This window comes from Brachyhypopomus gauderio, unplaced genomic scaffold, assembly GCF_052324685.1.
Source record: "Brachyhypopomus gauderio isolate BG-103 unplaced genomic scaffold, BGAUD_0.2 sc34, whole genome shotgun sequence".
Taxonomy (NCBI): domain Eukaryota; kingdom Metazoa; phylum Chordata; class Actinopteri; order Gymnotiformes; family Hypopomidae; genus Brachyhypopomus; species Brachyhypopomus gauderio.
The window spans coordinates 822,385-884,854 of record NW_027506866.1 but is presented as its reverse complement, the minus strand read 5'-3'; the positions used below and the strand labels follow the sequence as shown (position 1 = coordinate 884,854).

The 62,470-nt window shown below is 43.9% G+C and overlaps 4 protein-coding genes and 2 long non-coding RNA genes across 11 annotated transcripts; 3 read left to right on the top strand and 3 right to left on the bottom strand.

Moving 5' to 3' along the window:
• Positions 1–3,423: 3,423 nt before the first annotated feature.
• On the bottom strand, positions 3,424–10,101 carry garem (GRB2 associated, regulator of MAPK1). 2 transcript variants are annotated; one of them, XM_076984742.1, is made up of 6 exons: positions 9,685–10,101; positions 8,412–8,552; positions 7,634–7,764; positions 5,997–7,157; positions 4,695–4,867; positions 3,424–4,619 (listed from the first exon to the last, which is right to left on the bottom strand). In XM_076984742.1, the coding sequence occupies exons 1-6, from the start codon at positions 9,833–9,835 to the stop codon at positions 3,815–3,817; spliced, it is 2,562 nt and encodes an 853-aa protein (XP_076840857.1). In that variant the 5' UTR covers positions 9,836–10,101; the 3' UTR covers positions 3,424–3,814. The 2 variants fall into 2 exon arrangements, with proteins under 2 accessions (XP_076840857.1, XP_076840858.1); XM_076984743.1 differs by having other exon boundaries at positions 4,175–4,642.
• Positions 10,102–10,760: 659 nt separating this feature from the next.
• ncf2 (neutrophil cytosolic factor 2) lies at positions 10,761–18,138 on the top strand. 2 transcript variants are annotated; one of them, XM_076984746.1, is made up of 14 exons: positions 10,761–11,003; positions 11,219–11,301; positions 11,539–11,647; positions 11,971–12,105; positions 14,465–14,572; positions 14,675–14,734; positions 15,332–15,375; positions 15,477–15,618; positions 16,121–16,174; positions 16,755–16,823; positions 17,012–17,163; positions 17,284–17,395; positions 17,688–17,796; positions 17,891–18,138. In XM_076984746.1, the coding sequence occupies exons 1-14, from the start codon at positions 10,830–10,832 to the stop codon at positions 17,977–17,979; spliced, it is 1,440 nt and encodes a 479-aa protein (XP_076840861.1). In that variant the 5' UTR covers positions 10,761–10,829; the 3' UTR covers positions 17,980–18,138. The 2 variants fall into 2 exon arrangements, with proteins under 2 accessions (XP_076840861.1, XP_076840862.1); XM_076984747.1 differs by having other exon boundaries at positions 10,764–11,003; positions 16,758–16,823.
• Positions 17,855–24,914, bottom strand: dph2 (diphthamide biosynthesis 2). 2 transcript variants are annotated; one of them, XM_076984744.1, is made up of 7 exons: positions 24,635–24,914; positions 24,077–24,253; positions 21,659–21,771; positions 21,344–21,564; positions 20,236–20,919; positions 19,199–19,390; positions 17,855–18,766 (listed from the first exon to the last, which is right to left on the bottom strand). In XM_076984744.1, exons 2-7 carry the CDS (start codon positions 24,221–24,223, stop codon positions 18,642–18,644), a joined length of 1,482 nt encoding a protein of 493 aa, XP_076840859.1. In that variant the 5' UTR covers positions 24,224–24,253; positions 24,635–24,914; the 3' UTR covers positions 17,855–18,641. The 2 variants fall into 2 exon arrangements, with proteins under 2 accessions (XP_076840859.1, XP_076840860.1); XM_076984745.1 differs by lacking the exon at positions 24,635–24,914 and adding an exon at positions 24,355–24,619.
• Positions 24,915–31,421: 6,507 nt separating this feature from the next.
• mcur1 (mitochondrial calcium uniporter regulator 1) lies at positions 31,422–38,236 on the bottom strand. 2 transcript variants are annotated; one of them, XM_076984811.1, is made up of 10 exons: positions 38,118–38,236; positions 37,744–37,849; positions 37,087–37,206; positions 36,866–36,969; positions 36,472–36,573; positions 35,740–35,781; positions 35,276–35,347; positions 34,176–34,229; positions 33,558–33,672; positions 31,422–33,187 (listed from the first exon to the last, which is right to left on the bottom strand). In XM_076984811.1, exons 2-10 carry the CDS (start codon positions 37,787–37,789, stop codon positions 33,132–33,134), a joined length of 711 nt encoding a protein of 236 aa, XP_076840926.1. In that variant the 5' UTR covers positions 37,790–37,849; positions 38,118–38,236; the 3' UTR covers positions 31,422–33,131. The 2 variants fall into 2 exon arrangements, with proteins under 2 accessions (XP_076840926.1, XP_076840925.1); XM_076984810.1 differs by having other exon boundaries at positions 37,744–38,197.
• An 8,154-nt stretch (positions 38,237–46,390) lies between these two features.
• Positions 46,391–46,988, top strand: LOC143485407 (uncharacterized). 2 transcript variants are annotated; one of them, XR_013122871.1, is made up of 3 exons: positions 46,391–46,423; positions 46,679–46,724; positions 46,856–46,988. It is a non-coding gene; the product is annotated as an uncharacterized LOC143485407 (long non-coding RNA). The 2 variants fall into 2 exon arrangements; XR_013122872.1 differs by lacking the exon at positions 46,391–46,423 and adding an exon at positions 46,436–46,512.
• Positions 46,989–52,195: 5,207 nt separating this feature from the next.
• Positions 52,196–62,322, top strand: LOC143485408 (uncharacterized). The gene is made up of 5 exons (XR_013122873.1): positions 52,196–52,382; positions 52,517–52,638; positions 56,043–57,229; positions 61,692–61,851; positions 62,193–62,322. It is a non-coding gene; the product is annotated as an uncharacterized LOC143485408 (long non-coding RNA).
• The last annotated feature ends 148 nt before the right edge of the window (positions 62,323–62,470 follow it).

Genomic DNA, 62,470 nt, shown 5'->3' with positions numbered 1-62,470 from the left:
CCTCACCTCCCAGTGTCCTGACGCACACACACACCCTCACCTCCCAGTGTCCTGACGCACGCACACCCTCACCTCCCAGTGTCCTGACGCACACACACACCCTCACCTCCCAGTGTCCTGACGCACGCACCCCCTCACCTCCCAGTGTCCTGACACACACACACACACCCTCACCTCCCAGTGTCCTGACACACACACACCCTCACCTCCCAGTGTCCTGACACACACACACACACCCTCACCTCCCAGTGTCCTGACGCACACGCACACCCTCACCTCCCAGTGTCCTGACGCACACCCTCACCTCCCAGTATCCTGACGCACACACACACCCTCACCTCCCAGTGTCCTGACGCGCACACACCCTCACCTCCCAGTGTCCTGACGCACACACACACCCTCACCTCCCAGTGTCCTGACGCACACGCACACCCTCACCTCCCAGTGTCCTGACACACACCCTCACCTCCCAGTGTCCTGACGCACACACCCTCACCTCCCAGTGTCCTGACACACACCCTCACCTCCCAGTGTCCTGACACACACCCTCACCTCCCAGTGTCCTGACACACACACACACCCTCACCTCCCAGTGTCCTGACGCACGCACCCCCTCACCTCAGTGTCCTGACGCGCACGCACACCCTCACCTCCCAGTGTCCTGACGCGCACGCACACCCTCACCTCCCAGTGTCCTGACGCGCACACACCCTCACCTCCCAGTGTCCTGACGCGCACACACCCTCACCTCCCAGTGTCCTGACGCACACACACCCTCACCTCCCAGTGTCCTGACGCGCACACACCCTCACCTCCCAGTGTCCTGACACACACACACCCTCACCTCCCAGTGTCCTGACACACACGCACACCCTCACCTCCCAGTGTCCTGACGCACACACCCTCACCTCCCAGTGTCCTGACGCACGCACCCCCTCACCTCCCAGTGTCCTGACGCACACACCCTCACCTCCCTCCCAGTGTCCTGACGCACGCACACCCTCACCTCCCTCCCAGTGTCCTGACGCACACACACCCTCACCTCCCAGTGTCCTGACGCACGCACCCCCTCACCTCCCAGTGTCCTGACGCACACCCTCACCTCCCTCCCAGTGTCCTGACGCACACACACCCTCACCTCCCAGTGTCCTGACACACACCCTCACCTCCCAGTGTCCTGACACGCACCCTCACCTCCCAGTGTCCTGACGCACACACACCTTCACCTCCCAGTGTCCTGACGCACACGCACACCCTCACCTCCCTCCCAGTGTCCTGACGCACACACACACACCCCCTCACCTCCCAGTGTCCTGACGCACACACACACCCTCACCTCCCAGTGTCCTGACACACACGCACCCCCTCACCTCCCAGTGTCCTGACGCACACACACACCCTCACCTCCCAGTGTCCTGACGCGCACACACACCCTCACCTCCCAGTGTCCTGACGCACACACACACCCTCACCTCCCAGTGTCCTGACGCACACACACCTTCACCTCCCAGTGTCCTGACGCACACGCACACCCTCACCTCCCTCCCAGTGTCCTGACGCACACGCACCCCCTCACCTCCCAGTGTCCTGACGCACACACCCTCACCTCCCAGTGTCCTGACGCACACACACACCCTCACCTCCCAGTGTCCTGACACACACACACCCTCACCTCCCAGTGTCCTGACGCACGCACACCCTCACCTCCCAGTGTCCTGACGCACACACCCTCACCTCCCAGTGTCCTGACACACACACACACACCCTCACCTCCCAGTGTCCTGACACACACCCTCACCTCCCAGTGTCCTGACACACACACACACCCTCACCTCCCAGTGTCCTGACACACACGCACACCCTCACCTCCCAGTGTCCTGACACACACACACACCCTCACCTCCCAGTGTCCTGACACACACACACACCCTCACCTCCCAGTGTCCTGACGCACGCACCCCCTCACCTCAGTGTCCTGACGCGCACGCACACCCTCACCTCCCAGTGTCCTGACGCGCACGCACACCCTCACCTCCCAGTGTCCTGACGCGCACACACCCTCACCTCCCAGTGTCCTGACGCGCACACACCCTCACCTCCCAGTGTCCTGACGCGCACACACCCTCACCTCCCAGTGTCCTGACGCACACACACCCTCACCTCCCAGTGTCCTGACGCGCACACACCCTCACCTCCCAGTGTCCTGACACACACACACCCTCACCTCCCAGTGTCCTGACGCACACACCCTCACCTCCCAGTGTCCTGACGCACGCACCCCCTCACCTCCCAGTGTCCTGACGCACACCCTCACCTCCCAGTGTCCTGACACGCACCCTCACCTCCCAGTGTCCTGACGCACACCCTCACCTCCCTCCCAGTGTCCTGACGCACACACACCCTCACCTCCCAGTGTCCTGACACACACCCTCACCTCCCAGTGTCCTGACACGCACCCTCACCTCCCAGTGTCCTGACGCACACACACCTTCACCTCCCAGTGTCCTGACGCACACGCACACCCTCACCTCCCTCCCAGTGTCCTGACGCACACACACACACCCCCTCACCTCCCAGTGTCCTGACGCACCCCCTCACCTCCCAGTGTCCTGACGCACGCACACCCTCACCTCCCAGTGTCCTGACGCGCACACACACCCTCACCTCCCAGTGTCCTGACACACACGCACCCCCTCACCTCCCAGTGTCCTGACGCACACACACACCCTCACCTCCCAGTGTCCTGACGCGCACACACACCCTCACCTCCCAGTGTCCTGACGCACACACACACCCTCACCTCCCAGTGTCCTGACGCACACACACCTTCACCTCCCAGTGTCCTGACGCACACGCACACCCTCACCTCCCAGTGTCCTGACGCACACGCACACCCTCACCTCCCTCCCAGTGTCCTGACGCACACGCACCCCCTCACCTCCCAGTGTCCTGACGCACACACCCTCACCTCCCAGTGTCCTGACGCACACACACACCCTCACCTCCCAGTGTCCTGACACACACACACCCTCACCTCCCAGTGTCCTGACGCACACACACACCCTCACCTCCCAGTGTCCTGACGCACGCACACCCTCACCTCCCAGTGTCCTGACGCACGCACACCCTCACCTCCCAGTGTCCTGACGCACACCCTCACCTCCCAGTGTCCTGACGCACACGCACACCCTCACCTCCCAGTGTCCTGACGCACACCCTCACCTCCCAGTGTCCTGACGCATGAAGACTCTCAAGGTTATTTGCCTAATGTCTAAAGCACGCGAGTCCAGATGCAAAATGACCAAATTTATCACCGTCAACTTAAAGACTGCAGTGTATTTGATGTAGGGAAGTATGGGCAGGATGTATTAGGTGAATCGTAATTGTGTGTATATGAAATGTAGCTTAAAACACCAAGACTGGTGAAGGAGGCACACTGTTTATTGATCACCAACCGAGGAAACTGAAGCCATGATTGGGTCAAAAAGATCATATTTCTCAAAGGCTTTGGGCTTGAACAAAGTGTTAAGTTTGTTGTGCAAGTACCGTAAGGTTACAGAGAGATTACACAGAGACAAGAGTATACATCAAGACAAAGTTAATACACAAAGCACCCATATATAATATATAATATATACATACACACACACACACTCGCGCGCGCACACACACCAGTAAAATGCATTACAAGGATTCTCACTGTGCATAGCATATAGATACAAAAGTCTAATGCAATACTGAAGGCCAAAGGTGTGTCGGGCGTCTGTGGCAGCACAGTGCACGTTTTGCTATAGACATTTGGGTTTGTTCAAGTTTACATTTTGGGCCTCCAGCCACTGATGAACTGCATGAGTTTCTTCACCTGTAGTTTGCTTAGCTTAAAGTCCTCAGACAGAATCTCCTCCGTTAGCTGCAGGAGCAAATTACCGTCGATTTTCTCTCTGGCGAACAACGCGACCACGTCCTCCGACATGCCTATGAACCGCAGACACTTCCACACCTCCTCGATGGAAAGACCCGCCAGGTCGCCGGGCGGTTGCCACGGCAGCCCTGCCACAACCGGTCCGGAGGGAGCGGTGCCGCCGTGCGACGTCTCGGGCGAGCAGCTTGGTGGGCGGAGCTCCGTGGCCGCGCACGTCCCGTCTTTCTTACAGTCGTTGGATTTCGGGGTTCTTGGTGGCAATATGGGGCAGGACCGGCTTTGCTTAGTGTTACATTCCTTGGTGGGCGTGTCTCTGTACATTTCCAGGCTGTAACTTGTAGATTTAGTACAAACCTGGGCAGGCGGCTCTGCCGTTTTGGAGGCGGAGCCGCTCTCTAGTCCCTCCCCCTTGTCGAAGAGTTCTGAGGCACACGCCTTCGGGGTGGCGGGGGTCCTTTTCCTCGGGTAGCTGGAGTAACTGCGGCACTGAGCGGAAGGGAACTCCTCCCCCTTGTGGGAGTCGCCCCCGCAGAAGTCGTTGGGCCAGGACAGGCGCGTGAGGGCGGCGTCCCTGGGCGGGCCGAGGCAGGGGTGCGGCCCGGTGCCGCCCTCGCCCGGGTCCGCTCGGCTCCAGCCACACGGGTAGCAGGTGTGGTTCGGCTCATCTGCGTCTCGCGGAGACTCGCCCTCTCCTCCTCTGCGGAAACACGAGGGGCGGGGCTAAATCACAACCAGGCGCTCAGGGAGCTGGTGCGGGCGGCGGGGTACTCACATGTTGTGCAGGCCTGAGGAGTAGTACGACAGGGAGGGGCTGGGGGAGCGCGTGTCTGTCTGCCGGGGTTTGGTGGGGGGGTACGGCCCCCCACCACCACAGCTGGGAGCCGACTGCTTGGAGCTCCTCGGAGGAATGGGAGGAGCGTTCAATAACCGACACTCCTCCCGCACCTGCACACAGCAGGAAGACGCATGAAAAACCTTCATATTGTTGATCGTTTTTCTACTCCCACCTCTGAAATGTTTCTATAAAAGGAAATTCATTCTTTCACACAAACAGCTGACAGAGACATCTGAATATGAAATGAATTCTCTTTCTGTTGGGTTTTGTTCTCTCTCCCTCTCTCAATATAATGCTACCTTTATATGAGAATGTCAATGATTCCTGACCACAGTGACCACATTCAGCTTATGGTAAGGCATGGTTACAAGATCCTTAATGACTGGTCTTGAAACATTTCTACAAATGATATGAAATACAGAGATGCTCAGATAAACAAATAATAAATGTCTGGATCTGGGTGTAACTACCTGGGAACACAGAATCTGACAAGATGACACAGGTTAGATGATTCTTTTTTCCTCAATATCCTTCCTTCCGCTAACGTATGTTGGGTGGCATTAAAAGGAGATTTGCTGCAGTTCCCCACAGCGAGGAGTCGACGTCTGGAGTGAGACTCGCTCTACCAGATGACAATGACGGTTTTGCTCCACTATTATTTGGTAAACAAAATCCTGCCCTCGTGTTGCTACACGCTTCTCTCCAGTAATTACCACAAGTTCCTTTGGTTTGTTTGGGTTATTCTTCCCCTCCCTAAACGGTGAACAACAGCGAGATTTATGAATGCTCGTCGTCAGGACCTCACATCTTTACGGTCTGATTTCAGTCTGATACTCAGAATGACTGAAAGATTTACTAAGTCAGATATTTAAGAGATACGTAGACACCACAAATTCAGGTGTAGTGTATATTTCAAGCAATACATAAGCAATAACAAATATTTGCAATTATACTTTACAGTAATCATAATGGCTCTCTTTCTGGAGAAACAGCTCTAACCAGTACAAGTGGACAACTTAATAGATTGGAGCAAATCACGTTTAAACACCCCAGAGAGAAATGGGTCATTGATGGGCATGCACTGAAATATTATACTATTTCTACAAGCTGTGTTTCAGCTGAGTCTCTGATCAAACTCTGACCACCAACCATTTAAACTCCTTTGAAAGGTTCAACCGTCTGGTCAATGTACGAGGTAAAGTGAACAAAATGGAATCTGTTCACAGCCAGCGTACTCACAGCTTCGGACTTTGGAGGCACGGGGGGTGGAGGTAGACTGACATCTGCGCTGAGCAGGACGCTAGCGGGTGCCGTGCCGGGGTACAGCGGGGCGGTGGGGCAGCCGGCCGTGCCGGGCTCGGACGGCTCGCACGCGGGCCCGCGTCTCTTCCCGTGGTCGAGCCACAGCTCCTCGTAAGGCAGGTCCGATTTGCACAGGCCTCCCGGGCTGGACGAGCCGTCCAAAAGCTCCGAAAACAGATAATCGGCGTCTGGCGGTTCGGTGGGCACGTACTCCCCGTACAGGCTCACGCAGCCTTGCAAGTTCACCTCGCTGTTGCCGTGCAGGTTGCTGCCGTAGACGCAGACGGAGAGACGGTGAAACGACTGCGTGAGCTCGTCCCGGGCGGAGCTTAGCGAGCTGGGCAGGTGTGCGTGGGCGGGGCAGCCGTTAGTCCCGCCTCCGCCCCCCTTCTTGGGGCTCTTGCCGTCCTCCGGCCAGTCGGCGCGAACGTCGCGCACGGCCCGCGAGTAGTCGTCGATGTTGAACTGCTCCTGGCAGTAGGTGAACCAGCGGTGGACCACCGTCTCCAGCCAGGCCTCGCCGTGCAGCAGCCCCTCGGGCACCAGCAGCCGGGGCAGGGCGCCCACCCCGGTCCCGCCGGTCCCGCCGGCCTGCAGGGTGAAGTGCACGGGGAGCACCTTGTTGGAGCGCAGCCCGCAGCACACCACCACCGTCTTGGTCTGCACGTTGACCAGCTTGTAGCGGTGGCCCTCGCGGATCACGTGCAGGTCGTGCGGGTTGCGCGGAGGCGTGGCCGGCACCACCACGTTGACGGGCAGCCGCGTCTTCTCCACGATGGCGCGGATGACGTGCTCGCCCTCCTGCATCTGCAGCTCCAGCGGCGAGCACGTGCTGAAGCGGCCGCGGCACTGGAAGGGCAGGCTGACGCTCTCGTTGGTGCGGTGGTTCATGCAAATGAGACACGGCATCTTGCCCCGCCCCAGCCTGCCCATGGAGTTGAGCTTGCCGATGCGCTTGAAGATGGTGTTGAAGCGAGACCTCTCGCGTGACGTCTTGGCGTACAGGATCTCGGCCTGGCCCATGAGGGTCAGCTCGTCCCCCGTGTTCAGCGTGATGTTGTACACCTCCGTGTCCTCGTTGCACTCCCCCGAGGCCATCTGCAGTGGACACGTCAGCACGATCAGCTCATTAAAGGAACTACAAGCTCTACTTCCTCTCCAACGTACCTAAACTTTGTCAATTATTAGCAGTAGCCTTTTCCCCCCTGAGCCAGCTAATAGGATAATGCAGAAATAACCTTTCACTCTAAGACAATGGGACTTTGCATTTTGAAGCAAGCGAAGTCATTGTGAATTCAGCTCGAAGGACAATGGATGCACTGTTTCTGATACTTGGGCCGATCGGCTACGTTATAAGTGAGGGCAGACACTGCAAGTCAAGTCATGGCAGTAACAGAGTACATATAATGAGATTACATATAATACACTTAAAATACAAAACAGCGAACCACAATACATGGTCATTGGAAGACAAAGTACACATACTTCCAAAAGTTAGAACAATTACTTCAAAGATTACATTTAAACACTTAAGGGGGGAGCGTTGCTTAGTGGACGCAGAGAGAATGCCACACCTTTACATTGAAGGTGATTTCCTCCATGACATAGACTCGCTCTGGAAATGCTTTGGCCACCTCCTCCACACTGTTGAAGTACTGCACAGGTTCCCTAATGTCCCTGTCCTGCTCCAGAAGTTTGAACTGGCCTGGTCACAAGGAGAAAGAGCACCACTGGAATTCACATTTCACTACATTATTCACTTGGGTGGGGAAAAAAATCTATTTGGACAAACACACAGATTCACAATGACTTCTGCTCCGATATTTTAGAGAAGAGTAAACAACCTTTTCTTTAGGCTCCTCCCACTTTTCGAGTACTGCTTTAGAGAGTGAAGGAGGAGGAGCTACCCATCACCAGTGTTCTGGTGCATCATTCTGAGCATTATAGTCATATATTTAACATGATAAATGTGAATACGGACGTATGAAACATGAATGTATTTCAGATATGTATTTGTTATATGTAACTGGAGAACAAGAGACAGCCACAATCTGGTTGCGAAGGCAATGCCCACGTTTTTTTCTTTTTTTTGTGTACATATATGCTGTTAACAAATATTAACTTCAAGAACAAGTATATACAAACATTAAGAAGAAATACAGTACGGGGAGTCCTATTGTATTGACCAGCTTCTCATTTTGCCTAATTCGTTCTGTTTTATTTAGCCCTTGCGAATATTATCACATCTCCATATTTCTTTACACCATAAAAGAGTTTATGTATTTGAAGGCCACAGAGAGAAAAAGCGGTAGTGCTACACAATGCAGACCACAACAGAGTGACTGGCCTCACCCTCATAATGAACGGGGATCTCGATTTTCGGTCCGATGACATAATGGCCCTCCTCCAGGCTGTGTGCGGTGATGGTGGTCCACTGCCGGCATGAATGAATCAAGAGGTAGTCATTTTCTCTTAGCCCTTCCACAGACTCCCCTGGAGAGAAAGACAAGCCTGTCACTTATCTACATCAATATGGAAATACGATCGTATCCGCATGGTAGGTTAGCCAGGTAGTAAAGACACACAACATGCAGTGTCTTCATAGACCTCATAATATAGGTGCAAAAAGGTGTAGAATCACTGATCTGCAGCAGAGGAAGATACAGACCTTTCATGTTATTACATTACCAAGGTATTAATTTGCCAGTTGTCCCTTCTCAAATAAATGCTCTGAGAAGTCATTTAAAATGTAACAGTATTTACAGTCATCTACAGGAATCTGGAATCTACAGTCATTCATACAGTGAACTTTTCTTAAACATATCCTATTCTCCTTAGTTGAGTAGTTACAACCAGACTGAATTATTGTCTCCAGGACAGTGGGGTGTCATTGGGCAGGTTGCTGAGAGTCCTTATTAATGCACATTAGCAACTATTAATCAGACTTTATATGTATGCCATCAGGAGACAATAAATCAGTGTTTATTAAGTTTTGTCAGATTTTAAAGAGACGTGCGTTTAAAGCCACCAGAAGAAACGACAGGTGAGGAGTCACAGTGTCCATCTAACACTCGTGTTGTGGGTTTGATGGTTCAACACTGTTGAGATGTTGCTGTACCGGACACAGCTAGTTAGCTCGGGTGGGTTTTACAAATACAGGTCGGCAGCAGCTCGCAGCAGGTCGGAGGGTCGCGGCTGGTCTGGCGTTCACTCACAGTACAACTAACCTGGCGGGTTTGTTCATAACTCATAACAGTTATGTGGTGGTGGCACGTTTTATCTCTTACTAGAAACGAAAAGTTCAAATTTAAGGCTAAATTGACAACGCAACTACCTGATGTCAAACTGCTGCCGTGTCAATGCCAAGCTAGCTGGCTATCTAGTTAACATCGGCTAACCAGCTAGCTCGCGCGCTAATGCTCTCGCGCTAACGCTCGCGCGCTAACGCTAGCTGGCTGGCTAGCCGTGCGGGTTCCCAGTACCGCCGCCGCTCCACATTACTGAAGAGTTGTGAGCAAGTTTTCGCCAGCAGGTTCCAGACCACCCGAACACCCAAGAGCGCCGAAAAGACCGAACCGGACAGACGACTGCAGTTAAACTGGCGTGAACTCGCAGTAAATCTCACCGTTGTCCAACTTCACGATTTGCGGGAGTCTGTAGGCGCTGACCAGGCGCTCCAGGGGCAGAGTAGTGGAGCTCCAGGTTACGTCCTTTAAACTGTTGTACAGCAGAGAGCCCAGGTCCATGTTAGCGCCCCCGCCCGCCGCCGCGTTCATCCGCGGTGAGCAGTGGCTGGTTCATGGAGGAAGCTTCTTCGGAGGCTGTTTTGTTTATTTAAAGGCAGTCGTGGTCTGCAGCGGAGCCATGTCAGCCTCACTGTCTATTTACACTGACAGGAAATGCCATGAATCTCCAACCATAGAGATCTGAGCTGGAAACGTAATGAATCTCCAACCATAGAGATCTGAGCTGGAAACGGTGTGAATCTCCAACCATAGAGATCTGAGCTGGAAACGTAATGAATCTCCAACCATAGAGATCTGAGCTGGAAACGCTGTGAATCTCCAACCATAGAGATCTGAGCTGGAAACGTAATGAATCTACAACCATAGAGATCTGAGCTGGAAACGTAATGAATCTCCAACCATAGAGATCTGAGCTGGAAACGCTGTGAATCTCCAACCATAGAGATCTGAGCTGGAAACGTAATGAATCTACAACCATAGAGATCTGAGCTGGAAACGTAATGAATCTACAACCATAGAGATCTGAGCTGGAAACGCTGTAAATCTCTAACCACAGAGATCTCAGCTGGAAACGCCGTGAATCTCCAACCATAGAGATCTGAGCTGGGAACGCCGTTTCCTCCTCCACGGTTGCTCAGGCAACCATCACCATGTTGACTGATAGAGCCCAGCAAAGTAAACCCAAAGTCTTTAGCCTACAGCCCTGAACATTGCTCAGTAGATATCACCTTATTTTAATTAAAGTAATTAGGTTGGTAGCCGGGATTTACACATAAAAAATTGGTGTGTGGTGTTTGTAAAGAAAAAAACCCCAAACAAACAAACAAACAAAAAAACTGTAGACCCTTGAAAGGTCAAATAAAATTGAATGGAGAAAAGTACTGTATCCAAATGCATAGCTGGCACTGGTTACACCACTTCCACTCATACCACTTCCTCAGAGCAGGGCTAGTCTTGAGTTCAGTTTCAGGTTGTCATCAGCTAGAAGGGAAGCTGTCAGTAAGGCACCAGCAGCTGAGCAAACATGTCCTTTGTGAATTCTTTACGCCAGTGGGCAGAGGCGGTGCAGCTCTCGGAGAAGGGTGACACGGCCTCTGCTCTGCAAACATTCCTGAAGATAGAGGACAAGACATCTAAAATTGCCTTCAACATTGGATGTCTCCTTCTGAGCAATGACGACCTCGATGCTGCTGAAAAGGTGGACATTTCAAATGTTTTCATTTTGACACTAGCTGCCCCTGTAAGTTATTGGGTGATTACTGAACCACTATGATTAGTGAATGAAGTGAATCATTGTATAGTTTAATGTATACCTCAAAACCTTAGTGCAGCTTAAAATGATGTATGTTTAAAAGAAAAAAGGAAGTAAAAGTTTTCAGTTTAAAAAGAGGAAACTGATTTTCTCTTTCAAAGGCGTTTGACAGCAGCATCGGCAAGGATGAACATTTGGCTGTTGCATTTTTTCAAAGGGGAATTACATTCTACAAAAAAGAAAAGTAAGACATCAGATCTTATTGAATAATATACCATGTTGAGCTTCAACAAATGAAAAAGAATAAATACATTATGGCTTTATGGGGAATGTTGTAATGTCCAGGAAATGGATCAGCTACACTGTTGTAAAGCACATTTCCCTTTTATTGGGCTTATATGAAACAAGTATCTTATTTATTATTCATTAATGAGTATCTTATTTACAAGTATCTTATTTACATGTACAAATATGACTGAAGGTTTGAGGAATCCCTAATGGATTTCCAGCAAGCTCTTAAGGAGCTTAGAGGGAACCAGTTGATAGACTACAAACCTCTTGGACTGAGGTATAAACTTTATGCTTGCGAGGTAAGAATTTGGAAAATAATGCTGTTGCTTAATTAATCAACCATATGCCTTGTGTTGTGTCTACGCCTAATAAGATGTTTGCTGAATGTTTTACTGAAAATGAGATACTAACAAAGTCTTAGCATTTAATGAATCTTGTTTTCTAATTCAATTTTCATTGGTTTTCAAAGATTTACATATACAAAAACAAGATCAATCTCTGTAGCGATCACATCGAAGGGTTACGCAAAACAAACAAACAAAAGTAATGTATTCACATGGAGTAACTGATGATGTCATAGTATTGTATAAAACAGTGTTTTAATAGCCATCTGTCTATTCAGGTGCAGCACAACATTGGCCTGGTCCATGCCACTCTGAGCAGGTGGGAGAAAGCCCAAGAAAACCTTCTTATAGCTCTTAACCTCCGTACAGAAACCAAATTTGGGTACATTGACCAGGCCATGGAATCCATTCTGGTTGGTTAATCTAATATAAATCGTTCTGAAACATGACTCACATTTTGCTACAATTGTACTTGTGTTGTTTTTACTTTGGTTTAGGTTTTTTCCCTCTTACTGTGAAATGAAATATAAGAGAGCATTCAACATTTTTTGAGGCATATTTCCTGGGCTTGTGAAACGATTTCTGTTTGGGGAACTTAAAGATGTTGCATCATGGGAAGGTTATGTGGGCTCCAGATGTTACAAAGTGAATTCCACATGATATAACCATATTCATTCTGACTGAAGTAATCAAATACTGTTTTTAAACATTTCTAGCTTTACAGTGAGGAAAATAAGTACAGTTCTTCCACTTAGAAATCATGGAGGGGTCTGAAATTTTCATCTTAGGTGGCATGTCCACTGACATGAAAAAACACCCAGAAATCACAATGTATGATTTTTAAATAATTTGTGTGTTACTGCTGCAAATGAGTATTTGAACACAGGTTTGCACACACTGCAGCAGGGATTTTAGCCCATTCCTCCACACAGATCTTCTCCAGATCAGCCAGGTTTCTTGGCTGTTTGAGCCGGAGTTTGAGCTCCCTACAAAGATTTTCTATAGGGTTTAGGTCCAGAGACTAGGCCACTCCAGAACCTTGATATGTTTCTTACGGAGCCACTCCTTGGTTATCCTGGATGTGTGCTTTGGGTCATTGTCATGTTGAAAGACCCAGCCACGACCCACCTTCAATGCTCTAACTGAGGGAAGGAGGTTGTTCCCCAAAATCTCGCAATACATGGCCCCGTTCATCTCCTTAATATCAAATCAAATTTTATTTATATAGCTTTGTCATAAAGCAGCTTTTCAAGTGTCTGAGTCCAAGCCCCCAGTGAGCAAGCCAAGGGCGACAGTGGCAAGGAAAACCTCCCTAAGAGCATGAGGAAGAAACCTTGAGAGGAACCAAGACTCAGGGGGGGGGACCCATCCTCCTCTGGCCGACGCCAGTCACCATGACAACAATTTAAAGAGCGAGAGAGAAAAAAAGGAAAAGATGAGAGATAAAGTCTATCTACAGTGCAGTCTTCCTGTCCCATTTGCAGAAAAACACCCCCAAACCATGATGCTTCTACCCCCATGATTCACAGTAGGGATGGTGTTTTTGGGACGGTACTCATCATTCTTTGTCCTCCAAACACGGCGAGTGGAATTAAGACCAATAAGTTTTATTTTGGTCTCATCTGACCACAGAACTTTCTCCCATGACTACTCTGGATCATCTAAATCAGGGGTGGCCAACCCGCGGCTCGCGAGCCGCATGCGGCTCTTTGCCTGGTTTCATGCGGCTCCCCAGCCGGTCCGCGGGCTCACCTGCACAAACGGGGCGACACACTGCTACATTTTCGTGGTGCGCGGTTAGTTTACAAGCCTAGCGAGCTGCTAATACTTTTAAAACCGGTGTAGTGGAAAACACGCATTTGACTGTCTTCACAGCTAATAATTTACACCCCCCATGTGCACTCGCCCATGTACGATGTGGCTCTTTGCCGTAACACAGTAAGAAAAGTGGCTCTTGGTCTATGACGGGTTGGCCACCCCTGATCTAAATGGTCATGGGTGAACTTAAGACGGGCCTGGACGTGTGCTGATTTAAGTAGGAGAAACTTCTGTACCATACATGACTTTAAACTATGACATCTTAGTGTATTACCCACAGTAACCCTGGAAACAGTGGTGCCAGCTCTTTTCAGGTCATTGAGCAGCTCCTCCCATGTAGTTCTGGGCTGATTCCTCATCTTTCTTAGGATCATTGCTACATCACAAGGTGAGATCTTACATGGAGCCCCAGTACGAGGGAGATTTACAGTCATGTTTAGCTTCTTCCATTTTCTAATAATTGCTCCAACAGTTGATATTTTTTCTCTAAGCCACTTGGCAATTGTCCCATTGCCCTTTCCAGCCTTGTGGAGGTCTACGATGTTGTCTCTGGTGTCTTTGAACAGCTCTTTGGTCTTAGCCATGTTAGTAGTTGGAGTCTTACTGATTGTGTTGGGTGGACAGGTGTCTTTATGCAGCTAACCAACTCAAACAGGTACTTCTAATTTAGGGCCAGAATTTTTGCTGATTGACAGGTGTTCAAATACTTATTTGCAGCAGTAACACACAAATGGATAATTAAAAAACCATACATTGTGATCTTTAATAAGATTATGTCTCTCACAGTGGACGTGCACCTAAGATGAAGATCTCAGACCCCTCCATGATTTATAAGTGGGAGAACTTGTAAAGTCTCAGGTGTGAGAAATACATGTGTGAGAATAACCATTTCCAAGTGAGTGTTGCTTTCAATATCAGCGATTCATGTGATGTTACTGCCTTTTTCATATGCAGAAACAGAAGCTCTTCTCTTTGGTAGTGATTCCAAAAGGATTGCTGTTCAAACCCAATAAGCAATATGTGGCAGAGCTTGAGACAAAGGACTACCTTGGAAAAGCCAAGGTACCCAAAGAAGGCACCACATTTCACATCTTAATATGCTCAATAACCTGGAAAATGAAACATTTCCCTACAGTGCCAGTATGAGTCTGTCTCTCTCCACAGGTTCTGTCTTCTGTTCTTCCAGCTGATGAGTTCTCCGGTTTTGCTCCTCTGCAGCCGCAGGTGAGTCATTTTCCCAGCCAAGGACTGGGCTGGTCCATTTTACTGGACCCCATCTTCTGACTTTGATGAAACTGAAATAAGAAAACCAAATCCCTGATCGCTTGTGCTGGAAGCTGGACTAGAGAAAAATGTGAACCACCTGTTGCTCCCTGAGGATGGAAAATACTGCTGTAGTGGACCCCAGACCCAGTGACTAAAATGATGGTACCTATTGCACAACTAGATACTGGGTGTTAACTGGTAACACTGGGGAGAAAAATGAGATACGATTCTTCAACCATTTCTCATAATCTCTGATTACATTTGAATGTTTTTTTAATGAGGCACTAGTCTTTACTGGTTTCCGTTTACAGTTATAGAGGTTAGCATGAGCAGGTATACTAACGCCTTAACATGTGCTTAGCAGTTAAGAGTTTTGCTTATACAGTTGAATCAGTGATGGTTGCATAATTTTACCACATTAATGTGGCTATCAACTAGCTGACCAGATCGCTTCATAAAGATGTTTCCAGATGAGGGACCCATGTGATCCTCCATTCACCCCCATCCACTTTCTATGTACTTGGGTTCCCATCAACACGTCTTTTCTATGAGCAGGTTGATGAAGCACCAGCTGTGCCCAAAGAGCCTGAGGTACTGAGGTAAATCCAGTGTGCTCCATGACATTTTGTTCTGTACCTACAGTGTTCCTACCCCAGACATATGGAGTGGTATTTATAGCGTCTGTTCTTGGGCTCTGCAGGGTGCTTAAAGGTGAACCTCACACTGTTCTGTACGAGTCAATGCCAGAGACAGAAGAGGAGTTAGCCGTGTTGCCAGGCAACATCGTTTTTGTTCTTCAAAGAGGGAACGACAACTGGGCATCTGTAATCTTTAATGGAAGGGTGTGTATGTTTGTCCGGTGATGATTTCTGACTTTATAGAAATATGGATTAGCCACTATTCTTTATACTTTTATAGCCAGAAGATATTTCACTGATGTGGCATTGTGAGTAACCATGTGTTCTCGGACTGTTTGACCCAAATGAAGACACTTACAGCACCGTGTGTGATTTACACATCTATATTTTTGTAAAGCTAGATTTTTCATGCTTTATTGGGAGTAAAGGCACGTTTGGGTCTTCTACTGTAGTTTATTGTTAATAAATAATGTCATTAACTGAAACACGTGGCCATCCTGTTAAGTAAGGGACATTTATGACTCATCCATGGGGTGACTTATTTACAGAAATGTGTTCTTTCAGCTACAAAGCATAAAATATTTCTTATATGTTGTGGAAATGTCTACAGTAAACATCTTATCAAAACAAACACCATAACATATTTATATTCAAATTTAGTTTTAAGCACAGCAATTAATTTCCTTTGCTTTTGTATTATTTCCAGAGAGGGCTTGTTCCATATAATTACCTCGAACCACTGGCTTCAAAAATAGTGCAGGTAAGTGTCCTTTTGAAATGCTACTTTCCTTACAGTAAACAAACCAGAATTTGCTTATGCTAAAGAAAAAAAACTTGTACAGAAAATGAAGCAGGATTAATACTGGTAGTGAAGCAGTGTACAGATAATGAAAGGTTCCTTTCTGCATTTCTCAGATGTAACTAATAAAACTTAATACACTAGCTCAGTGGTTTCCAAAGTGGGGGGCGCCCCCTAGGTGGGGTGCGGAGCTATTGCAGGGGGGCACCGAGCTTGGAAGTAAAACATGTGCAGTTATGCACGTGTCAATATGGGGGGGGGTGCAAAAATATTCTCATCTACTAAAGGGGGGCATGGCAGAAAATGTTTGGGAACGACTGCACTAGCTAAAGATGGCATACAAATACTGCCACCAGCAGTTAGTAGCTTATATATCAAGTACGAAAAGGTACTGAGAAAGATACTTCTCAACCTGTATGCACTTTGACATTTCAACCACTCCTGAAATAACATTACTAGAAAAAAAAACCACCTATTAGAAAAAAAACCACCTATGTTTGTACCAGTGTGTTTAAAAATATCAATAACAATCTCTGTTCAGCAGAATACACCATCAAACAGTGATGCAGAGATACCAGCCCCACCTCAAAGAGCAGCTCCCAGCAAACCAGTGCGTAACGCAGGCCTGGGGCGGTGAAGACATACATCATTCACCACTCTCTAAGAAACTCAACCAATGTTAAACAACCTACATAGACAAAACATTCGCCAAAGCCAGCACCAAACATTTATGTTTACTTACTCACTGAGATGTAATTGGTCTTTGAATTGTGATTAATTCTGACGTTTTCCTCTTAGACAAAGGATCCTAAGGTTTTCTCCGGGTGCATTGTGAAAGTGCACTTCATGTTTACCATAGCGATCTACGTCACACCAGGCCAACCATTAAAAGCCATCCTCGAGACCATCAGTACCAAACTCAAGCTGCCTGCCTCTGTACTTACGCTAAGGTACAACCATTACACAACAGCCAGTACTGGGCATGCACATTCATCCCACAGCCAGACTTGCAGTGTGCAATTACAAAGTTGGACCGCACCGTTGCTTTTGTTCACTCGTGTCTATGGTAGCTACGCCAAGCCTGGATCCAGTGAGAACGTCCCCGTTGAAGAATCAGAGATGGAGGTTTTGTGGAGCTGCGTGAAAGATAACCGTCTGACTCTGTGGTGCTCCACCACACAGGTATCACTTCACATGATCTTACAGCCTTAACCGACTTACAGCTTTGACTCTCTCTGTATTTTTTCACTTCTGATTCACTTGCTTATATTTATATATCTGCGTCATTCAAGCCATTTTCAGTTTTCTTATTCTTAACTCCATCCTGAAATAAATAAACCAGTACTATTACCAGTACATTGTACAGATAAATACAAATAAATAAACCAGTACTATTACCAGTACACATTGTATAGATAAATACAAATTTTGAAGAATTTTGTGACAAATCTCTCATTGCTCCTCTTTGTTCCAGGATAACGCTGTAGCTCAGGAGAAAACGGTGGCTCTGTTCTCTTATGAGCCATCCACACCAGAAGATCTGGAGTTCAGGGAAGGTGACGTCATCACAGTCCTCTCTAGAAGTAAGAACCTTCACAACTGCTTTGAGCTACGCATCACTGCATTCTCACAGCCATGTGATTAAAATTTCATCATGGTCTTTATTTTACACTCCAGTCAATGACGAATGGCTCGAAGGGGAGTGCAACGGGAAGATTGGAATATTTCCATCGTCTTTTGTTGCAGACCATAACAAGAATCAATAAGTTGAGTCATGGCTGAATTAAACACTATTAAACCACAAAAATCTTGTATTTAAGCATCAGTTCTTGAGACATTTACATAGTCATGTGTATGTAATTCGCTTAATTGCTGGATTTCACTCAAATATGATGTATGTTGGAAATAAAATCACATTCATCACCTGTATGTTCTCCTGAATAAAATACCAGACATTCACCACTGCAGATAATGCTGATTTAGTTTTTTGGTATGAAATGACTAAAATTACAAACATATTAAGGTTTGCAAGTGGGATCACAGAGAGCTGGTCACAGGAGATAGACTTATTTCATTTAAATAACTGTTTTTATTACAAATCAGAAATGTCCAGTAGCTGTTTTGGGTAAGACATCACTTGGGCAATCTTACATTTTGGGCGTATAAGATGCAGCTCAGGATACAGCTACTTACTAGCAGCACCTCATGTTTCAGTCCATCATTTCCCTAATGATATTTTAGATGGTTTTAGGTTAATTTAATCAATAGCTAAACATATGCAGACCAATCCTTGGTCACGCCACCCAAAGGAGGGTTTATTAAAGATATCTTGTCCACGTGCACTGTGACGCAGTTGCGCTGACGTGCATTAATGTTCGTGTAACCTTCTAAACAGCCAGTACTGGTTGTTGGTGCGATCAGCTGGGCTCTACTGCGCTCCCTCCTCTTCGTAAGCTATGGCGATACCTCGTCTGCCCTCCACTGCCTTCACCACGGGTGAATCCCCCAGCTTGGGCTCCAAGCCCTGCCAGCTGCGACCAGCCAGGAACGACGCTGCCAGCACGAAAGCAAAAAGACCAGCATTAAACACATCCATTCGACCGTGGTCTATAGACGCAACCGTCTGTGGCTGGATCAAACCATTCCGTGTAGACAACAGGGGAAGCACTACCAAAGATGTTGGGCAAGAACATTAGATTACCACTATTAAATATCTTAGGACTGTCTGAATTAACTATAATAAACTATACTATAATCACTGGTGAACAGTGCCAGGGTGCCTGATTCAACAGTGAAGCATGTTTGGTTGGTGTGTTACCAACCAGGGAAACTATCAAACTGTTGTGAACCTTCAGCCCTCTGCAGTCAGTGAAATGCACCACTCATTTAAGACATTTAAGTCTTCAGAATTTCCATACAGTCTTTTATCATTAAGCTTAAGCCATGAAGTGTGAAAGCATCTGAACCGATCTCAGAAGTCTTTACCTGCGGTACTTGTGTTAGCTATGGTCAACGTCTGATTCCTGACGACCAGTGAGGAAGACGAGGACGTGTTTGGCAGGTCGGAGGAATTTAAACAGGAAGAGCGCAAGGCTCCGGTGATCAGAGACACGTCCGTCACGTCCTCGTCATTAGCAGACTTGTCTGGATTTGGAAAGTCCACATGACTGCTCCCCCCTGTTCGAAATAATGAGGTCAGGACAGTTTCTGACCCTCCAAACTCACTGGCCTCTTTATTAGAGGTCTACTTTATTAGTTACCTGAGGTTAATTATTACAGGTTACTTATTAGTCTGTAAATCTGTTGCCACACACAATCCTTTAAAACATTCACCAATTATCAATTTCTTACTATAGGGTGACTATTAGGAGGACAATATTTCAGTTGTAGACCATCCTTAACACAGCCCCAGCATTGATGTAATGGGTGTTGAGTGGGCTGTGTGAGTATGTTTATCAGTTGTAGACCATCCTTAACACAGCCCCAGCACTGATGTAATGGGTGTTGAGTGGGCTGTGTGAGTACGTTTATCAGTTGTAGACCATCCTTAACACAGCCCCAGCATTGATGTAATGGGTGTTGAGTGGGCTGTGTGAGTATGTTTATCAGTTGTAGACCATCCTTAACACAGCCCCAGCACTGATGTAATGGGTGTTGAGTGGGTTGTGTGAGTATGTTTATCAGTTGTAGACCATCCTTAACACAGCCCCAGCACTGATGTAATGGGTGTTGAGTGGGCTGTGTGAGTGGGTTGTGTGAGTACATTTATCAGGCACAGCAGAGTGACACTGCTGGGTTGAAAGGGGTCCATTTCATTGCTGTAATTCTTGTATTTGTATTATTCCAATAAAAATATAATTAAAAAAAAAGAAAGGGATCCATCAACACCACACAAAAGAAGAAAGAAAAGGAAATCCATGCCAGCAATGAACTTGACACGGCTAAATGAGTAGCGTGTGGCGAACATCTTATGGTCATAACAGAAGGGTCCAAAGATCTACGATCTACAGGGAAGCACATACCAGGGAGAAGGTCTCGGAAGTCTGTGATGTATTCACCATTCCACTCTCGATGCTTGTTACAGGCCACCTCCATCTCGAAGGGCGTCACCACTGGCCTGTAGAACTCACTGGAGTCTAGCAGCGAGTTTTCTGGGCAAGCGACCAACACGTATACATCAATCTCCAAGAAGTTGGCCAGTTTGGGCACGTTGATCTTGCCCATGGCGAAAACATAGCTTTTCTTGCCGGCCTTGCGAATGCAATCTTTCAACTGCTCAATGATGGTCAGGTAGCTGGCCACACCCAGTGTGCCCACCAGGATGCCCACCACGCTGGCATCTTTCGCCCGCTCTATGGCGTAGTAGCGCTTCATCAGAGCTTTGTTTATGTTTATCGACTCGGCTCGGACCAATGACGTGCCAGGGTCGTAAGAACAGAAGGCACAGCGGTTCCACGTCATCATGAAGTTGGTGAGCGTAAGCCCCTCATGGCCAATGTAGAACATACTGTAGTCCTCTACGGTCTTCCCTTCTTTCATACAAAAGTATCTGCCGAATTTACAAACAACCATATCAGCCATGCAGTCTGTGTTATTGCTGTCAGTGAGAGGTCCGTAGACCTGCCCTTGACCACGAGAGTGATCTGCTTTCAGATCAGAGAACACGACGTTGGGATAATCGTCATTTAAGATACTTCTGAGGTCATCTGAGGAAAGAGAACCTATGTTAGAAAAGCTTTTACAATTGCTGATACATATATTGCAGTCAAGTAAAACATCACAGCAAACACAAATGTTGAAAAAGGGTGCACAAAGTTATCCAATGTATTATGTAACATTACAAGAGTTACACATTTTATGTGAAAATCTTCTGTGATAAGTCAAAGTCAAATTTATTTATATAGCGCTTTTTACAACACAATTCAGACATATTTCCTCCATCAGAATGTTCTGTGATCACTTATTAGTGACATTTCCTCCAACAGAATGCTCTATGTGATCAGTCATTAAGACCAATGACCAGTAGGAACCAATGTTAACTGTCATCTGTGTTAACATCCAAGGTAAAGTAAATTACTGCAAACTGAAATGTCAGAGCTGCGATGCAGTGAAACCACACAACTGGCCTACCTATGGCGTGCGAGTAGGTAACGTCATACAGTACGACCACGTGGCTCCCGCCATTGGGAAAGAGCTCTTTGAATATTGCGGCACACCGCTGGACATCGATAGGTCTCCTGCCGAACACGTACATGACGGGCAGTCTTGTGGGCGGGCTGAGACACGATCGGCCGTAGTGCACAACGCACTCAGCTGCAACGTGCTCTGCAGCAACCTCGTCTACACAGCAGCTGAGAGGAAGAGGAAGAGGAAGGTCAGTGACGGTGATGGCGGTGAACTCCAGCCATGTAATGGCAAGAGCTGAACAACGCAAGCACCTCTTACCTGCCATACGAGGTGTCACCTAGGACATAAGTCTTTACTTTGGCTTCCCGCTCGACAGCGGCTGAGACCGTAATGGAATCTACCAGAAGTTCATCAGGAAACTGCAAGGCAGCCTGTGTAGAAGAGTACAAGACAAAAATGCTTTAGATATAATGAGGATAGTAATGATGTTTTTGTGCTTTACTTATTAATCATACAATAAATGTCTTTCATTTTGAATGTCTTTTTGAATGCAGGGCAAGATGACCAGATAGGATTCAGAATGTACATCTTTATGTATTGGGTGAATCACACCCACTGCCTCCTTTCGTTTTACACAGCAGCAGTAAGCAGGTGGATGGGCCTTAGCAAAGGGTCAATTATGAACAGATTACTTAACCAACCATGGAATTATTGACAACTATTAAACTATCAAACCCAGATCATCCATCATAGGCTAAGAAGTACATCACTCTATATTGACATTCATTGGTATTTAGCAAGTATACAGTTGTGATCAAATTTATTCAACCCCCAATGCTGCGAAGGGTTTTATGGAATTCAGTGCACATTTGTAATTGTGTTCATAATGAAATCTTACAAGGACTTGTTAAAGAACTAAATGCAACTAAGATAGCATCAATTTTTTTTGTCATAAAGTATTAAATGGCCTTTTTGTGATTTCTTCATTGACACAATTATTCAACCCCTTTACGACTACCACTCCTAAGAACAGAGGTTCATTCCAGTGTTTTCCATCAGGTATTGAAAACATCTGTGGATGTCAACGAGCAGCAATCAAGCATGATAAGCACCAATTAGGCAGATTTAAAAGGACTGTGATACTCAGCTCCTTCTAGACATCTACTGGTGTGATTCCAAGCATGGTGAAGGCAAGAGAATGGTCCCAGAAGACAAGAGAAGAGGTTATTGCTCTTCACAAGAATGGCAATGGATATAAAAAGATTGCGAAGTTGTTAAATATTCCAAGAGACACTATCGGAAGTATCATTCGCAAGTTCAAGTTAAAGGGCACAGTGGAAACGTTACCTGGTCGTGGCAGAAAGAAGATCCTGACCGCGACTGCTGTGCGCTACCTGAAGCGTAATGTGGAGAAAAATCCCCGCGTGACTGCTAAGGAACTGAAAAAAGACCTGTCAGATGTGGCCACTGAAGTTTCAGCTCAGACAATAAGGCGCGCACTGCATAACGAAGACCTCCATGCCAGAACGCCCAGACGCACCCCCTTGCTGACTCCAAAGAACAAGAAAAGTCGACTGCAGTATGCCAAAAGTCATGTGGACAAAGGTTTTGGGACAGTGTACTGTGGTCAGATGAAACTAAATTAGAACTGTTTGGGACAATGGACCAGCGCTATGTTTGGAGAAGGAAGAACCAGGCTTATGAACAAAAGAACACCTTGCCTACTGTGAAGCATGGCGGGGGGTCAATTATGCTTTGGGGCTGTTTTGCTTCTAATGGTACAGGAAAGCTTCAACGTGTGCAGGGTACCATGAATTCCCTTCAGTACCAGGAGATCTTGGAGGAAAATGTGATGGAGTCAGTCACAAACCTGCGGCTTGGGAGACGTTGGACCTTCCAACAGGACAATGATCCGAAGCACACATGCAAGTCCACTAGAGCATGGTTGAACATGAAAGGCTGGAACATTCTAGAGTGGCCATCGCAATCACCAGACTTAAATCCAATTGAGAACCTCTGGTGGGACCTAAAGAAGGCAGTTGCAGTGCGCAAGCCTAAGAATGTGACTGAACTGGAGGCTTTTGCCCATGAAGAATGGGCTAAGATACCCATAGGTCGCTGCAAGACACTTGTGTCAAGCTATGCTTCACGCTTGAAAGCTGTCATAACTGGAAAAGGATGTTGTACTAAGTACTAAAAAATAATGTCACTAGGGGGTTGAATAAAACTGATAATGATGTGAGCACAGTAAAGACATTTGTGGTTATTCCATCATAAATATTATGTTATGTTTGTCTAATTTATAAGTGCCTCTTTGATATAATTGTAAATAAGATGACTGAAATGATCAAAATCATTGTCAAACTGGCCAAAACACTTTATTTCAGTGGGGGTTGAATAAATTTGATCACAACTGTATATTAAATGACAAAAATCAGTTACTAGATCATGCATGCACAACACAAAAGTCTAGAATGTTCTGATGTAACTGAAAATAATTTGATATTATGTACATAATAATTTGATATGTACTTATTGAACTTATTTGAATAGTAAGGGCGGAGGACCGACTAATGCATCTTTACCCTCATGAAAAGGGAATCTTACCTTCTTAAAACCATTACTCTTAATGAAATGACAGGTTTCTTACCTTCTTAAAACCATTACTCTTAATGAAATGACAGGTTTCTTACCTTCTTAAAACCATTACTCTTAATGAAATGACAGGTTTCTTACCTTCTTAAAACCATTACTCTTAATGAAATGACAGGTTTGGCTGATCTGGTACATCTGCTCCAGGTCTCCATCGTGACATACTGGTTGACTCACTCCCACCGTCCTGTGCAGCACAGACTCACTGCTACTGCTGAACGCTTCGTTCATCTTCTCTGAATGTGTACGATCATTCAGGATCTACAGTAAATGAATTTGAGTGTGGCGTTTAGACTCGTTAATGTTAAAAACCACAACAGTTGTCTGAAGAGACGTGTTTTTCGTTTTCAATAACATCTTACATGTTAACACCATACAGATGCACCTCTTTCACCAGGTGGTGTATTGATAGGCCACTCTAGCGTAGGTAGAAGGTTTTACAGGCCTCGCTCCTTAAATGTGGACCTTCAGAACCTGAAGAGAACCTGCAGGAACCGCTCCATTCTGTAGGAGCTCACCGAGCTACCTACACATCTTTAAACTAGCCACACTAACGCTTGCTAGTAGATATTCTGGCAGCAACGGATGTTAGCGACCCAAACGAATAAAATTATTTCTAATTGCAATGTGACTTTTACATACATAAATACACGTAGTTGAGGGACCAGTTTCCACGTGATGGTCTTCCTCGATGTCCCTTCTTCGCCGCTCCTACACTAAACCACTGGAGTGTTACACTGCCCTCTAGAGCTCACATACTTTACCTGCACTTCAGGGCCCGTATTTATCAAACTTCTTAGAATTACTCCTAAGAGTGCTGCTAAGAATTTACTTATGTCTAAAATAATTCTTAGTTAAAAGCCGAGACTAAAAGTTAGTTATCAAGCCTCTCAGTCTCACTTTAAGCGAAGTGTAGGAGTAATTCTTAAGTGTCACAGTTAGTCTCAGAGCTGATTTACGACACCTGGCTGTGCCGCAAAGCTGATCCTGGATGACGTCGTTTCAAAACCCCCTGCAAGAACCAATCACTGGATCGGATTTCATGTTCAATAACATTTCCTGTGAAATGTCAAGATAAAATTCAGAAATGTTGAAATACCTTCACATTTAACTTAATAATGTTGCAATCATAATTTTTGTGAAATTACACAGCGTATTTACATAGTTAATAAATAATCCATTAAAAAAATATTTCATATCTACCTTTAAGTATGTGACATGCACTGGTATGTATAATTTTCCCTTCTTTCTTTTGTTATTCATATATTTTCTCAGATTTATTTTGGTTACTGCATACATTCTAACCGAATCACATTCAGGCGGAGGACCACCGGGCAAGCCTCTTAGCGCAGTTTGTGAGGTGGTGCAGCGTATCATGGGGGGAGACACTGTGGTGATCTGTGGAGTGGAGGGGGTTCAGTATCCTGCATTAATGAAATTCTAAAACATATCTCAAATACAAGGTTTTTATCATTTATTTAGAGTTGCACACAAACACTGATATGCTAATTGTCACTTCAAAATTATTGCATCAGTCAGTAATAAAGAAGCTGCTGGTGCTCCCGACCCTGTTGGCTTGAGCGCAGATTCTCCATCTGCCCCTCCCTCTCTGACAGCGCTTCCAAACGCCTCCAGTCATGAATGGCTGGAGGAAAAGTGAGCGTCTGAAGGCAGAGGACTCACTCACAAGTGACATACAAGAACTGACAAGGCAGACGTCAAAGCTTAAAATTACAAGTATTAAAATCACAGCATGAATATTACAATCTTGCACGAAAAAAAATGAAAGGAAGAACAAAAAAAATTTAATCCCATGCTTATCTTAATGCCTAATTATTGTGCATTGTGCATATGTATGTGCATATTTATATATCTATAAAATTGAAATGTGTGAAGGTTCGCACGCGTCTCTGTCTTCTCAGTGCCATCTCAGCCCCCTAGTGGCAACTCTTAACAACTTATGAGTCCTCTGGAGCAGTCTTAACTTTTCGGGAGAGTAAGAGTGATTCTTATACTTGAGAGTTTTGATAACTGGCACTTACACTTAACTCTGTGAGTAGGAGCAAATCTAAGAATTTTCCAGCAATTAAGTCCAAAATTCCACTCTAAGAAGTTTGAGGGCCCGTATTTATCAAACTTCTTAGAATTACTCCTAAGAATGCTGCTAAGAATTGACTTATGTCTAAAATAATTATTAGTTAAAAGCCGAGACTAAAAGTTAGTTATCAAGCCTCTCAGTCTCACTTTAAGCGAAGTGTAGGAGCAATTCATAAGTGTCAGTCTCAGAGCTGATTTACGACACCTGGCTGTACCGCAAAGCTGATCCTGGATGACGTCGTTTCAAAACTCCCTGCAAGAACCAATCACTGGATCGGATTTCATGTTCAAGAATATTTCCTGAGAAATGTCAAGATAAAATTCAGAAAATGTTGAAATACCTTCACATTTAACTTAATAATGTTGCAGTCATGATTTTTGTAAAATAACACAGCGTATTTACGTAGTTAATAAATAATCTTTATAAAAAATTTGTTTCCTTCTTTCTTTTGTTATACATATGTTTTCTCTGATTTATTTTGGATACTGCATACATTCTAACTGAATCACATTCAGGCGGAGGACCACCGGGCAAGCCTCTTAGCGCAGTTTGTGAGGTGGTGCAGCGTATCATGGGGGAAGACACTGTGGTGATCTGTGGAATGGATCCTGCATTAATGAAATTCTAAAGTATATCTCAAAGACAATGTTTTTAACATTTATTTAGATTTGCACACAAACACTGTGATGCTAATAAAATAATTGCATCTGTCAGTATTAAAGCTCGTGCTCCCGACCCTGCTGGCTTGAGCGCAGATTCTCCATCTGCCCCTCCCTCTCTGACAGCGCTTCCAAACACCACCAGTCATGAATGGCCGGAGGAAAAGTGAGCGTCTGAAGGAAGTCTGGCAGAGGACTCACTCCCAAATGACATACAATAACTGACAAGGCAGAAGTCAAAGCTTAAAATTAAAGTATGAAAATCGCAGCATGAATATTACACTCTTGCACGAAAAAAAGAAAAAAAAAATTAACCCATGCTTATCTTAATGCCTAATTATTGTGCATATTTGTGCATTGTGCATATTTGTGTGCATATTTATATATCTATAAAATTGAAATGTGTACCTAAAATGAAGGTTCGCACGCGTCTCTGTCTTCTCAGTGCCATCTCAGCCCCCTAGTGGCAACTCTTAATGACTTATGAGTCCTCTGGAGCAGTCTTAACTTTTCGGGAGAGTAAGAGTGATTCTTATACTTGAGAGTTTTGATAACTGGCACTTACACTTAACTCTGTGAGTAGGAGCAAATCTAAGAATTTTTCAGCACTTAAGTCCAAAATTCCACTCTAAGAAGTTTGATAAATACGGGCCCTGGTCATTAATCCCTGGTTCACCACCAGGGCTGCATGTAGGCAGTGTGAGTTAGTTTCAACAAACAATCCAGGTTTATGAGGATTTTATTTAAGTAGTGAGGAGCAAAGACGTTAGGGTTCATTGAGTGAACACCTGTATACATTTGTGAGCTTGGTACATACAGGTGAAGTCCAGATACAGGTATGTGCTGTTTTTGTCTGTTTTAGTGATTGTTCAAATATTGGACGTCTGGAGTATGTTTAATGTCTCATTTGTTGTACGTTGTGTTTAAATCGTTGAGCGGCTGTGGATGTTATTGTTTGGTTTGATTTCAATTGCGTGTTTGTGTATCAGCAAAGATGTTTAAATGCCTATTTTAATGCTGAGTGTGTGGTTTCCTGAATTTTCCCATAATGGCAAAAAAACATCTACAGCCACCCAAGAGTGGTAGCCTTGGTTACCCCCGGTGCAAATGTAGACAAATTGTACTGTACCATTTTTCAAAAATCCACACTGAAGTCCTAATGTTGTTAGGGCTTTCAATTTCCAGAGTAAAAAATGCTAAATTACAGCAGAAAACATTGAGGAGAGAATCCATCAGACCCAGGAGGACCTGAAAATAATCCTTACAATAAACATGGCTTCTGGTCAAAACGGTCAGCAGTTGTTAATTCCCAAAACATTGCACAACCGCAACAGGCTGAAGAACGCACACTTTCAGCTTTTACAAGGTATTCAACCTTTTACATTTTTACTAACAAACTTCATGCATCATTTGATTTCTCTGTAGCCTACATTTTTTTTTCATCTAATAGCAGAACAGTGAAATGTGACACTGACGTCAGGGATTGAAATTTTATTCTGTTTTATCCTAACATATACACTTTTACATTTATTCAAATTTATTTTCCTAATATGTGTACATTGCAGCAAATGTGGAACTGAAGAGGAGCATATTGAGGAATGTGGTGGTGTGGTGGTGTGTGGTGGTTAGTGGTTGTGTGTGGTGGTTAGTGGTGGTGTGTGGTGGTTAGTGCTGGTGGTGTGTGGTGGTTAGTGGTGGTGGTGTGTGGTGGTTAGTGGTGGTGTGGTGGTTAGTGGTGGTGTGGTGGTTAGTGGTGGTTAGTGGTGGTGTGTGGTGGTTAGTGCTGGTGTGTGGTGGTTAGTGCTGGTGTGTGGTGGTTAGTGTTAGTGGTGGTGTGTGGTGGTGGTGTGGTGGTTAGTGGTGGTGGTGTGGTTAGTGGTGGTGTGTGGTGGTGTGTGGTGGTGTGTGGTGGTTAGTGCTGGTGTGGTGGTTAGTGGTGGTTAGTGGTGGTGTGTGGTGGTTAGTGGTGGTGTGGTGGTTAGTGGTGGTTAGTGGTGGTGTGTGGTGTGGTTAGTGGTGGTGTGTGGTGGTGTGTGGTGGTGGTTAGTGGTGGTTAGCACTGTTGCCTCACAGCGAGGCAGTCTGGGTTTGATTCTCAGTCTGGGCTGCTCTGTGTGGAGTTTGCATGTTCTCTCTGTGCCTGTGTGGGTTTTCTCCAGGTACTCTGGTTTCCTCCCACAGTCCAAAGACATGCATGTTATGGTTGATCACTCTAAATTGCCCGTAGGTGTGAGTGCATGCATGTGTGTTGGCCATGCGATGGACTGGCGACCTGCCCATGGTGTACCCTGCCCTCGCCCGGAGATGCTGGGATTGGCCCCAGCCCCCCGTGACCCCGACTAGCGGGATTAAGCAGATAATGGATGGATGAATATTGAGGAACATGCAGTTGGGCATAGTACTGACACCTCCTTGGACAACGTCAGTAATATATGTAATGACATGCTTAGAATTGGAGTCAAATTGCGTAAATACTTTTTTAGTAATCCATTCCACTTTAAACAATAGATAAAAAGAATAAAAAGAATTTGAATAACACCCACAGCAGATTGCAATATAACCTGCCTCTATAAAACATGTTTTATGTAGATGCCAGAAGGAGAAGCTGATCAAAGCCAAGAACTGGGCCATATAAGTGAAATGTCTCCAGAGGGGGTTAGTCCCAAATGTACTAGGTTGCTTATACATTTTTTCAATGTACTAATGTGATATATTCTGTTGGAATAGACACCTGTGGAGCAAGAGAGGAAAACACATGGACAATGTGTAAGTGAAAACTTACAAGAATCGGTGTACTGATATACATTTTTATTTTTTATATATATATTTCAGAGAACAATATCATTCATCAATTGCTTAAATCAGCAGTTAAATATCCTGACATACTAGAATTATGTTTATGAGCTACCGGCATCTAAATCCTTCTACATACCCTGAGAACAATGGAAAGGTTTAAGGAAACACAAAAGGAGCAATATTATTGCTAAAGGCACATGTTCAGTCTACCCACAATGCAGTTCTGGCTTCATCTGTCACAATGTCTACCACTTTTCAAGTGCGAAGGCTACTGTACATTCAGTTCAGTAACTTGCAAAGTTGTTTTTCAAAGTGGATCAAATATTAAGGCTACAGTGGAATTTTATGGTGATGTGGATAGACACTATGGGGAAGAACTGAGCGAGAGATACATTAGAGTAGATGAGAGAACTCGGATAAGTAAATATTTTGAAACCAAGCTGCCAAGGGCTTTGTACCTGTACATTTTTGAGAAACTAAGCAGTGATGTTATTGATTCTGGAAACTGTGATGAGTTTCCAAGACCCTCTGTTCTCAAAACAGCATCATGACCAAGGTGAAATTGGTCAGCCTCAGCATAACGGTAGAATAAAAGTCATATTCTCCAATAAATATACTGCCAAAAATGATTCTTCCTCCCAGGGGTGTTGTGCTTTGGTCAGAACGGAACCAGGAAATCTACCTCGAAGCCAAGAAGACATCGTGTATCTTGATGCTACTGGCAGCATAATGATGCGAGGAAAAAGAATTAAGGCACCTTTTATGGGTATGAACCCCAGAAAATGATCTCCTCCTTTTCCAGGTGGGACCTTTCTTACTAGTGACCACACTACAGCATCTGTCCTGTATTTTCTGTCTTCATTTCAAACTCATCACAGAAAATTATGGACAATCCATACATCCCAAAATGATTGTATGCGATGGATCAGTGGTGCTTCTACAAGCTCTAGCTTAGACATTTTCAACTGCAATTTAAACATTTAAACAACATATACTATATCATAGGAAAAGCCATGAAGGACTGCTCAGTCACCATATTACATCGCTGCCCAAGTCACATAATGAAAAATGCTAAATCACTCTGCAAGAAACTGCATGTATTTTGTTATGTTAGCTTATTAAAATACCTTGCCAATACTTTAATGTCTCTCAATCTTTTTAACGGTTTTCCAAAACATCACTTTGGCATGCACGTGATTGGCCTGCTGACATCAGCAAACATCATGGCTGGGGTGACCAAACGTCCGTTTTTCCCGGGACATGTCCGTATTTCACATCCTGTCCCGGTTTTTTTAATAGTGAAAAAAACTTTTACTTTTACTGAAAAGCATTTTTAATAAACCAACTGTAAATATCATGTTATTGTAGGATTACGTGGGTTAAGTGAGTGCATGCCACAGTATGTGTGTTGCACATGTGTATGGTTTTATGGTTCTGCTGCTGGATTTTCCATAGTTTTAACTACATGACTGCTTGGGGTATGAGCTTGTTGCACAGTTACGTATAGAGACGTTATCAAAATGTAATCTTTGCAAAAGAACGTTTGTGTGACTTTGTCCTAATTCACCTTGGGTAATTTTACACATTGCTCACTAAATCCGTAGTAACCAGCTATTGGTACGGACTGATCAGCTCAATTTCAAAGTTGGATTGTTTGCTCAGGTATAACTGGGGGATTGTTGAAGAGGAAGTTTAGTGTGGGCCTGAGTGAGCAGGGCGTACACATGTACTTAACACTACTCACACAGAGTGAGTAGGGCTTACACATGTACTTACACTACTCACAAGTTAGGGATATTTGGACTTCTGTTGAAAGTTATGGCAAACAAAAGGTCTTGCTACAGTGAAATAAGGGCATTTAAGTAGAAGCATATGGTGATTTCATCTCGATTTATTCAAATAAAAGCCAACAGTGGTGGGTCTACCCCAACAAAAAATGTCAATGCCTGAATGTGCCCTTGAGCATGAATTACAGCTTGACGACGTTTCATGCTGTTCACAAGTCGACTTTATTGTCTGCTGAGGCATCTCCCTCTTCTTGAAGGACCCTCAGTCCCGTTACGTTATTACGTTATTCTGTAATGGTTATAGAGTATTTTAGGCTCATCATGAATTTTCCCCTGAAAGCGAAATATTCTCCAACTTGTGAGTAGTGTATTTTAAAGACTACACAAGCTGGATCAAGGCCAAATATGACCTTCCAGGAAGCAGAATGTCATACGATGCCCTGAACTTAAGAGCATACACATTTTTAAAAGTATTACATTTTGAACTCTCCCTTTTGTTTTTTTAAAGAATGAAAATGTAAGTTTTTTTTGCGGTGAGTCATACCCAGAAAGCAAGGTGGCCAGACTAGTCTAAAGAAATAGTATTCAGAAATTGTAGATATATCTACAAAAGTCGAAAAGCCCCAACAAAAGAGTAACAAACCAGCAATAGCAGCAGTGGAGTGTGGAACAGTAAAAGGCACCCAAAATGGAGTGGTTGACCAAAGTAGTTCAGTGGAAACAGAACCATGAAGCTGGAGCCCAGTGATCTTCTCAGCTCTGTTGGTGGGCTACCCAAATGCTCCCTCATCTCTGCATGTGCTACCGTCACTCGGGGCCACTGCGTGGGGCATTGGTACAAAAGTGCTGAGGAAGCTTGTTTTTGTTAGAATAACAAGTGAAAACAGCACATGTTGGCGTTTTACTTTTCTCATGGTACTTGTTGCATCTCTGCTTGTTTAGACGATTTTACCTCTACTAGGAAAAGTGTATCTCCATAATTCATAGTATGTATTGCAGAATTGGGCATTACTTGTATTGTGTAAAAATATGTGCTGTGCTGCCAAAACAATGTCATGATAAACATGTTAAAGCTCTAAATTCGCTTTTCTTAATCATTATGAACAAAACTCCTGTATCATACAAATAAAATTGCTTACCCTAGCTGAAGATATAAACTGTACTGAACACACATTCACACAGTACAGTACTGATAAGTTCATATATAACCCCATGTAGCATAGGAGAGCTTAAAGCACAATATTAAAAATAGAATGCAATATACTGTATTGAGTATAATTCAGGGACTGTAATCAATAATAAAGCAGTCAAAACAAAAACAATAAATCATAGATGACATTCAGGCCCACAGAAGACAGCTAAGGCACTAGGGCTATAATCCCATAAACATGTAGTCAGTTTGTAATACATCAAAAAAGCCTTTAAATTGCTTATTCTAGCAGACCATTTACTTTACCGAAGTTCAAAGGAATTAAAACAATACAGGTAGCAGCAGACGTGTGCAACGATGATGACACTGAAAGATTCTTCTATAATCAGGAGTGGTTGAAATGACCGACCCAACCAATGACACATCTGATAAAGTAGTCATTCTTTCAGCAGTCATGTAGTCATTCTTTCAGCAGTCATGTAGTCATTCTTTCAGCAGTCATGTAGTCATTCTTTCAGCAGTCATGTAGTCATTCTTTCAGCAGTCATGTAGTCATTCCTGGAATGTTCTACTGAGGTCACTGTGAGCAACTTCTTTGGACAGCAGGGTTGAGATTTTTATTTGGAAGCATCAACTGTTCTGTGAGAGTTCACATCCATATTCGATAGAATCCCAGCACTACTGTGAGACACGTGAACACTGACCCTGAGTAAAGTCAGAAGAAACAAACCAGGATCAGGCCGATTTCATCCACACACACACACACACACACACACACACACACACACACACACACACACACACACACACAGAATGCTGCATCCAAGATAGCTTGTGTAATAAACTCTCATGTGATCATGTGACACTGCACATCGGGTGTTCAATGTACTCCTCTGAGCATAAAGAAAGACTACGCGATGCTTTTCAACCAATAATAACCAACGGGTGGCAGGCAGAGTCTGCATTAGACAACACATATACAAGCCGTTGTCCTCACTTAAACCAGGCCATGTACAAAAGAGATGATATCTTTGATTATTTTGTTCAACTAAGTAATAAAAGGTGATCTGATTACCTGCTAGATATTTGATACTGTCCAGTTTGTGGGATTCTAGCATGGTTTTCAGGCCAGCCACTTCTGTGTCAATTTTCACATTATTCTGAGTCACATGGCGGTCTTGTTCAACCAACTGGGAAAAAGAAAAATCTTTATTATATTCAGTGCTGAAATCATCAGGATGTTTGGCAACAGTGTAGGACTTCATGGAACAAATTGGCCCCTTAAAACTTTAGTTTTATAAACTAGGAGTTCAGTCATTTTCTGTGCTGTCTCGGTGTAGAAACTCTTCTAATAACTCACAAAATATAGATTGTAAATGTTAAAGCTATTGCATCCTGGATTTCCTGTCAAATCAAATCAGTTGATCATATCAAAGCGTTTATGCAGTAAAGAAAAAACAAACTTTTAAAAACCTTTTTGCCAACATATCTATTAGTCAGCTGTTAGTTTAGTGGCAGGGTATTAAACATACAGATTCTTAAGCGGCTTATTTTTTCTGCAAGTTAGATGTTCTAGTAAATCTATATCTTTTTTTACATAATCAGGTTAATAAATTTCATTCTCTATAGAGTGTCAATAAACTCAATAAAGTATGAGCATTTTTTGTGTTGAAAATGTTTGAGTGTTATTTACCATCTCCATCATATCATGCCTTGTCTGAAGAAGCTTCTTTTCATGTTCTGCTTTCTAAAATAATGTAGAATTGATGAAAAAACTAAAATCAAAACAGCTTTAAAAATTCCACACTTTAAAATGACATATAAAGAGTATTATCGTCTTACAGAAAGTGAGTGATGCTTCCCAGATCATGTCCCTCTCAGTTATGCCAAACCACCCACCATTTCTTTCACATCCCACTCGGTTTGACTAGGCGATGTTGAGATTTACATTTTAATCCCTTCATATATTGTTTACATTACAGTATTGATCAAGCAGCTTATCATAATCCATATATAATTTGACCAGTCTTAAAGTATTAATCAAACTTCTAATATTAATCACTTTATGTTTTGCTTACAGTATAGTATTAATCAAATAGCTTATTATCAAGTGTGTCTGAGAAAAGGCCTGTATGCTCTGTCCCATATTCCAAGTGCCTGTCGTTTTCTAAAAGAACAGGATGCTTAAGAAGAAGAATAAGAATGTATATCAGTTTGACAGGACCAGGAAGTGAAGGCCTCTCTCCCACTCTTAGTAAGGAAACATCTGTATGTTTAACGTATGTGATCTACGTGCAACTCCTATGTATGGAACCACTATTAAGTCTGTGAAAATCATAATTGGCAAAAGTCATTGTAAGATTTAGGGAAAAAACAAGATGAGCTCAGCGGATTGTGAATGTCTTAGACAATCAGCCTTTGTCTAACAGGCTAGGTTAGGGAAAGTCCAAAAGAAACGGGGGGGGGGGGGGGGGGGGGGGGCTTATACCCAGGCCACACTATATAGAACAGGAGGAAAATGTGTCAGGCAGAGACCTGCGCACAGAGCCATAGGGTAGAGTTGATAGGCTTGTGTGTGTTCTCTCCAGAGCGCTCTGTATTTTTGTATACATTTAATAAAAGGATAAAGACAAGACTGGTAATGTTTTCTCTTGCAATCAACGAGCATGCTGTGCTAGGTGAAAGAGGATCAAAGCACGACAGCGACTCACCATTTCTTTCACATCCCACTCGGTTTGACTAGGCGACTCACCATTTCTTTCACATCCCACTCGGTTTGACTAGGCGACTCACCATTTCTTTAACTCTGCTTTTCTCCAAGTTCATATCAAGCTTGTTATCTAGGCGTCCTTTATTCATCATGTCCTGATCGTTCCAAAAAAGAAAATACAGAATATCCTGAGTGCAGCTGCAGAACCTCAATCAGACCTGAAGGCCACTTGGCCCCCAAAATGCATTTGTTCTTAGTAACCTTTATAAATCAACAGAACTGAGAGCTGAGCATAATTCAGTTCTTACATTAACCTTAAAAAACTGTCACCTCATTGTTTCATTTTTTTATTTTATGCTTATTTATTAACAGATAAATGACTGCACTCTCTTGAATCTTAAACAATTAAAAACATTTTTGATTTTTTTTTATTATCCTGTGAGCACAAGCGTGAAAGTCACTAACTTCAGTGTGAAGTTACTCCAAAACTTTGCTTTAACCGATAAAAAAGGAAAAAAGAGCAAAGAAAGCAGAAACCACCACGTACAGATAGTTGTAAGTTCAGTTGTGCAAGTTCCACTTTGATTCTCTGTAGGATGAAACATGCAAACATGGATGACTGATTCAATTACTGTGCAAGGGGGCTCACTGGACACTGCACTTTAACTTTTAACTTTGTACTCTTTAACTTTCCCTGCCCCATCTCCTTATTGTACTCTTTAACTTTCCCTGCCCCATCTCCTTATTGTACCTTTAACTTTCCCTGCCCCATCTCCTTATTGTACCTTTAACTTTCCCTGCCCCACCTTTAACTTTCCCTGCCCCATCTCCTTATTGTACCTTTAACTTTCCCTGCCCCACCTTTAACTTTCCCTGCCCCATCTCCTTATTGTACCTTTAACTTTCCCTGCCCCACCTTTAACTTTCCCTGCCCCATCTCCTTATTGTACCTTTAACTTTCCCTGCCCCATCTCCTTATTGTACCTTTAACTTTCCCTGCCCCATCTCCTTATTGTACCTTTAACTTTCCCTGCCCCACCTTTAACTTTCCCTGCCCCATCTCCTTATTGTACCTTTAACTTTCCCTGCCCCATCTCCTTATTGTACCTTTAACTTTCCCTGCCCCATCTCCTTATTGTACCTTTAACTTTCCCTGCCCCATCTCCTTATTGTACCTTCTTGCATAATAATTCACATACATCTTTCTGCTTATGCCAAATAATCATTGTTTATAGCATTTGCTCCAAGAACAGTTCATTAAGCACCCCTGAAAACTTACTTCATTCTCTGCTAGTAATGTTGAAAATTCACTTTTCTCCAAAATGATCATGTCTTTTTTCACAGCAGCAATATGAGACATGACCTTCTGTAACATGATTTCCTAACAACAGAAATCAAATGAACATGACTGAACTGCACACTCACAGTTCAGATCTTTAGTCATTTACGGAACATTTCAGCACGTTTTATGTCTAGAAAGGTAGTCTCAAAAAACTTAATTTATCTCTGTTCTGAGAAAAAACACTGAAAAGATGGTTCTCTCTTTGAAATACTTTCAAATAAGAACACAAGTTCTACATATAGCCAAAGATGAAATATGTCCAATGTATATAGTGTAGTTTTCAAGAAATCAAGATGAAAGAGTAGACCTCAGAACTGGTTAAAAATCTTACTTGCTGGGTCTTTGTGACCATGTCACTATACATCATATCCATGTTGGAGTTGGTTGTGTTGACCAGCATATTAACGACAACCTCAGCCTGTTGAATTGTGAACCCTGAAAAGGGACAAGAACTTGTCAGCTTCTACTCTAAGATAAACGACACTAGATAATCTCATGATAAACCGGAATCTAATCATGTAAGAGAAGTGTTGGATACAAAAACATTCGCACCACTGTTTTCCAGGAGACAAACCAGAGCGTGTGTGTCAAAGAGAAGCTTTCTATGACCAGACTTTGAGACTTCCGACCTGCTCAGATCATACTGCATTGCTTTTCTGCTGGTGCTCAACTCTGTAATAAACACATTTTAATAAATCAATGTCAGTATAAACAAAAATAAGTTTAATCAAAGAAAATGGTTATTCATCCCAGCCCTATACTGCCAAGATAGTCTCTGGCATTGAAGTGGATCAAGACGTTCAGATGCTGAATGAATGATTGGATGAATGCATGGTTATTTACACTACATCCAAAGTATAAATACTTAACAGGGGAAATACTCAATTCTCAAGCAAGACTTGTATATTGTTTTGTTTTCCACAGTGTAGCCACTGGCACACATCGAAAGTCCTTCTGCAATGTGTGCTTTTATGAAAACACATACATCGTTTTTCATGTAAAACTCATAGTAAAACGTCACCAAACAAAAGTATCAAACAGTTCCCGCTACAAAGGTCATTAACTGCAGGTGTCTGTTTACTCCACTTCTATGATAAATATGAATTAGAATGAATTATTAGAAAATAGATATCTCTGCAAGCGTTAGTGTTTGCGTCTCTTAAATTCGTAATAAGTTGTATACAGTTCTGTGCTGGTTTTTGATATTACCTTTGACCAACGACCACCGCAAGCCTGTTAAAAACGAATCCGTCATGGAATTAGTCTGGACCCTATTCAATGGATATCCACATGCAAACGTGAAATTCGTTTTCCCCTTTTTGATAAACGACATTTTGTAGAAATGAGAAGAGACACGAGTGAACAGCATAAATTCAGAAACGTCCGCTTTGCCTACAGGAACAACACGGTGTACGTCCAACGACCGTGAAACAGAGGGCAGAAAACATCCCCTCATCCTGCTTACTCGCCTACCAAAACCAAGCAAGGAAGATTTAAACATTCAAAACATACAAGAAAGTTGTTAAAACCCGAGAAACAATGGTTACGAGGGTTTGTGATAAATTAATATTTTCTTAAGTTACCAAAACAAGGAAGGAAGAACATTCAAAGCGCCTTCACTTTCAACGACTGCCCTCAACTTCCTGTTAACCTCGGAGCCTGTAGCAAAAAGGGGCGTGCCAGATGAAGCCCCGGATCGAGGCGTGTGTCATTACCGTAAAAATCACGTGACTGATGACACGTGAAGTTTTAATTATGATAACAATCACAATTCTGATATTGAAAGTCAAATTTATGAGTTTATCTCTTTATTTGTCAACTCTCCCCGTTATAGCTGTAGTTTTCATAAATTCTTTAAGTGCAATACCTCTTATATATGTTCAAGTATAATATGAGATGGCATCAGTGTGGAGGAGCATCTTTGAGCACTACATGGCTAAATGTGGGTGAAATTAATAATTAATTAAATTAATAAATGAAATTATGATAGAGAAAATAATGAGTTTGAATCTGAAATGTATGACACAATTTGTCTGATTTTTTTTACCTTCAAGTAGCAGAAAAGAGCTTACACAATTCAATTTCCCACAAATACATAATTAGATTGTGACGGGTAGGGTGAGCGAAAATAAATGGAAGCGATCACGCCTCAGGGAAATAGGATGGTTTAATATGTAAAGTGCGCAAACCAAAACCTGTGAACTGATCCGAATTAAAGATATAATAACCAGCGGTCAACTGAAACTTTGATTGATTGATGGTACAAAGACAAGACATATATAGACGAACAAACAACCCTCAGGTGAGACGGATCGCGGGCTCCGCCCACCTGAGGGACGAACACAACGCCACACCCACAGGACAAGCTGCTGCTGTAGACGTGGGCGACCAGTAGGGGGCCGCCGTACCGTGACAGATCCCCCCTCCAAGCCGCACTCCCCTCCACCGGCTGTGCGGCCTACAGCGGCAGCACACAAAACAAAGGGGCAGGCAGGACAAGGGACACACCCCCTGTAGTCCCGGAACTGAAACACACAACACAAACACAGGTTAGCTCACCTACCTGGGCGGGGCCCTGGACCGACTGGGCCGTCAACAAGACAAAACCACGCCCCGGTCGGTCACAGGGCCCTCACGCCCTAACCAGCATTAAGCCGCTTAGCTCCCGCCATGGTGTGAGGACGACGGGCTACGGCTCCTTGTCCGTCCGGGGTGTATGTGTGCAGGTTACCTCCCTGGGGCGTGGCTATGTCTCCTCCTGGACCTACCTCCTCCCGGAGCTGACCCCTGCCTTCTGCTAGGGGCCACCCCAGCCTCCTGGGGAGTCAGCCCCAGCCGGGGCCTCACTTTACGAGGTGGACTCCTCCACCCAACCCAGGAGCACCAGAGACCGAGGCCCAGAGCACCCTTATCGCGGGCTGGGGAATAGCCCCCAAGGGTCTCCTGGTCACACCGAGCAGGAGGGAGGATCTCCATCTTCAGCAAGAGCTCTTCGGACCAGAGCCCCATTGTCCCCAAACATCCGGGGGCCCCAGCCCTCTAGAGAGGGGCTCTTTCCGACCGGGCTCCGGTCACCCCACAACATAAGGGGGCTCCTGCCAGCTGGAGACCCCCACAAGGTCCAGGAATGCCACGATCCACCGCCAGAGAGAAACACCTGCACCTAAAACACAAATGCGCACACACACACCCACACACACCAACACAAAACACAGACGCGCACTGCCCTGATCCCCCTTACAAAGGGGGAGGGGTCTCTGTCTCAGCAGGGGACTTCCACCGGCTCAGGAGAACCCTCCACGTTCCTGGTCAGGGCCTCCCTCAGGAGCGACGCCCTCCGTGCCCCTCCCCGTGGCACGGGACCATCACTGGTCCACCCCCAACACACACTCAAGGGGGAGGAGCATGTGTGGAATTACATACAACATATCACAGGCACGCGAGAACAACACACACACGCAAAGACTAGACAAACAAAAAACAGTGTACAAACAATGAACGAACGGGACTCTTACATGCACGCTCGGTTTAATTTTGTGACGTGCCGCTCAGGTTCGCAGTCGCTCCCCCACACAAAACACAAGACGACAGGGGAGCGAGGCGACAGTGACGAGCGGCACCCGCGTCACACACAAAACACTAAACATATAACAAACGAGCACGCACACTGATCCACACGCCCGTTTACATGCACACTTTAGCCACACAACATGAAGAGTATTACAGGGAAGACACCCTGGTCCTCGCCGTGCCACACACAAAACAAACGCACGGCGAAACTCTTCCGACAAACAAACAACGGACATGAAGAGCTGTCTCAGGGCAGACTGCCCTGGTCCTCGCCGTGCTACACACACACACACACAACACAAAGCACAGCGGCGCTCTTCAACCAAAACACCACGCAGACAAACACTTACCACGAGACATGACCACGAACGAAGGAAAAAGTAAAGGAGACTGGCGGCTTTATGGGGCGGGGTTATGGGTTTATAGGGACAGAGTGCAGTGAGGAATGGGGGTTGGTTTTGTCTCTAGAGTGTGTAGGAAACTGGCGGGGTGAGTCGTCATTGGGACATTAGAATCCCATTTCCTTACTGGTTGCAGTAAGCCGGTAACAGAGAGGTTGCTTTAACCTGCTATGGTGCAGTTGAATCTCTGTTGGTAACCCCAGAATTTTAACTTTTTATTGTTTTCTCTTTTTACAAGTTTTTCTTTTCTTTTTCCACGTGTGCTGTGAATAAACATACCCTTCGGGATTTAAAATGTATTCTTCGAGCCCTGCCTGATCTCTCTCCGACACGAACTCAGTGCTCCAATTAAGAAACGCTACAACCAAAAGTGTGGTATTTGGACACGAGGGACCTGAGGGTGACCGGTGTACCCCCACACCCGATGACATAGGCATCAAAAGGAAAGCTCTTTCCCACACATTCAAACTGCCTAAAGGTCGCAGTTATATTCACAAAATATATAACCTAGCTTGGTACTCAATTATAAATGGATATTTTTATTTATTATTGATATAAACTTAACTTGGCCAGTATTTAGAGAGAAGGGTAATGCTGCAGGCCGGAGCCCCGGTGGGTGTGGGTAAAGGGCGGAGCATGTGTCAATCATTTTCGACTGCAGCCAATCAGATACTAGACTTTCGTTGTCAATCAATTTTTATTAAGCCAATTATCAGCCAGAGTTAGCTGTCAATCATTTTTTACTGCAGCCAATCATCTTAACAGATCTGCCAAAAGAAGGCGGAAACTGCACGGAGAAGCTCTTTAAACAGAAGTATATGCCATTCTTGCACAAAAGTAGCTGAATAAAAACATTAGAAGAGCCATGACTTTAGACATTTTTAAATCAAAGTTTAAAATACTTCTCATTTGTTATTATCCAATATTATACAATACATATTAGTATACATACCATATATGGTATTTATAGCCCTAGGGTGCGGAAGTTTATTTGATTGTGACGTCATCACAGGCCGAGTATAAATAGCAGCGCATCCGCACGCGATCATCCAAACATGGACAGTGGAAGAGCAGAGTACAACTACTTTAAAAGACAACTACTTTAAAACTACTTTAAAAGACAACTACTACCACAACTACTGATATGGAAAATGTAAGTTCTTTTGATATCAATAATAATAATAATAATAAATCTGTGACGATGGGGTCGTGGTGAAGGATGAGACACGAATCCCTCTTGTGGCGACAGACGTCACTTTTATTTTTAAACAGATATTGCGCAATAGCGCACGATAGACACTCATACAAGCAGCACAACGTGCAGACATAGACAACGACGAGCACAGGACACTGCGCGAGCGCACATTAAATAGACAAACCACATTAGCCCCACGTGATCACGAGACGATTCACAGGTGAGACTTATTAATCACACAACAAAACCCTAACCATGTATATACACGGACGCAGACAAAGCACGTGGACAACGTTTACACACGCCCAAAAGGGAGGGGCCGGGGTCCTCAACGTGACAGACGCCCCCTCCAAGGGCACTACCCGTCCCGGGGTGCCAACAGGACCGAGTGCCCCGAACCCACGACGATGGGCGGATCCGACGCGCTCAGTCCTGCGTCTGGGAGGTGACCGCCCTTGGTGAAGCATCCGCCACGGACCGCCTAGAACACCCTCCCTGGGAAGACGGGGGAAAAGACGGGAGACACATTAAACGGAACGTTCACAAACACACACACAGGCACGTTTACACAAAGTGGCACGAGAGGGAAAAATGGGTTAGGCACACAAACGGGGAGACTAACGAACACTGGTACACAAAAACATGAAACAGGGACCCAGCTACGCGCCAGGAGGAGAGCTAGGAGGGGAGAGAGATCGGGAGCTGCAGGCGCTGCTGCAGGGGATGTTCCTCCTCCAGCCTTTGCTGCGGAACCTCCGCTGGGTGCAGCGCGGCTGGCGGACGCGCCCGGTGCAGCGCGTCTGTCGTACGCGCCCGGTGCAGCGCGTCTGTCGCACGCGCCCTGTGCAGCGCGACCGTCGCACGCGCCCTGTGCAGCGCGTCAGTCGTACGCGCCCGGTGCAGTGCGTCCGTCGTACGCGCCCTGTGCAGCGCGGCCGTCGCACGCGCCCTGTGCAGCGCGGCTGTCGTACGCGCCCTGTGCAGCGCGGCTGTCGTACGCGCCCTGTGCAGCGCGGCTGTCGTACGCGCCCTGTGCAGCGCGGCTGTCGTACGCGCCCTGTGGGCCGCAAGGGAGCTCCTCCTCTGTGTCCATCTCCTCCTCTGTGCCCCGGCTCCACTCCATGGACTGCTCCGGGCTGCCACCCCGGGAGCAGTCCATTGCACTTTCGCCGGAGCGGTCGGAGGATGGACACTTCACCGAACCCCCTTTCCTAGTCCCGGCTGCTCTCTCAGAGGGAAGCGGACTCTCCTCCTCTCCCTCCGAATCGGAGCCTTCCTCCTCCTCCCCGTCTTCCTCTACGGTGGGAGAGAGACCTACGGGCGGAGGAAGGTAGTCCTCCTCCTCAGACTCCTCCTCCTCCTCCTCGCCGTAGTCCTCGGGAACCGCGTCGCATACCGAGGGGGGGTAGGCCTCCTCCTCCTCGCCCACGTAGTCAACGGTGGAGGCGTCGTCATCCGAAGAGGGGTAGGCCTCCTCCTCCTCGCCACCGTAGTCAATGGTGGAGGCGTCGTAATCCGAGGGGGGGTAGGCTTCCTCCTCCTCGCCACCGTAGTCTATGGTGGAGGCCTCGCCTACCGAAGGGGAATACGCCTCCTCTTCTTCCTGCTCCTCCCCCTCAGAATCCTCCTCCCCGAATTCCGCCTCCGGGGTGGACGCAATTACGCCTACCTGCAGCGGCAAGGTGGCGCGAGAAGGAGCAAGGTGTCGTTCCCTCCATATACGTACCACCCCCTCGCGGAGCATCTCCGCCAGCTCGGGGTCCTTTCGCTCGAGCCCCCGGGCTGTGGCCAGTTGGTAGGCACACACCGGGTCCTTCTTCAGCTCCTCGACCGACGGTGTGGCTTCCTGGCATGGGGGGGTGTCCTTCTCCCGCTTTCTCTGTGCCAGAGTCGTCGTAGCGCCGCGGCGCGAGGGGGAAGACGCAGCGTGGTGATGGCGCTTGCTTGGGCACTTTGCCTTCTTCTGCCGGGTGGCGTAGCCAGGCATGATCTGGGTGTCTCAGGACGGCTCGTCGTTCTGTGACGATGGGGTCGTGGTGAAGGATGAGACACGAATCCCTCTTGTGGCGACAGACGTCACTTTTATTTTTAAACAGATATTGCGCAATAGCGCACGATAGACACTCATACAAGCAGCACAACGTGCAGACATAGACAACGACGAGCACAGGACACTGCGCGAGCGCACATTAAATAGACAAACCACATTAGCCCCACGTGATCACGAGACGATTCACAGGTGAGACTTATTAATCACACAACAAAACCCTAACCACGGATATACACGGACGCAGACAAAGCACGTGGACAACGTTTACACACGCCCAAAAGGGAGGGGCCGGGGTCCTCAACGTGACAAAATCAATATTATTATAGTTATAATAATGATAAATAATAATAATTATTATGTTATTATTGAGTATACTCTTATAAAGTAAGTGGCCCATAACTAGTTATTCAAATGTAATGAGAACATGACTTTTAAAAGTACATTTTAAATTGTTAACTGTGTGCTTAGTAGATTTTAGAAATAGTTGAACTGTCAAAGGTTAGCTAGCTAACCAGTAACTGTAGCTAGCTAACTAGCTAGATGTAAAAATACAGCTAGGGGTATTTTTCGTTGTACTAAATTGGTGAACTTTATGACTATGACTAGTTTGGTTGTTGGTGTGTACAAGGCGCCGTCCTTCCTGGTAGAAATAATTTTAGTCTGATTAATCTGTCAAATGGCGTTAGCAAACTTGCTAACTTTAGCTAGCTAATGTTGCCCAAACCCCCTGGCGCTGGTCGTTCAGGAAACTCGAAAGGCTGTTTCTGTGCATCTGAACATGTTTCACTCCATTTATAATTGAGTACCAAGATGGGTTTTATATTTTACGAATATGGAGTGAAATCTCATAAATCTGCTCATTGGTGAATTGAGTTAAGCAGCGATCGCTAACTGCTGACTTGTTTAGCTGTTAGCTTGCTACCATTAGTTAGCTAGCTGTGTTTTAATGTTGGTTCTGGCGAACTGAGCTGAGATGAACTCGCTTTATTTCAAAACATATTATTACCCTACGAAATACTCAAGCTCAATAATTTCTAATTGCTTTAAACCCCGCAAAATCATTGACAGATTGTCCTGAGAGACAGACTGCATTAAATATCCTGCCTGCAGTATAAACTAGAAACAGGTGTTTAAATTGAGAGCGATGTGCGGCGTGTTCATTAAGCTACTGAACCCCTGCTGTGTAAATGCGCACATTGCGTTTTATTAAAAGATGTCGTGTTTTATTTTATTTCCCAAATGAAATGTAAAAAGTTTGGCACAGTTGGCAGCATGAAGGGCGAGTGCCTTCCAGAACCTTCCAAGGGCAATCTGGGAGAGAGTGGGCGTACTCACACTAGGCACGGTTTGCTGGATCCGTGCTGGGGCCCGGTTATCCCCCCTCCCCACTCCCCCTCTGGCCTGCACTCACACTCGCTTCAGCAACCCGGCCCGAGCACGCTTACGTCATCACAACGCCGCTTTATTTGGGAAAAAGCGCGCTCGCACAACACTATGGAGCTCATGATTCTCTTTTTATTGTATTTTTGGAGTCGTTTTGGGAGTGCAGAAACACGGTGCAAGCACAGATTTATCGATCATTTAACACAACGATTGTCTGCTAATCGCTTTGCCGCTATGACTGTTTAACGTGAGCGTCGCATCACTGATGTCATGTTTGAGTTCCAGCGAAATGAACCAATCAGACGAGGCACCAAGCGGGCCCGGGCACGGATAGCGCTCACACTAGAAGCGAACCGTGCCCGAGTCCACATGAATCGTGCCCTGGCCCACCTCTTCAAAGCGGGCCCGAGCACGGTTAACTGATCCGGGCACGGTTGGAGCGCTCACACTAGCCAAACGAACCGTGCTTCGGCAGGCAACCGTGCCCGGGCCCGGATCGCAGAGCCTAGTGTGAGTACGCCCTTAAGAGTGTGAATAAGATTTACTTTCAGCTTTAATGAAAACACTTGGATTTAATCTGAACTGGTTTATTGTTACAAAATACTTTCCATAATCCAACCTAAGGACTAATGAGTTGGTTGTATGTGTGTAGCATGTTTAAAATGTGTGGTTTTTACTTTTCTGACAGCTCGGACAATCAATATTGGACTTGTGGGATCCCTACATGCACCTGACTGACTGGAACTACAGCAATCTGGATGATGCTCACATGACGGGATTCTTTAGCCAACCATACAAACAAAGGATACTTATTAAACACGGCCTCATTACGCCTGATGAGAAGGTACAGACATTATCTCAACCCTCAAGAAGCACAGAAGACATTGGATTTTTAAAACTTTTTTTAAAACGAAGGAACTATACCTAAATAGCAAATAAAATAAAAATAACAATATTAGGCAGATTTAATATATAACCGCAGTTTGAAGAAAAACCTCTAAACCATCTCTTTATTTCAGGTGCTGTGCTCTGAGATGGAGTTCAGGCGGTTCAAGAGATATATGAAGACTGTGGAGGAGAGCTGGGAAAAACTCTTTGTCCAAAAACAGGCAAGTCAGCTGTCATTTACTTAAACTGCTTTACAGATTTAAAACCTTTGCCAACATAAAATGTTATAGTACAATTTAGAATATAGACTGATGTATAGAATATTTAAGCTGTGTTTGTTTACAATTGTAACATTGCATTTTGTCCTTTCAGAAACAGAGTCTCAAAGAATTCATGCTCAAGGTACTGAGAGGGGAGGTCCCAAATGGTGTCACTGTTTTAGATATGAAAAAGTGGCTCATTAATAATGGGAGGAAAACCTTCAGGAAGATGTAGGTTTCTATGGCTTCAGATTTAATACAAAATATACATCATGAAACTATAATATACATATATAATATAATGTGTGTGCGCATATGAAATTAGAATGATTTCTGTGACCTGTGCAATTGAATTATCATTAAGATTAATATTGTTCCATGTTTGTTGTGTGTGAAGGTACATGAAGTTCATGAAATGAAGTGACCCTCAGAGTGCTGAACTGGTAGGAAGTTTTGCTTGAATATAATATAAAATAACATATAACCATGTACTATTCAGCAGTGGTGCTGTTTCGTGAGATCCTGACTGGGCATTTAAGGTAACTGTACATGTTCACCCCACTGGTTTCCTTAGGCATGGGAGCTGAACCAGCAGTTCCAGCTTGAGGCCCTGGAGAAGGAGGTGATCAGAGAGCTGTATCTGGAAGGCCACGACCAGCGCCACCTGGAGGACCTGAGCCGATCTGGCTCCTCAAGGCCTCTCCCCATTACCACAGTTTCCTCCATCTTATCATATTATGAGTAAGCAATTTAATGAAACCCAGCAACAGAACACGCTTAAGAGGATGAATGAAATATTTTCTTGTCTGAAAGACAAACATGACAGATGGATTTTGTTCTTTTCCATGTGTTAGGAGGAACAGTGAGTCTGATGAAGAAGCTTCAAGCCTTGTGGTGAGTTTGTTAACCCTATTTATAACACTAAAGAGATTATCCTAAATCTTAAGTAATCATAACTGCCTGTAAAATGCATTTACCTTTTGTAAATCATAAAGTATTTTATCTCAAGTACAACTGAAAATCAGTTTGCGTTAAATTGTTTAAAATTATCTTAACTCAAAATTTAAGATCTTGTTTCAACATTTGTTAATCCTGCACACTTTTTCCAACTTGCATAGATAACGGGTGAAAATCTGCACAATTTGACTAGAAGAGTCACTTCTTTAGTGGGAGAAATAAAGGAGAGTCTTGTTCCCGTCCTGCCCGCGCTCCTGCACTCTACTACATCTGGAATTTTGGAAAACCGTGAGACTGCGCTGAGGGTTGTGGAGATTATTACTATAAAAATAATCATGGAGACCTTCAGGGTATCCAGATCATCCCCTGAACCTGCGAGTGTGCTCCATCAGTTTTATAGTGTCACTTCAACACACCCCCAGCGTCAGTTTCTTTTATGGCTACGTAGTTCCATTATGGAAATTGTAATGGGACTGCTCTTTCCACAAGAAGGTAAAATGTTTACTTCAGTGCATTTTGACATTTCCCATCATTCCTACTATATGTAAATTTGGGGGAACAAAGGAATCAACACAAAAATAAACTTAAATGTGTGCATTTACGCAGTGATTGATGTCAGAGATGCAGCCAGAGCTGAACATCCTGCAGGCAGTCTGGGTACAACAGAGGCTTCAACTCCAGCGATGCCCAAAATGGAGAGCACCCCAGTTGGTAAGTAACAGCACTATGAATTACTAATCAGATACATCTGATCAGTAATAAATCAAATGATCACATTCTATCACACTTACCCTTTTAACTTGCAGGCTCAAAGCCCAAGAAAGTGAAGAAAATTCATAGATTCTTCAGGAGGGCTTGGCAGGCAGTTAAAAAGACTTTCTGCTTTGGAAAATGAGCTAATAAAACTTGCCCAGATAACTAACTTTCTATTCAAGTCTTGAATTTTCTTCAGTCTTTTGAATTTACATCAATTGTTTAATTTATTTTTGTAACAACTCCTAATACGGAGTTGGAGTAATACGGTTTCATCCCCTCCACCAGGTTCTATTAAAATCCAGTCAGAACAAGTGCATTTTAACAGCTGTACCACCTCTACTGATGTGACCTCCTGCTTTTCTACACCAGTGACTTTCCCAGATCTACTGCAATGACTCCACATGGCTTCTCTGTGGATGAGGTCCGGGCTGAGCTACGTAGGCTGCGACCAGGGAAAGCTACTGGTCCTGATGGTGTATCACCTCGGCTACTCAGGGAATGTGCATCAGGACTGTCTAGGCCTCTACAATCAATCTTTAACCTGAGTCTTCACACTGGACAAGTGCCTGTCAAATGGAAAACATCATGCCTCATGCCGGTCCCTAAAGTAGGGAGGCCGGTAGGAGTGAAGGACTACAGACCAGTGGCCCTAACCTCAGTGATTATGAAGACATTGGAGAGGCTTTTGCTCAGGCCTCAGGTGCAGCAGGCTGGGGACCCGCTACAGTTTGCTTATCAGGAGAACATGGGCGTGGATGATGCATTAGGCTACATGGTATACAAGACCCTCTCGTTCCTGGAGGGGTCAGGGGGATATGTGAGACTCATGTTTTTTTATTTTACCAGTGCCTTTAACACAATCAGGCCTCATATTCTGAAGGAACAGCTGGTGAAGATAGGTGTGGATTCTGCACTGGTAACATGGATTTACAACTACCTCACGGAGCGTCCACAGTATGTCAAGATGGGTGATCACTGTTCTGAGATAGTGGTGACCAACATTGGGGCTCCTCAGGGTACAGTATTGCCACCCTTCCTCTGTACCCTATATTCTGCTGATTTCAAACATGTGTCTGAACTCTGTCACATCCAGAAATATTCAGATGACACAGCAGTAGTAGCATGTATTAGAGGTGGAGATGAAGGAGAGTATAGAGATCTGGTGGCTGCCTTCACAGCATGGAGTAGGAGAAAAGACCTTCTCCTTAATGCAGCATGTCGGTAATCAGAGGTGGGGACTCGAGTCACATGACTTGGACTCGAGTCAGACTCGAGTCATTAATATTAAGACTTTTGACTTGACTTGAAAAAATATTCAGAGACTTAGACTTGACTTGGACTTTTACACCAATAACTTGGGACTTGAATTGGACTTGAACCTGTTTACTTGCAAAGACTTGATTTTTTTTTACCCCAAATCTAAATTTTAAAATGTATATTAATATTTATAAAGTGCGCCCCATTAATTTCATTTCCGTCCTTCTGACGCAGACCAGCGTTACACCAGATTCTGTGACCGTCGAGTTTTGTGACCACAGGGGGCGCTATTTCAGTTTCTGTTCAGAGGCACAAACGCTTTACGAATGTACAGGTGTACGGGATGTACAGGTGAGCCTTTTTAACTGGGGTCATCAATTCTGACGGCAGCCATCAGAATATGTGACCCCACTGAATCTCCAGGTAACAATAGTAGCCTACACCGTGACCCCACAATAACAGAAAACAATGAAAAAATAACCCTAACATTTTATTTAGTCTATCTTTAAATATTTTATCCAAATGTTTAGAATAACCATTCGTAATGACAGCATCTTGCTTACGATGAAGCTTGCTATTTTCGTGTAAAATGATGTAACGAAACATTCTTGTTTAAGTACATTTATGTAATTAAGAGAAGATAAAATGTAAATGATCTGTCATCTTTTGGCTGGCGGACACCAACAAAACGAGTAAACGCATCAGCGTAGCATTCGTAAAGCGTTGGTGCCTGTAAAAAAAAAAAAGACTCGAAAGGACTTGAAATTCCAAGTTTCAGACTTGGGACTTGACTTGACGGTTGCCTGTCTTGACTCGAGACTTGACTTGAGTTGATTGTCTTTGGTTGAGACTTGACTCGGGACTTGAGGATAAAGACTTGGACTTACTTGAGACTTGCAAAACACTGACTTGGTCCCACCTCTGGGTAATAGACTGGAACAGGCTGGATAAGCTTATAAGGAAGTGTGTGTCAGTGATGGGGGGAAAGTGGACTCTGTGGGTGAGTTAGTGGAGAAGAGGATGAGGTGTTTAATGCATGGCATCCTCAATAACAGCAGTCACCCTCTGCATGGGACTCTGGTAGCTCAGAAGAGCTGTCGCAGTGATAGACTCCTCTCTCTATGCTGCAAGACTGAGAGGTTCCGGCGATTATTCATTCCTGTGGGAGTTAGGCTGCTAAACAACAACATACGATAGGTGTACTTATTAATCAAGCACTCACTAAGCACTTTAATTGGGTATGGTATGTTCTGTATATTTTGTGTGTTCGTATTGTATTTATGTGTCCTGTTGGACAATTGAATTTCCCCATTGGGGATTAATAAAGTATCCATCCATCCATCCATCCATCCATCATCATATGTGGTATTACACAACATTGTAACCATTCAGGGAGAGCGACAGCCTACCAACTCAGACATATCCACAGACGAGAAACCTTATGTATGTGGGTGACCACTGAGATGGTAGAGTTGTCAGAGACTCCATCTGCAATCACTGCTTTTCACATTAAATCATGCACCAATTATGTACAGCCATACCATGTTGTACTACATTCTTAAACTTAATTTTTATCTGATGCTATATGCTTTTTACACCACTCGGATTACACCTGGAATTAGTAAGTGTTAAATAAAAAAAACATTAAAACCTCAATACAGTATTATAAATATCAGGCATGAAAATCTGTCACCTTTCGGCGAAATTCGCCGTTTTGAAGTTGAAAAGGGTGACCTACGTGAATCGTGTAAATCCGATGAGTTTTTTGTTTGGGGGGGGGGGGGTCGGGAGATTATATTTTAATTATCATATTGACTTAATTAGCAAACAGAGCACTTCCGAAATTGGCTATTTCAATGACAGTGGACAGCAGTTTCCGCCCAGAACCTTCATAGAGGCCAAATAGCGTTTCAATCATACGAACGTTCTTCATTCATGTTATTCATTTACTGCTAAGCGGGACGAGAAGCAGGACCTAGTGCTACACCGCGGACAAGTCAGAAGAGCGTACATTTACCACTACATTTACCAGATCGTACATTTACCACTATATTTACCAGATCGTACATTTTTAATTGGGTGGATTTAATTGGGTTATTAATGGTTTCAATCGTTTTCATATTTTGCGGTAAAACAAAGTTACTGCCGTTCGCTACAGCGTTGAACACTGTCAGATCTAACCACAAGCTCTTGTGATAATAGGCCCATCTATCTACCTATTTAAGTTCGCGTCAACCCCGTGTAGTTAACGGTGACATAAAATAAGAAACAAGATTTTTTTCTAGTGTGTCTGTAGTTGTAACTGGTGAATCCAGGGACGTGTGAGGATCACATTCGCACCAGGGCTGAAAAGGTTGAAGATGAAGTTGTAAACTCTTGTCGTTTGAGTCTACCCTGTGCTTTAGCTCATGTTAGAAAATAAAAACACGTAAACCTGGTATTTTTACAATAATTTTCGCCGCTGATATATGTATTGGTTCATTAAGACGTAATGGTTTTGACTGAGCCATCCGGAATGGCGAAAGCGGTTTCTTGCGTTTACGGATTGCGTTTACATTGAATCCATTGACATGACAGTCAAAAAAATTTTTTTTATAGATTTTACTATATTTTACGGAGCCCGTAAGGTGACATCATGTAAAAAATAAATAAATAACGCGTGGCCACGACTTATTAACGCGTGGGAACGATATACTAACGTCGCCTTTCACACGCGGCAACAAAGTTTCCACTCGCGTTGTTTACATATTCCGCTCCCGAGAAACACGGAGCTGTGAACCTTATTTTGTTGGTACCTTATTTTTGCTTATCTAGTACATATGTTATTGGTTTATTGCGTTTTTAAAGCTGTAATGTCGTCTCAATTTTTATTATTTATTATTTTTTAATGGCTTAGGTGCACGCACCACTTCCTCGTTTGGTGTAAGGATGTAACCATATTTCCGGTTGGTATGCGGAAGTGCAGATGTTTATGGCCGAGTCTATGAAATTCACAAGGTGCCTCTTGGAGTTACCGAAGTTTACCGTCAACGATGTGCGTCGTATTGTCAGAGCATCAAGTACAACGCCACAGAGTACACTTGAAAAGGGTTTCAAGTTCTACGTTTCATCCTACCTCTGCAATTTTGAAGGTAAGTGGCTGACGCTAGTTAGCTAGCTAGCCTGAGGTGGCAGTCTAATGAAGTGATGTTGTTTTTAGTAACGAACCGACCTGTCCTAGTACTAGAAATGCCTTTTAAAAACATGTTTGTATTTCTGATGGAAGTATCAGGCAAAAGTAAGACTAACGAGATAACAGTGAGGGCTCACTGCTACAGATCTATGAAGAAAACAGATACGCCACACCAGGGGGGTGTTCCACAAAGCGGGTTAAGCGAGAAAACCCGGGTAAGTTAACTCAGAGTTCACGGAAACTCGAGGTTTTCCGTTCCAGAAACCGAGCTTAAAGAGAACCGGAGTCAGTTACTGTAGCAACTTATGCTCTGAAGCTAACCTGCTCGCTGGCAGGTTAACTTGGACCTGACCCAGAGTTACAAACACGTCATCATGACGTGTCCTTTCCTCTAGGATCATGTGGATATTGAAACTCAGTTTATTCGCTGAGTTCTTCGTCGGGAACGCCTTATAAAACCCCGAATAGACATAGGCCTATCATTTTCGGATTATTTTTTTAATGAACGTTATCGTTTTTCAGCACAATCCAATACTTACGTCAATAAAATTATTAAGCGTCACATTTCAAATATTACACATCGCGGATCAGCCCTAAATTCTCTCCAGATTGTTATACGTCGCTCTTCGTTTTTTGCTAGTGGAATTTTTTTTTATAGTGTAGGAGATACGGGATCTGTCAGCAAAGCTACTGTATGTCGGTCTGTCCAAAAACTATGTCTGGCATCAAAATGACTAGTGCCCAGTTTTGTGGTGTTTCCTGGGCTTAAGCCAGTTATGGACATCAAAGAGGAATTCCACAGCATCGTAGGTTTGTCTTTAATTCACACGGACAATAAAGAAATTAAGCAAAGGAGAAGCAGTAGGCTATATAACAAACTTCATTCCATTTACATTTTAAGGATTTCCTAGAGTGATTGGCTGCATTGATGGAACCTACATATGCTACCTATTCCAGCACCATTAGAACATAAAGGCGATTACATAAACAGAAAATCCATCCATAGCATTAATGTACAGGTACTAACCTTTATAATCCTTAATGAATAATGTACTTATCTTTAATGGTAACAAAACTAACGTAGCTATTGCCACCAGCCACTTTCCCTCAAACTGGACATATATAGACTTACCTCCCCCTGACTATATCTCAGATTTGCCACCAGTCCAGAGACCAGTCCACCAGCCCTTTGGCACCATGCACCATGCACTTTATCCCTGTCCCATTTACCTACCTCACACACTGTACATACTGTACTTATATTTTTATATTTCATACCTTATACTGTTATCTATTTTACATTTTTTTACCTTGCTTATTTAATGTCTATTGCCTGGCTTGCACCATGACCGTCTTGCACTATGTTGTCCTGCACTATGTTGTATGTAATTGCTGCTGTGATATTTTGTAGTATGTAATTGCACTGAGGCCTAGCCTAAAAGTGTTTCATTGTGCTGTACAACCCTGTTTCAGCATAATGATAATAAAGTTGAATTGAATTGAACTGACCGTTCTCCCCATCAAGATCATATGTGATGCTTCTCACCTCATCACAAATGTTGAAGCCAGATGGCCAGGATCCGTGTATGATTCCACACTGTACAACAAATCTGAATAGAGTAGGCCTGAGGTAGTGCAGTGTAATAGTTAAATCAGTGCAAACCCTAGTGTGATTATAGGACACTATGACGGCCTCCTTCATGGAGACAGAGGGTATCCCTGCCTGTCCTATAGGCCTACCTTATGACTCCCTATTCAGATCCTGCACCTGGACCACAGTCCCGCTACAATCAGGCCCACAGCAAAACCAGAGCAAGAATTTAAATGATCCTAGGAATCCTCAAGGCCAGGTTCCAGTGCCTGAAGGGGCTCAGAGTTACCCCTGATAGGGTGTGCCACATAATAATGGCATATGTGGTATTACACAACATTGCAACTATCCAGGAAGAGCGACAGCCTACCATCTTTGACATGCCCACAGATGAGGAACCTTACATGCATGTGGGTGACAACAGAGATGGTGGAGTTGTCAGAGACTCCATCAGCAATCACTGCTTTTCACATTAAATCATGCACCACCACCCACCCCACCATCCACCCTGTAACCTTTTAATATACATTACAGACAAATTCACTGTTATGTTTCATTATTTCATTTTTCTTGTAAATAAATATATTTTAGAATATATTTTAAGAATAAGATATAGTTATGTACTGCCATACCACTTTGTACTATATTCTTATACTTCATTTTTATCTGATGCCATGTGTGTTTCACACCACTCAGATTAGACCTGGAATCAGTAAGTGTTCAATTAAAAAATATTTAAAAACTCAATACAGTATTATAAAGGTGGAGAAAATAATAATATAATCGCACCCTTCTGCTAAATATAAAAATATCATTTTCACTCACGCATTAACTCTGTTGGCAATTTTTTGACATGCTGACTGCCTTTCTCTAGCAGCTACCGCAGTATTACATTTACGTTTAATAATATCTAAATATTCTGCATACGCAGTCATTAATACTTCAAGCTACAGTGGTGTGAAATACGATGCTCGGCTGATTTTCGCGTTTAAGTCCATGATAAATCCTATTTATCTGCGTTCCATTAAGAATGCATTTTATAGTTACGCGTGAACGCGCTTCTGTCTGGGTCAACCTACTCAGAGTTGAGCGACCCTGATTACTTTAACTCCGATCCGCCGTTTTGGAACCGAAAACTCTGAGTATGTCAGATCGGGGTAAGACAACTCAGAGTTCAGGGTTAAGTTTAGAGTTTGTTAACCCCGCTTTCTGGAATACCCCCCAGCTGAGAGTTGGACTGGTTAAAATGACACGAGTTCTGTTCAGTGTCACGTTCAAAGTTCTGTTGAACAAGTTCAAAAGTTAGTTCAACAAAAGTTCAATCTTTTATCCTTGCTCTTACTTCACGTAAGCTGTGATACCCATAGGCATTGGTTTTCAAAGCTTACAATGGTAACCAAATGCAGAGTAGCTGAGTGGGAATCATTAGCAGTCTGTTTTGCCTATAGTAAACAAATGGGAGTTTATTTTACAGTTCGAGCTATTGTTATCTACCTCTATGACTCAAAAGCAGAATATAGTCCACCTCAGCTATTCTTCAAACTGCATTTTCTAAAATCTGTCAATCTGTCTTTCAAATCTTTTATCTTCTTTATTAACATATGGCTTCAACACTTGCACCTATTAACATATTCTGATAACACTCTTCAAGAAGCAGTTGAAGTAAAACCTGCACTGTTCTGTTGTTGGTGGTGGAAACAACAAAATAATATAAATATAAGTAGGCCTGTTTCACTCCTATGTGTAAGCATTTCATCTGGAGTGAAAATGAAGTTTAAATCTAAAATATATATTTTATAGTTTATAGTTGCTCAGTGAATTAGTAGATTGAACCATGCACAACACTGTAGAATAGAAAGACAGTATAGCCAAGTGTTTTAAGAGTGATGCAAAACAGCACAAACGTTACATGAGACAATAGACAAGTGACATTCACCACTAACAACATGATGGGACAGAAATTGCGCCTATTGACATTGCTCAAGTCTTCTTTTCAAGATATTACATTTTGCCTCTTGTGTATTTCAGATGACATTACATGATTCAATGCCAGTTGTGCTCATTAACAGCAACTGCTCTTGTGTTGCTGGTTGCGGAATCTGCAACCACTTGGTTGCATTGCTTTTCCAGACTGCTCATTATTCTGAATCTGGCATGTCTGTCGTGCCTCCTGTCCTTTCATGCACACAGACAGAACAGAAGTGGCATAAACCACCAACAATGGTTTGTCTTATTTCATTATTTAATGTTAGTTAATGTATCACAGTCACTTTACTAACACCATCTTTTAAATTAATAGGGGGTGAAGCCTGGACCCGTGGATGCCATGGTTGTCCTAAAGCCAAAACCAGGTGCTACTACAGCCAGTGGAGTTAGGTATGTAGTACCAAATTTAATAGGCAGATTACAGTGTGTGGTAAAAAAATAAATGCTTTTGATCATCTGATAAGACACTGTTATAAAAGTTATATATAAAGTTATATAATGGCTAATTCATTCACAATGTATTTCAGACACCAGAGAAGGCCCATTCGTGTACTGTGTCCTGCCATATTTTTTATTTACCTGGTAAAGAATCGTATGTCATCATCAGAGGCAGAAAACCGCTCCAAACAGAACTTGCTGCTGACAGTTAAGTCTTCGATTTGTTTCCGGAGCCTTGGTATCTTCTCGTGTAGCTCTTCATTTTCATTGAGGGAGAGATCAAGCGCAGCAGGCTCATTACTGACGCAGTAGTCATGTTCATGACACGGTAAGGGGTCATCATCATCATGGTCAGTCTGCATCTCTGTTAGATCAGTGTTGGGTGGACGCTCTGTTCTTTCCCATACTCCAGGTCGTGGAGTTGGAATAGTATAGTTATTCCATTGAAATAGCACAGGAAAAGCTCCAGGTCGCAGTTGTCGTTGTCCAGTAGGATTGGGAGGTTCGAGCAGCGATAAAATGTCACGAACACACTCGGGAAGTACTCGTGATAATAAAATGATCTCTCGTGATCTTAACCACCCATTGTTTCTGCAGTTCTGAGTCCTTTGGATAGGTGTGGAAGCTCAGGTAGGAATTACACCTTGTCGATGCTGTGCACAATGGTACACAGCAGTGGTGGTTGGACCTGCTGTCTGTACGTTGTTGAAACGATACTTTTTTTTGTTTAACTGTCATGTTTAGGACACGTAAACGGACAGGAGATGAAGGAAACTTCCAAGTAAATAACGGTAAATATGCTCGTTACAAGACTGGTGAACTGAATAGCTAGCACAGTGTACGCTTTCAATGGCTACCGGATGTCAACAACCATCCTAACCTTTTAGCGGAAATTACGTCACTTAACAGCGTGCACATAGGCCATTGTCCCCTGATTGTCCTCATGTATTATTGTTTGTGTGTATTTGTAACTTTCCATATTCCCCAGTAATTGTTCTAGGTAAAGACACTCTTGAACAGTAGAAGCAAGTGCCATATACTCTGCTTCGCATGTGGAAAGTGCAACAGTAGGTTGCTTCTTCGTCTTCCATGAAATAAGTGCGCTGTTCTCACTTAGGCTCACACAGTATCCTGTTGTACTGCGGCGATCACTGGTATCAGCCGCCCAGTCTGCATCGCTGTAGGCTTGTATACCAAGATTCTCAGTGTTTTCTCCTAAAGGTTAAACCTTTGTTTGATTTACCTTTAAGGTATCGCAGGACATGTTTCACAGTGACCCATTGCTCCTGTGTAGGCTCAGCTAGGTACTGTGACAGCCTGCTCACCACAAAACTCAGATCAGGCCTAGTGCAGGTTGTCAGGTATATCAGACTGCCCACGGCCTCTCTGTACATTCTGATGTCTGTCATTTTAACTGCATCATCACTGTATTCAAGCTTTTGCTCACAAGGAGTTTGTGACACTTGGTTTTGTGTGAATCCATTTTCTGTTAAACAATTATGTAAAACCCTATTACAATTTCGTCCAGACTGTTTGAGTCCATAATGTGATTTCTCCAGCTTATATACTACACCCTCTTTTTCTTAACCCTCTGGTGTATTTATGTAGACCTCATAGTCGATGGGGACGTGTAAGAACGCCGTTTTCACATCCATCTGGTGGACCAGTAAATTTTCCTGTACTGCCTTTTGTAACACAACTCTTATTACTCGTTAGGTCTGCTGTTGGTGAAAACGTTTCCCCATAGTCTACTCCCATTTTCTGGCTGTAGCCCTTAGCGGTAAATCGAGCCTTGTATTGGTCATTCCCATCTACACCAGACTTGATTGCGTAAACCCACCTACCCCCCACGCGTTTCTTGCCCACTGCTAGTGTTGCCGGGGTGAAGGTTTTGTTCTCATTTAGAGATTGGATTTCTTCATCCATTGCTTTTCTCCATTCTTTTGAATTGTCTGATTGCATTGCTTCATCATAAGTCTGTGGAATGCCACACACTGCTCTACAGCAGTAGTCTACTGTGATATGCATTCCATCACTATCCTCGTCTTCAGTTACGTAGTCACCTAGGTAATTTGGTGCCCTTCTATCTCTAGTTGGATTTTTTGTGCTCGAATGGCTGTTTCCTAATCTCCTTGCTGCTTATAGCCACTAACCGTTAGATGGCGCGATTTAAACAAAAACAGGAGCACAAATGTAGCAAGGCTGCCCCCTTGTGGCGCAAAAGAGAATTAAAATGTTCACCAACTGGGATTAAACAAACTAAAAAATCCCGCTGCAAGTGTGCGGGACAGAACAAATACATTATTGCTTATATCATGTTTATCAAAATGTGTTGTACGTATTGTCTGTTGAATTGTCTTACTCTCCAAAACATTTAGACCCAACGCCTGGGTCATTAGATGCAAAAGTGCTGAACATGTCGTCATAATCTCTAAGGCAGGGATGTCAAAGTCAAATACACCGAGGGCCAAAAAACCAAATTTGCTACAAGCCGAGGGCCGGACTGGTTCAATGTTTATTAAAACATATTGAAATGATTGCACATAGCCTATTGAACCAAGACCCAACACAGTGTATACTATTTAATGCTTAAATGAATAAAGCAATATTTTCTTATGGATCTGTCAGTAATTACAAGTGAAAACATTTTTCAACAAGCAAACAGATAAAAACAAACTTCCTTCAAAGAAAACATGTCCTGTACATTAAATTAATAAAGTAATAAAGGTTTGAAAAGTGCTGGAATTTAGGCTAAAGTACTTGAAAATGCTTGAAATTGTAACTACTTCGTTTCACAACAAATATCTGTCTGACTGAACAGTTCTCTTGTATTACGTTAACAAATACGAGCCTCTTGTAATTCCAGGATGAAACATGAGAGAACGTGAAGACGTTAAGATTGGGCGTTTTGAAAATAAACAACCATTAAATAATGTGAATAAAAAAGCGAATTATTTCGAATCATTTCGACTATATGTATAAATATCTAACTTAATTAAGTTTAACTGGTGCGCGCAGTTACAAAATTCGAGAGGTGCACGACCTCGCGAATCGACAGCGTGCGACGCCCTCGCGCACGGGCGGAGCCACTGCGATTGCGTCATTTTCGCCGCGCAGACCCTTGCCGCTTGTGTGCGCTGCAGTGACTTTGCGGGCTACCGTTGCATTGTGGGGAATGTAGTGTTTGTGCGTGCAAAACACCTTCGGGCGGCTGTGGCCTGCGGGCCGGTTCTAATAGTAATTAAATATCATCCATAGGGCCATAGATAATCAATTCGCGGGCCGGATCTGGCCCACGGGCCTTGACTTTGACATATGTGCTCTAAGGCATCATTTTACTTCTTTTTTTTGTCGTTACATTTTGGTAATTTTTTCCTAACTTGATTAAATTATTCGCAGGTGAACATTCAGATACAGTAAAAAAGGGAATTTGTGAAGGTTTAGATCAACCAATGGTCTCATCTACAGGTCAGAGGTGCGTCTCATGAACCTTTACTGTAATTGGCAAACATTTATAGACGCTAAACACTGCAGTATCACAAAGTCTCATAATGGAAACACAAGGCCATGTGCAGGGTGAACAGCCAAGAAGAGGAGTAAGACTGTGTGGTGTAAGGCTGAGGGGACAAAACAGTGAAATAAGGGCAACAATTGTGGACCATGTTGTACATGTAAGTCATGGTTTTACAATGGCTGAAGCTGGTCACTGGGTGCAGCTGAATATTGGAAGAACAACTGTGTCTGTGTTCAATTGTTCAAACATTTCATAGAGAAAATGTATGTAAATTCAGAAATGTGTATATTCTCTGGAGGCTGTATGTGCTCAGGTTGTTTTGAATGTGTAGAATAAGTTTCTTCTAATTTTGCAGTTTTTCCAGTCAGCTGTCTGTCTTTTCTGAATTTCAATCAGATTTGTTTTTGTCAACAAATTGCAGTGCAAACAATACAGTCAAACAATATTGCTGTACAAAATTGATTCCAGCCCAATTTCTTTCTATCAGTCTCCCACATGCAGTCATGTGTAACTTTGTGTTCTGTGTAACTTTGTATTTTGTGTGTAAAATGTATTGTTTCATTTGATATACCACAGCATGTGCAGCATTCTTGAAATCAAAAGCTTAGCTAGTTTCCATCAGAATGTACTTACAGTCTGCACTGACTGTGACTTGTGACTGTAACGGGCCGCCCAATGGATGGGTTCCCTTTTGAGTCTTGGTCCTCCCGAGGTTTCTTCCTATTCCCCACCATCATAGGGAGTTTTTCCTCACCACTGTCGCCTTTGGCTTGCTCATTAGGGATATGGACCCATAGTATTGTTAACCATGTAAATCCTGTAAAGCTGCTTTGTGACAACATGTGTTGTGAAAAGCGTTATATAAATAAATTTGACTTTGACTTATAGTTGCACTGACAACATGACTAATTATTTTGACTGCCTTGTTCATAGGCAATGGCACACAGACTAGATACTCTGATGGCACTGACAAATTGACTTACCTAAATATTTGCTTTTGAAGCAAAAACAAAGAATTTTGAGTGAATTATGTGCTTTGCAACTGTTTTGAAAATCATGATGAAAGAAATGTACCAAATTGACTGAGAAAAACTGTGAATCAAATCTAGCTACCACCAACTCTCTATCTCCACAAATATGGACTTGTGCTAAAGGGCCGCCCAGTGGAGGATGGGTTCTCTTTAGAGTCTTGGTCCTCCCGAGGTTTCTTCCTAATCTCCACCATCATGTTTTTCCTCGCCACTGTTGCCTTTGGCTTGCTCATTAGGGATCTGGACCCATATGATTGTAAAGCTGCTTTGTGACAACATGTTTTGTAAAATGCACTATATAAATAAATTTGACTTGACTATCTATCTCTCTCTCTCTCCATCTATCTATCTATCTATCTATCTATCTATCTATCTATCTATCTATCTATCTATCTATCTATCTATCTATCTCTCCAGAGATGGGTAGAGGTTCACCAATCTGTCAATATTGCATCTAAATATTTTCTAAAAAGAAGTGCAAATATTTTAGCCAAGACTGTATACAGTTTTATATTATTAGTCAAAAACGTTCTAATCACTTACTTTAAGTCAATACAATGAATAAGATATTAACTGATTTTAAATAAGAACCCTGATTACAAAATGCAAAACAGAATGTACATTTCCTAGGACATATGTTATGAAGGTGCAGTTGGTGCAGTGAGATTGCTGTTTATCCATTTCTATTCTTATTGTGCTTTATTTCAGACCAACATGCTGTCACTAAGTGGAGGCCACACAATAAAGAGAACGATATGGTGGATCTCCAGCAAGGTCTTCACCCCAAACCTGGCAAAAAGCCTTAACTGGTGTGGCAGGGGACACAAGCGAGGATTAAAACAGACAGCCTGTGGACAGCTTATTATTGGTGAGTATATTGGAACGACTTACATGTTACATTTTTAGCTTTAGCATGAAGCGCATAGCATTTACGGACTCTTATAGGTCATGTGGTTTTTAAAGTTTTACGGCAAAATGACCGGTAAATAACAACACCTTTGTATATTTTGGAAAATACTACTCCTCCTTCAATTACTTACTATGCTTGTAACCTAATACCTTAAGCCTAGCCTAATAACAGATACATTAGATGATTTATTTCTTACATGCAGTTTACTTAATGTATTCAGGGTAATATAACTGATAAATGTGTAGCCCTTATGCCTCTTTAACAAGAATAGTAATAATATTCTACATTTTGACACACAGCTGCCGCAATGAAGAACCCAGCGCTGCCCGCTCCCATGAAAGCAGAGGATGAAAAATGCCTAAAAGACTACCTCCACCTGGCACCAGCAAGACGCTCATCTTTAATTTGTTAATTACACGTTTGTTGCATATTGTTGATTTTCTGTTAAATAAACATGTTAAATGAAAATCCCTTTCACTTAATTTTGTTTTGTGCTAATAATATTAATAATATTAATTAATTACATAAAATAATATAGCATAATTTTCCAGTGTATATTTCTGTTTGAGTCTTTAGG

What these genes read in the sequence shown, in the direction of transcription:
- garem (XM_076984742.1), bottom strand. Translation starts at nt 9,835, where the DNA reads ATGAACGCGGCGGCGGGCGGGGGCGCTAACATGGACCTGGGCTCTCTG. An exon ending in AATCGTGAAGTTGGACAACG is followed by an intron (nt 8,553 to 9,684) that starts GTGAGATTTACT and finishes CTTTCTCTCCAG; the next exon opens with GGGAGTCTGTGGAAGGGCTA. An exon ending in GATCCCCGTTCATTATGAGG is followed by an intron (nt 7,765 to 8,411) that starts GTGAGGCCAGTC and finishes CCTTGTGACCAG; the next exon opens with GCCAGTTCAAACTTCTGGAG.
- ncf2 (XM_076984746.1), top strand. Translation starts at nt 10,830, where the DNA reads ATGTCCTTTGTGAATTCTTTACGCCAGTGGGCAGAGGCGGTGCAGCTC. An exon ending in ATAAACTTTATGCTTGCGAG is followed by an intron (nt 11,648 to 11,970) that starts GTAAGAATTTGG and finishes CTGTCTATTCAG; the next exon opens with GTGCAGCACAACATTGGCCT. An exon ending in AGGCCATGGAATCCATTCTG is followed by an intron (nt 12,106 to 14,464) that starts GTTGGTTAATCT and finishes TTTCATATGCAG; the next exon opens with AAACAGAAGCTCTTCTCTTT.
- dph2 (XM_076984744.1), bottom strand. Translation starts at nt 24,223, where the DNA reads ATGAACGAAGCGTTCAGCAGTAGCAGTGAGTCTGTGCTGCACAGGACG. An exon ending in GGTGACACCTCGTATGGCAG is followed by an intron (nt 21,565 to 21,658) that starts GTAAGAGGTGCT and finishes TCTTCCTCTCAG; the next exon opens with CTGCTGTGTAGACGAGGTTG. An exon ending in TACCTACTCGCACGCCATAG is followed by an intron (nt 20,920 to 21,343) that starts GTAGGCCAGTTG and finishes CTCTTTCCTCAG; the next exon opens with ATGACCTCAGAAGTATCTTA.
- mcur1 (XM_076984810.1), bottom strand. Translation starts at nt 38,035, where the DNA reads ATGTTTAAATCTTCCTTGCTTGGTTTTGGTAGGCGAGTAAGCAGGATG. An exon ending in TTGTCTCCTGGAAAACAGTG is followed by an intron (nt 36,970 to 37,086) that starts GTGCGAATGTTT and finishes GTCCCTTTTCAG; the next exon opens with GGTTCACAATTCAACAGGCT. An exon ending in CAGTATCAAATATCTAGCAG is followed by an intron (nt 33,188 to 33,557) that starts GTAATCAGATCA and finishes GACTTTACTCAG; the next exon opens with GGTCAGTGTTCACGTGTCTC.